The sequence below is a fragment of the Pinus tabuliformis genome, chromosome 2_2, assembly GCF_031772625.1.
Source record: "Pinus tabuliformis cultivar Carrire ecotype Pingquan chromosome 2_2, CPIR1, whole genome shotgun sequence".
Lineage (NCBI taxonomy): Eukaryota > Viridiplantae > Streptophyta > Pinopsida > Pinales > Pinaceae > Pinus > Pinus tabuliformis.
The window spans coordinates 253,804,073-253,876,161 of record NC_142300.1 but is presented as its reverse complement, the minus strand read 5'-3'; the positions used below and the strand labels follow the sequence as shown (position 1 = coordinate 253,876,161).

At 35.8% G+C, this 72,089-nt stretch overlaps 1 pseudogene; it reads right to left on the bottom strand.

Annotated features, from left to right (window-relative positions):
* Positions 1 to 41,959: 41,959 nt before the first annotated feature.
* On the bottom strand, positions 41,960 to 52,659 carry LOC149192249 (E3 ubiquitin-protein ligase RHF2A-like; annotated as a pseudogene).
* Between the last annotated feature and the right edge of the window lie 19,430 nt (positions 52,660 to 72,089).

The following is a 72,089-nucleotide window of genomic DNA, read 5'->3' as shown; positions in this document are numbered from 1 at the left end:
GAGAACAAAGCTCTTCATACCATAAAAAAAGATTCACTTCTAAATATAAAGATGCAATACATACCTTTTATAACAGTTTCACCTCATGTAGATCAAAATATTGCTCCATCTGTAGTATCCAATCTACTAGATCCTTACCAACAAACTTCATCATATCGCTTTTTCTTGATTTTAGGAGCTCAATATTGAAATGATTGTAACTATGTAATTTCGAATCTCCAAGGTCTGAAGTTGCAAGTTTCAGTAGCCCTCTACGTCCTCTTTCCAATGCGAGTAGTTTGATCAAAATTGGATTCTCCAAGAAAGACTTATGCCCACTCTCCTAAGATGATCTTCTTATATACTTTTTCAATAGATCAAATTTGTACGAAGTGCCATGTGTTATTGTTTTGACCTTCGGACCTGAAAACAATGCACAAAAATGTACATTCCATCTTCTTTCTATAGCTTTGACTAAATTTCAATCTGATGCTCAGAGAGAAAGTTATTATGATTTTCCCTAGGTCACCTTTTTGGGATGTAATTTGGGAGCCTGCAAACACCATAAATGTCTTAGTCTGTATCTCTGAATATAACCAAAACAGATCTTAAATTTGGGCCCGAGCTTCAACACGATTTTGGCTCAAATGGGTTCTAATTTTAAAGTTTGAACCTTTGTAGAAAACAAATTATAGTGAAAATTCCACAATGACCTATTTGAGATGCCATTTTGGAGCTTGTAAAAACCCTAACTTCCTCAGATCATAGCTCCTAAAATATAGCAAGACAAGATCTAAAATTTGGACCCAAGGTTTAGAAAGATTTCGGTTCAAATGGGTTTTTTTTTTAGCTTCTGAAACATCGTATAAAAAAATTTATAGCAAAAATTCCACGATGACTTGTTTGGAGCAGTGAAACCCTAAAATCCAAAGCTCTGATACCAAATGTTATGAAACCAGCTCCAAAAAAGATAGAAAATATAGATCATCACCTTAGAAATAAGCCTCTTGGAGGGGGAAACCTCCTTTACATTACACAAATGAAAAATTCTTGGATGATACAAATGACAAGGCCACCTTTCTATATATAGGAGTCTAAGGGGTCATAATGTAATCAGAGCCGACATAACAATAATAATGTAAGGGCACAAAAATAACAATAGTGGGCTTCTACGGGCACAATAATAACAATATGGGGACTACATGGGCATAATAATATAATAAGGGGGTTGCACTAATAACAATAAGGGGTTACACTATATTACATGTTGTTTAGTTGCATCATAGCTACCAATTGGATTATGCTCTAGCAGAGCACGCCCCTGCTAGATCAAGCCCCTGTTACTGACTTGAACGTGCCTCGCCTTCAGCTCTCTGCCATGGCCCCTCTAGAAGCTTCACCGGAGTGGCAGCTGCTCAACAACCATTCTCATATCTGCTTAAGTCCTTACCTCCCCAAATTCCTCACCTAGCAATATCCAAGTTCGTGAAGAAGCTAGATGTTTTGCAGGAAGTCAATCTCCCTCCAGCTCTGCCTCGTATGGTTTCTCTTCCACTAGCAGAATGAGGACTCATTGGACAATTTACTGGGCTCTAGCCATCACCAAAAATAGTTCAAAGATGGGTTGAAAGGAATTGGTTTGATAAAATACAAGGCAAAATTTCCATTCGATTTTGTGGAAAAGGGTACTTCACCTTTCATTTTGAAATTAGAGACGACAAAAACTTGATATTCAAGAATAAGCCCTATTTCATGGATTCAAGAGGGCTATATCTCAACAAATAGACTCTGAATTTCGATCCCAAGTTGGATATTCCGAGCACTGTTCCTGTGTGGGTTCGGCTTCCACATCTCCCTCTCGACTTCTGGGGAGACAAATCGCTCTGAGATATTTGGAATGCTGTGGGCAGATACATTGACCGCAATGAACCAAAAGACAATATGCAGGCTTGTGCCTGCATATGCATAGAAGTAGATCTCGGAAAAGGACTTCCAGAGGCCATCAAGCTCAAGGTGGATGATTGGACCCATATTCAACAATTGGATTACGAACAGATTCCCTTCAAGTGCAAGGTATGTCACGAATATGGACATTTTACTAACTGCTGTACTAAATCAGTTGATGTAGAGAAAACTTCACAAGATGAACATTGGGAAACAGTTAAGAAAAAGAAAGCAGCCCCAAACCCTAAGTCAAAACCTGAAGCTGGCTCTGCTTGTAATCCTTGAATTCCATCCTCCTTGTCCCCCTCTAATTCCTCCCTTCCACTGCTAGACCAGCCCCATCCAACCACCTCCTTCACCCTCCAACCCTTTCCATATCCTTACTCCCCTAGAGGACAATCCCTCCCCCCGTGGCTCAAATCAATGCCCTTGAATCTCCTCTCCCTCTGATTATCTCCTCCACCCTCCCTCCTGATCCACCCTCATCTAGAATCACTAGAAGTAACTCAAAGGAGCATGGTGCAACCCTAGACACTCAAAAGAGAAATGGGCCAGGAAGGAAATCCGCCAAGCAGCAGAGAGATGAAAATACCCAGAAGGATATAGCCATGGGCACCCAGAACCCCATAGAGTCCTACATCTTGGGAAAAATCGACAAAGATACAACAAACAAGGAGTAGGGAGGGCGAGCAACTCTCCGTAACCCCCACATGAAATGATGAAAGTCCTCTCCTGGAATAGTAGGGGACTAGGGCACCCCTCCAAAATAACTGCCTTAAAAGATCTAATAAATCAAGAGAAACTAGGAGTTGTATTAATTCAAGAAACCAAGCAAGGGCAGTAAGAAATGAAAAAAATCATAGCATACCATAAACAGTACAAAGGCAGCGTTTTTGAATCAAGAGGAGCCTCTAGGGGAATCGCAATGCTTTGGGACCAAAACACTTGGAGTCTCACAGCAGAAACAATCAATCAACACTGGATAAAGACTGCTCTGGAGAGCACTACAAATAATCAAAGGATAGTCATTTATAATGTATACGCTCCAAACCATTATAGAGACAAGGAGCAATGCTAGGGCACTCTCAAAGAAAATATAGATGAAGAAGAAAATAATAACATTATTCTGGGGGGAGATCTAAACCTCATTTTGCACTCCAATGAGAAGCGAGGAGGCTGCTTCTCTTCAAATCCCTACAGAAACCAGGTGGAGACTATCATGCAGGATCGTGAACTTATTGATGTAGTCCCAAAAAACTGCAGATCCACTTGGAATAATTGTAGGCTAGGGAAAAACAATATTATGGAAAGGTTGGATAGAATCCTTGTGAATGTTTCACTTCTCTCCACTTTCTCTATAGCTTACGCCTTCATCCATCCCTTCACAGCTTCAAATCACTTACCCACATCTATGATTCTTGAAACCCATTGCTCATTGGGACCTATCCCCTTTAAGTACAGTCCTCTGTGGAATGATAACTCAATATTCAAAAGTATTATTCAAAGTAGTTGGCAACAGCACATAGAAGGATCGCCAAGATATATCTGGGAAAGAAAAATTAAAAGAGTCAAATATGCACTTAAAGGCTCGGCAAAAAACTGCTACATTGAGCTGGAAAAAGAGAAAGGAGAGACCAAAGCCAAATTGGAGGATTTCCATAGCAGAATTAAGGGGCGGATATCAGTAGGAAGATAAATATCATGAAGATAAACTTTACTGCTAGCTATATCATATCAATAGAGAAGAAGAGCAAAAATGGAGAATTAAGTCTAGGCAATTATGGCTAAAAGGAGACAAAAATTTGACTTTTTTACATAAGCAAACTACAGCTCAGAAAATTAGGAACATCATTACATCTATCATTGATAGAGAAGGCAACCTACAAACCAGCCAAGGTGCTATCAAGCAGGTAGCTTTAGATCATTATAGAGAACTTCTAACAGAAACTAAGGAAGAGGAAGACTATTCAAACCTGTTGCAATACCTTCCAAGTGGGGATCAACAAAGAAATCAATGACAACTTGATTAAGGAGATAGAAGAAGAAGAAATAAGAGGAGCCATCTACGCTCACCAACCAGATAAAGCTCCTGGACTAGATGGCTTTCCAATCTGCTTCTACAGAGCTCACTGGGGTATTATTAAAAAGGATCTTATCAAAATGATGAAATGGATCCAGCGTAAAGGGAAAATTGGAGGCTATACCAACTCCACCTACCTAGCCCTCATCCCCAAAGAGAATCGCCCCACGACCTTCTCTCGCTTCTAACCCATTTGTCTTTGCAACTCGTCATACAAAATCCTCACAAAAAACTTAGCTACTCATCCCAAACCTCTTCTTCCTTCGCTCATATCTGAAAACCAAGGTGGTTTTCTGGCCAACAGGCAAATCTCTAATTCAATCCTCCTTGTTCAAGAAACAATCCATTCCAGTCATTCCAGAAAAGAAAAAGGGTTCATCCTGAAGCTAGATTTGGCCAACACCTTTGATAGGGTAAGGCACTCCTTTCTTATCGTTGTCCTTAAGAAAATGGATTTTGCTAAGCCCCTCCTTGATCTCATCAAAGCCTATATCATGGGGCCTTAGATTTCCCCCCTTGTCAATGGTAGACCTGGACCTCCCTTTCAATCTTCGAGAGGGCTGAGACAAGGTTTCTCTCTCTCCCTTTATCTGTTTATCTTGATGGCAGAATCCTTCAACAAAGCTTTAGATTACAAGAGATGAACTGGTCTCATCAATGGCATAAAATTCAAGAACAGAGTCAAAAACATAAACCATTCAGAATTTGTGGATGACACTCTGTTAATAAGAGGGGCATCTATCACAATAGCTCATCGTTTCAAAACTCTTCTAGACAAATATATGAGTTACTCAGGAGGCATGATAAACCATTTAAAAAGTTGCATCTATGGTTGGCATGCAACAGCCCAAACCCTTCATAATATAGCCAACACTTTTGGGGTCCCTTACAAATTGAATTGGGAATGTTTTGCCTATCTGGGAATGCCTGTGAGCATTGGACCCTTAAAATCTGAAATCTAGGACACAATTATAGACAAAATGAAGAGGAAAGTGCAGCAATGGGGTTCTACATGGCTTAACCCGGCAGGCTGCCTTGTTCTCCTAAAATTAGGGCTCTCATCTCTTCCACTCTACCAATTCACTCTAATGCAGGCCCCAACCATATTCCATAATAAAATGGAAAGTATTATCTGCCATTTTCTCTGGAAAGGGGGGAAAAATGAAAAAAATAAGTTCAATCTTGTTAACTAGAAGCAAGTAATTCAAGGCAAGGATTGTGGAGGACTCAGAATGAGATCTCCCAAGCTCTCAAATTTGGCTTTTGGAGGCAAGATCGTGTGGAGACTAATCAGCGAGCAACGAGCATGGTGGAAAAGAGTTCTAGAAGTCAAATATCTAAGCTGCCTAATACAGCAGCTTTTGGACTGCGAAATACCCGCTAGAAACAGTTGAAAATTTTGGAAACTATGCAAAAAGTAATCCCCTTTTTGGCCCAAAACACTTCCAAAGTCCCCAAGGGAGGCAGTAGCATCAAAATTGGTGCAGAAAAAATTATAGGGAACCATTCTATCAACAGTCAACCAAGTACGGATAAAATCCTTCTCTTTCTTTACAATAAAGGAATTAATTATCTGGACCAAATCTCGCAATGAGACACCCACTCGCAGATATGGATGGGATGGACTTTTCCACCCATACCCTTAGATCTTAAGGAGAGATTTGACATTCTTCAAGCTCATCCCCACAGCATTGCCCCCATAAGAAAAAATGACATCGACAGTTTTTGATGAGATCCTACAGGCTCCAACTATACAATTCAAGCTGGCCACTAATACTTATGTAACAAAGAATATCCTCCTATTGCTTGGACTCATTGGAAAATTTTCTGGAAATCCGAGGCCATCCCCAAAATCAAATTCTTCATCTGGACCCTCTTGAAAGGGAAAATTCTAACTACTGATAATCTGCCAAAGAGAGGTATATCAGGACCTTTGCGATGCCCAAATTGTAAAGAAGAAGAAGAAACCATCCAACATCACTTTATCACTTGCCCTTTTGCAATTTCTTGCTAGAAAGGAATATTTCCCAATGACCATCTTCCATGGAATTCTGAAAACTCCACTAACGAGGTTCTGAATCTATGGAAGAAGAGTTACCCTTGGTAGCATAAGAAGAACAATATAGCCAAATGGGTTTGTGATGCCCTCCCCTATGCCCTTCTGTGGAAAATCTAGTTGGCAAGGAACCGTATGATCTTCCAAAACAAGGAAACCATCATAAGGCATCTCTGCAGCAAGGCAAAAAGTTTAACATTAGAAACCATTTCTACCAAAAATCTGAAGAAAATTGATGTCACTAGCCTCTGTGTTGAGGAAAGGGATTTTATTGGCTATTTGTTAGATAAAAGCAATAGCAATCAGATTGTAAGTAATTCCAGCATCCAGTCCAGCATCCCCAATCATAGTTGGAAAATAAGAAACAAAGAAGAAGAATTTTCAAGTTGGCTCCAAGGCAGCAATCTCCACTATCTCTTCCTTGATGGAGCTTTTAAATCCAACCCAGGAATAGCAAGTGCAGGCGGAGTCATATACAATCCCAATGGTAGCATTATTGCCACTTATGAATGGGGACTGGGCTCCTTATCTGACAACAAGGCAGAAGCTCTTGCCCTCTATCAAGGTCTAAATCAACTCCAAAAATTTGGAATTAGAAAAGCGCTGATTTTTGGAGACTCTGCCACAATCATCAGTCTCATGGTTTGCAATTGAAAGGCATCCAATATCTTCCTTCAGCAAACGATTAACAGGTGTCAAGCTCTAACCCGTCAAAACATGGAACTTAGATTTTTCCATGTGCTCCACTCTCTCAACAAAGAAGCTGACATTTGTGCCAACAGAGCTTGTTGCAAACCCAAAGGCAATCTTCTCTACAATAATACAGAATCCCATCATCATATCCCATAATATTTTCCCTCATCATGATCTGTGGTATTTCATCTGACCCTGTCCTCCGCATCATCTTCATGGGATTCTCTGACAAACATATGCATCTCTCTTCCTCCATCAAATCTTTGATTAAGATCTTCTCTCCTCCCATCAGTCCCGTCGCCCCTTCCGCTCTGCCCCGATTGACTCGATCCCTTCACTCTCGTGACTCCCTCCTTTCATCTCTCGTGATCCCGCACTCCCACTTCCGTGTTATAAATTCGAGAACCCCCCCCAATCCAGTTCTCAGTTTTATTCACTGGTTTTTTACATGATCCTCTGTTTTTGTTCCTCGATTCCCAGCTTGGCTAGGACCTCAGTCTCCACTATCTACCTAGCTTGTTATTGTTCTCTGCTTCTCCCTCGACTGCATTCCCCTCTACTCTCTGATCTGTGCTCTGTCCTCATCCCTTCTCCATGGCACCTTCCTTTTTTCTCCCTTTCTTCATCTCAGAAGGGTTATCCCCTCAATTCTTTTGCTCACTAGGACTATCTCCCTTTTAGTCCTTCTTCTTATTTATCTTCATCGACTAGAAAAAACTCCTTAAAAGTTCTAGGTCTTTCTCATCCCAAGCAGAGCACTAATACAGCTCCCAGGATCCACGATATGGCAAGAACTAAAGACTGCCTACATTGTGCTGATCTACAAGCGGAACTAGAACAAATCCGCGTGCATCAAAGACTTCTGGATGTCAAAATAGATTCCCATGCCAGACTAACCAATGAGAAATATGAAGCAGATATCAATCTATTACTACATAGAGTCTCCTCGCTCCAGGAATAGTTTAACGATCTGGCCAATAAATGCAGTCATGTCTAGGAATCAATCGAAATCCTGAAGTACATGATGGAGAAAAGTAATGCACCCAGCACCAGTTCTTCAAGTTTCAAGAATGCTGAAGTCGACAACAAACCAGAAGATTCAACAACATGCCTGATCAGCCATGTTAGCATAGATTAAAGATGTGTTGCAAATTTTGCTTACTTCTATCTCAGTTTGTTAGAATTTTTACTTACTCTTGTTTTCCAAAAGTCAGAAATGACAGAAGCAAAAGGGAATTTTGTCTTCCCAATCATCTCCTACCTTCGCCTTTGGGCTTAAAACTTTGCATCACAGGAGCTGAGTCTCCCAATCTTTTCTTGGAATACAAATAGCAACCGATTATGTGAAAAGAAAAACAATAAGGGGTTACACTAGTAGTATAGGGACCTAACATTATTCACAATAGTGCATAAGTTTTACCAGGTAAAACCCTAACAACCTAAGTAACCTAACACGTGGATTCGGGATTCATCAGATACAGGGATTCAAGTGTTGGATTCAGACACGTTGACCCCCCGGAATAGGACACGTTCGAATTCATTATATATATATATATATATATATATATATATATATATATATATATATATATATATATATATATATATATATATATATATATTTCTTACACAAATTATCATTAAGATACAAATTCATTGATTTCAAAGATAGATCTTCATCTAGATCTAAGTTTTATTGTTTACAAAGTAAGTTAGTAACATTATAACATGCATAGTACACACAAAATTCAACTACATGTCACATAAATGATAAATCAATGAATCATAAATTCTAAATTCATAAATGATAAATCATAATCCATATTGAATTCATCAATGATCCAATAGGAGAAAGACAATATAGTAAGATAAATACACTGACAGTTGTAGTTCTCCCATTAAGTCAACAAAATCAAAATGTTTTACATAAGTAGTGCAATGCCAATGGAAAATGGAAATAGAAAATACAAAAAAACTACAACTATACAAGCCTCAAGGCAGTAGGTAGCTTGTGACTCATGAGTCATCAATCCTCATAGTCATTATCAAAATCAACATCACTATCCTCATCATCATGGTCACCTTTGTTCTCCTCCACATCCTCATCCTCCCCTGTATCCAAAGTCGTCTCCACATTTGCTGTTGTGGAGGATGACCTCTATACATTATCAGCATCATCAAATCTAACAAGCTCTAGCACTCAATCATTGAGATCCATGTTGGCTAACGACAACTCAACACTGTTGTCCAAACCCATATCATCAAGAAAGACATCCCACATCTTTGTCTTTCCCTTCAACCACTCTTCCCTCTACTAGTAAATAAGAGGAAGGTTGGTGTGCACATACACCATTGTCTCTGCCCTGGACTGCTCAAGCCTTCACTTCTTCATAGTATACAAATTCCCATATGTGCTCAAATTCCTCTCGCAACAAGATGATGAAGTCACCTGAGAGAGGAGCCTCATGGCTAACTGCTGTAGAGGAGGGCTTGTTTCCCAATCATTTTCCCACCAAGAATAGGGCTTCTTAGCCCCTATCTCTACTCGCATCATATCCTGCAAATCGACCAGTGCCAGTGGAAAAATCTACAAAGACGTCCTCCACCTCATCAAGCAATTCTCTATCCTGAAAAGCCTATTTGAATGCATCCTTCCTCCCCTGTGATATTTCACCATCCATGAGAGGAGGGAATCTGTGGGAAGGTCCACCATTTAGCCACTCATGGTTGTAGTATTTTGGGTTCAACGAGTGAGCCAAACAATGTAAAGGTGTGAAATTCTTGTCCCATATGCTAACAAGAATGCCCTGTATAGTACCACAAAAGGCCTCTGGTGATTTCCCATACTCAGGGCACTCACTGTATAGAATAATTCTCCTCATAGACTCAATCATGGACTCCCGTCCCTCATAAACGTCTCCTAGGATCAGTTTATCTGTATTTTCAAATCCAAGCAAAGAAATGATAGGGTCCATGACCTGAATAATTAGATCTACCCTCTCCCACCAAGCATCATCTAGCATTGTGTCCTTCACTCTTTTAGAGGGTAGTTGATTTGTCTTTCTCCAAAAATACCAAAACTCTGAAATAACCATGGCCCCAAGAGCGGTCTTGACCTCCCTCAACCTCTTCAACATGCTGAATGAAGAGAAAAAACATGTATCTACAATCTTCAACAGTGATAGATTGTTGTGCTCCTTGTATATAGTGAGGACAATTGTATGGTTTTGTACAAAGTTACTGATATGTCATGCATCCTCAATAATGTTACCAATCCAAATCACATCAGAAGCAATGGATTTCCGTGCCAAGCTCAATAAATGGACAAGGCAAGGTGTCCAAAACACTTGTGGATATTTAGCATCCACAACCATGCCAGTGGCCTTGCAAACAGGTGCATTACCTGTAATGATTTTCACACAAGAATCAACACCTACATCTTCAATAACTTTAATAAACTACTCACTGATATATTGTGCACCCTTGTATTCTCCAAGTCTATCCGTTGCTTTCAACAAGGAAGACACCATGAAGTTGATGAGTGGGTGTCATGCTGGATCTGTCCATCCATTAGAAACAATGCTAACCCCAAATGCTGGCCATGATGCTTTAATAGGTTCAATCATCTTTTGCACCTATTTTTTTTCCTTCGTCAACAATGTGGTTCTAATATTCTCTGGACCTAGAGGAACATACCATGATGGAGCCCCATCAGTTAGAGCTCGACACATCTCAATAGATAAAGGTGAGCATGCAACATTAAAGGATATGAAGTTTTGATAGAAAAAAAAGGCAATGGTGAGATCAAGCTCTTCCTGTTTCTCCTTTTGAAAAATATTTCCCATTGGACCAAGTGAAATTTCATTTCTTTTCACTGCTTGTCCCCCACTAGAAATCTCAAATGGGAATTTGTTCCTTCCTTTCCTAAAAAATGGAAGGGGGTCATCATCCTTGTTTTTTTTCTTAATTTTGCGACCACATTTTCCATACCAACAATGAACTCTCTTTCCATTTCTTTCCTCTTTGGTAACGGATCTTGTGTACAATCTCCAACTCCATAACCTGGTAAAACCAACAAATGGCCTTTCACACGGTAATATGTGCTTGTGAAAGTACTGTGGCGAAATTTTCATCTCCAATTCACATTGCCTCCTCCCTTCACCTTGCTGCTTGGCCCATCCTCTCTTGTGACATATTTCCACAAGGGATATCTCTCAATGTTACCTTTAGGAGGAAGTCTTCCCTCAATATTACTTGCAGTAGACTCTGATGAAAATGGGGGAGAAGGGGAATCTCCGATGGGGAAATTCTTCCCCTTCCTTTTCCCCCTACCTGTTGCCCTTGATTGAGCCATGAATACTGTAAAAGATAAACAAAACATGCACAAATTTGTAAAAGAAATGCATATACAAACTGTTGTAATACAAATGCAAAAACAATAGAGAGGAAAGGCATTTACCTGTTGCTTGAATCTCATTGAAAACTCTCCAAACCCTTGGCTCCTTGCTCCAAACTCCTCACAGCAAACCCACAGCTCACCTATTGCAAAATAAATGACAATTAATTATGCAAATAAGAGGAATTTTTTTCCCCTTTATGGCCACGCAGGTCCTAGCTTGGTGGATTCATCTTCAGATTTCGTGACACGATGTGCCTGATCAGGAAATGATCCGGATTCGATCCTGTCCCAATCGGACATGATGCATTACAAAATCCAGACATGATTTAGATCGGGTCGTATCATATTCGATAGATTCAGACATGTGGCCCTCTAAGAGCGAATCCAATTTCAGAGCTGATAACTCGTTAAGTAAACATCTCTGAGAAAAGACATTAGGTTGTATTCTTCTGGAGAATTATTGATTCAAGCTTATTATACAACTTTCTCATCTCTCAAAACACATATAAAGTATGAAGTACGATTAGTTACAATAGATTTAATAACTATATTTTAATTCATGAAACTAAATAACCTTACTTAAGTAAACTTAAATTTACATTTACATATTATTTTATTTTTTAAAATATATTTCTTGAATTATGTATCTACAATTAAATACCACCAAATATAAAAATAGAAAAACCATATGTATTTCAATATCTAATCATATTTATAAAACTAAAAATGGTTCAAAATAAAAATAAATTTTCTTCTTGCATATACAAATTACCATAGAAATTTCCATATTGATTTGAATGTTTAAATGTTTGATTGAAACCATTGAAGCGTAGTGTCCCAAGCTTATTTTCATATTTAAGAATAAAATGTTGACATGTAAATATTGAACTAGGGGTTTTATGGGGAAGGGAGACGTTTGAAACGATTTCAAGGTAATATGATTTATCTATTATCTTGTGTATATCAAAATTAAGCATAAAGAAATTGAAACTATTGAAGCATAGTGTCTCAAGCTTATTTTCATATTTAAGAATAAAATGTTGACTTGTAAAGATTTAACTGGAGATTTTATGGTGAAGGGAGACTTTGAACCGATTTCAAGATAATATGATTGATCTAGTATCATGTTTATATCAAAATTATTAATAAAGAAATATATATAACAATAGTATTCAAATAGTCCAAGTAGTATTCCAAATAGTCCAAAATGGATATTGTTTGGCATTTCTCAATATCATTTCAAAACATGAAATATATTAAAAATTATTATTAGTTTATATCATTATTAAAATTCCACAAAATACATAACTATATAATACCTAAAATATTTTGGGTTAAAATTGTATTAAAATAATTTATAAGTTCCTTTACATAAAATATACTTTTATGAAAATATAAAACCTATGCATCGATGTAAAAGGAGAGGTGTCTATCTAATAAGAAATAGACTAAATGAAGTGGTCTATGTCTTGAGGATGGGCTACCCATTCTTTTTTAGTAAGGGTGTTTAAGAATTAAGATCAAACCATAATTTAAAAAGGTATGAGTTAGGATATATATTAAGAGTATAAGTTAGAATAGAAAGAAGAAGAAACTATACATTTTATATATAATATATTTTATACGAAGAAATAAATATAAATATAGGATAAAATTACAAAGGTTTTATTAGGTTTTAAAATTATAAAAAAATAAAATGGTAATAGGTTTTCTAGGATGGTTATTTTTTGTCTTAGAGGATAATTTGAAATGAGTTTCGCATGGAGTTTGGTGATAGCTTCTAATAATCAAGTTAAGAATATGATCTATCTCAAGGTAATTTTTGGCTTAGACAAGTAACAAGTTAAGCATACGATCTATATCAAAGTTTTTCTTTGGCTTAGACAAGTAACATTGAAATGATTATAAGTGTTGGGCACTCTAAACCCACTTTTGTTCATCTTTGAAAATTGATACAATCCTAAGGATCCCCTTCTCAATTCAATCATTAATCAAATAAGATATATTCTCTTTCAATTCTCTAGTTTTCAATGCTTTCATGTCTCAAGGAATAATAACAAGAAGGCTCATGCAATGTCAAACCTAACAATAAGGTTATTATAGGGATGATTTTAAATTAATGATCAAATTTCATTCTCTTATATTATGTGACTCCCCTTTTGTCCCCCAAAGATTAAGTTAGGGTTTGGCCCTTCCCAACCACTCGATGTAAAAGAGAATATAGTGATTATCTAGAAGGGGATTTACATGTATTCAGTGGGGGTTTCAAAGGCATGGAATCTCCCCCCTCCATGTGCCTCCCGTGCAAGAACATCATGTTTTAGTAGACCAAGGAATGCAAGCATATGAGTGCATGGAGGTGTGCATTATTGTTCTTTGTGGGATGGACAATGGTATTAAAGCTACATTCAATATATGAATAGGAGTGATTGGGTCTCCTTAGTGAGTGATGGATTGGAAATCCTCCACCATCCTTTTGTCATGAATTGGACTTGCTTTAGTTGAGCATCATAAAATTATGGCTCTAGGAAATGAAGTATGGACATCAATTCAAGACGTTGGAAAAAAAATGTTCTACAATTCAAGAGATTTTTCAGTTGCAGAGCTCCATATGTGACATTTCAAATCAATTTGTTAGTGAATTTCCTCACCAGGGTATGATTACTCTATTTAATGGCATCCATATGTCATTGCTTTCAGACCAATAGGTAACTCCTCAAATGTAATTGTGTTTCTTGATTCAGGTTGTTCATTATTATATACAAGAGGGAGTGACTGTTCAGTTCATCTCCTGATGACTCTCCATTTCCTCTATTATTTATTTACACTAATTACAGTTGTTCACCCAATCCCTATGATTAGGCGTCAACATTCCCCCCCCCCCCCCCCCCCCCCCCGCAATCTGAAGGGACGTTGATGAGTCCAAGCATTGTTCTGAATCTTTCAAGCTTTTCTCTTCCAAACGCTTTGGTGAATATGTCTACAATCTCTTCATTAGTGGAACAATGGTGGAGATGGATTGTTTTGGCCTCAACATTATGTCGAATCAGATGATATTTTGTATTGATGTGCTTCGTTCGATCATGGAACTTTGGCTTTTTGGCTAACTTTATTGCCGAGGTATTGTCAATCATGAGTAAAGTTGATTGTATTTATTTTACCTGCAAATCTTCAAGAATTTTCCTGAGCCACACAATTTATTTTGTTGCCTCAGTTGCTGCCACATATTCTGCCTCTGTTGTGGAATCTGCTGGAACTAATTGTTTGCGTGATCTCTAGGAGACAGCTCCTGATCCAAGAATCATAGCATAAATTGAAGTAGATACCCCAGTTTCTTTGTCTCCATTGAAGTCTAAATCAGAGTATCCAATCAAATTGAAGTCGCCCACCTGTGTATACTTGATTCCAAAGTATTGAGTTCCCTTCAAGTACTTTAGAACTCTTTTTGTAGTAGACCAATGTCCCTCAGAAGTCTTTTGCAAAAACCTAGAGAGGGTTCCAACATCAAACAAAATGTCTGGTCTGGTAGTAGTTATGTAGTTGAGACTTCCCACAAGTTGTCTATACTTTGTTGCGTCCTCAAATTCTTTTCCTCAATGGATGTGAGCTTTAAGTTTTGTTCCATTAGAGTAGTCAGAGGATTGCATTCAGTCATGCCAAATATGTTCAACAGATCACCAATGTACTTCTTTTGAGAAAGGAATATGGACTTTGGATGTTGAGTTACTTCAATACCAAGATAGTAATGAACATAGCCCAAATCAGTCATTTCAAAACCTTTCCTCAATTCCTTCTTTATGGATGCAATGTAGCTCTCATTGTTCCCTATCATCAAAAGACCATCTACATATACCACAATATATACAATTGTTTTTCCAACCTTCTTGACAAACAAAGTTGCATCATCAAGATCATAATGTTTGAAATTGAGTTTCAGAAGATGCTTGGTTAGTTTTTCATACTAGGCTCGCGATGCTTGTTTGAGGCCATACAAGGATTTCACAAGTTTGCATACTTTATGTTCATGTCCTTTTACAACAAATCCTTCAGGCTGGGACATAAAAACATTCTCTTTTAGATCTCCATTCAAGAAAGAAGTTTTTACATCCATTTGATGGACTTTCAAACCGTTCTGAGCTGCTAGGGAAAAGAGTGTCCGGATGGTAGCCCATTTTGCTATGGGGGAAAAATTCCCCTCATAATCGACCTATTCCTTTCGTGCAAAACCTTTTGCCACAAGCCTAGCTCTATGCTTTTCAAGTGAGCCATCAACTTTATACTTGTTCTTGTAGACCCACTTGCAACCAATTGGTTTGCTTCCCAATGGAGGATCAACCAGCTTCCAAGTGCCATTCTTTATCAAGGCATCATACTCCTTTTTCATTGCTTATTTCCATTCATCATGAGAAGCAACTTCTTTGAAGGAAGTTGGTTCAAAATTTGTAGACAAATTCAATTCACAATCATAAGAAACATCCATATCAACAGGTGAATCAGAGCCATATACATCACCTCCATTTTTCCCATTTGAATTTCTAGTTCATGTCTTTCCAACTTCATCAAGATGAACACTTTCAAGTGTCTTTGTCAGCCACTTTGGGGGACCTTTCTTAGATGGTACAAGCTTCTCTGTTGATTGAGTTGGGACTGAATGAAGATTGAGTCTCCTAATTATGTCAATCACATCACTCAAAGTATCATCCTTTATTGGAGTTTCACGTGGGGGAGAGAGTGCTTCAGAAAAAGATTACACAGGTTGATCTAGTATAGGAATCCCCCCTTCAAGATGTGTAATCTGATATCAAATTCTTGTAACGATTTTGCATTTGCGAATCTAGCCAAGCGATCAAGTTGCCGCTCAACAACATTGTCAATTTTGGATGATTCAGGAAAGATTATATCTCTAGATACAACAAACTTTTTATTGACTTCATCATAGGGATGGTATGCTTTGAAGGTGTTTGAATACCCCAGGAAGATACACTTACAACTTCTTGCACCAAGTTTGTTTCTATGTACCTTTGGCATCAAGGCATAACATGTAGAACCAAATACCCTGAGATGCTTTACTGAAGGAATGTGCCCATACCACATTTCATAAAGAGTCTCATTTCTAATAGCATTAGATGGACATTTATTCTTTACATATATAGCACATAGAACTGCATCAACCCAAAAGATCAATTTTACATTTTTGAAGAACATCATGGAGCGCACCATATTTAAGATTGTCCTATTCATTCTTTCAGCTACTCCATTATGTTGGGGATTATAAGGCACAATTGTCTGATGTTTGATCCAACGTTGGCGAAGATATCTTTCAAATTCATTTGAAGTGTATTCTTTTCCATTATTAGTGCGAATAGAGCCAATATGAGATTGTGCATCATTTTCAATCCATGTATGAAAGTTCTTGAATGTTTGAAAAGCATCAGATTTGTTCTTCAATAAATAAACCCAACACATTCTGGTGTAGTCATAAATAAATTTCATCATATATTTATTTACATTTGCGGAAGGAACATGCATTGGAACAAATAAATTTGAATGAATGAGTTCAAGTTTTCTATGTGCTCTGGAATGTGAATCATGAAAAGGTTGTTTTCTATGTTTTCCTAGAGTGTAAGCATCACATTGCTTAAGTTTCCTAGGAATTGTTGGAAAAACAATAACACCATTTTTCTTCAACAAGCGGAGGTTTTCACAGTTCAATTGTCCAAATCTAGCATGCCATAATAAACTTGATGGAAATGTACCTTCTTCATAATGAGAATTGTATGAGAAATTTTGTGCGCAAGTAGAGGTACCCTGCAACTTGAGAAGCCTTTCTTGTTCTATCCCTGTCATGACAAGTGAGTGGTCTAATGCTTTTCTCACCTCAAGATTGCCATCAAACATATCAATGGAGTGTCCTTGCTGGCAGATGTGGACCGAGGACAACAAGTTTACCCTCAACTGTGGGAGAGATAGAACATGATGCAGAAGAAATTCTGGAAGACCAGGAAATTTAAGCCTGATTGTTCCAAGCCCTAATGGCTTTAGTTTTGATTTGTCTGCAAAGTATACTACTCCATCAACATTGTCAGTAAATTCTTCAAAAAAATCTATTCTAAAAGTCATGTGGCAAGTTTCTCCTGAATCAAGCAACCAATGATTTTTCCAAGAAGCAAGTGAAGCATTAAATAAGTCTTCATTTACTCCAAAATTACAGTGTGCCACAACATAGTGAGCGGATTCAGGTGCTTTACCTTTCTCTTTGTCATTAATTTTACCTTTGGGTTGGTTTCATTCTTTCTCATTTCTATCCCAAGGCAACTTGCATGTGGATGCATCATGTGATCCATCTCTTTTGCAATGTATGCAGTGCAAATCTGATTTTTCTCCTTGAGAGTGTCTTCCCCCCCTACCTCTAAAATTTCTTCTTCTTCCTCTTCGACCACCTCTTCCTCTGGAAGACTCTTGAGCAAGATTCTTTTCAATATGTGCAAGATACACAGCCTCTTCGGAAGACTAAGGAGTTGTCTTCTTCCTGAAAGCTTTCTCTCTTTCAGCAAATTTTTTCACAAGGGAGTCAAAGGTAATATCTTTGAGGTTTTCATTTGCATGTAATGACTTAAGATAATTTGAGTAAGTGGGATAAAGTGCCTTGAGAAAAGCTATTAGAGGAATATCCAGTTCAACATTAGTGACTTTGATATCATGCATAATAGATTTTACTTCTGATGCAAGGGCAAGAGGATCATCATTTTGTAATTCAAGGGTGAACAATCTAATCATGAGTTGAAAAAATTCAAGTGCAGAGTGTGAGTCATAGAGTTCCTTCAGTTTTTGTAAGGCTTCGAAAGCATTTGAAAATGGTGAAATATGGTGACTCACCTCTTCATTTACTGATGCTGCAATCAATGCATAAGCTTTTCTATTCTTATTTTCCCAAATGGAAGATTCCTTGTCTGAGGTAGGCTGTTTTGGCTCTTTGTCTCTGTTTCCAACACACACTCCTTTCCACAACTCATTAAAAATGAGAGTGTGTTTGATTTTCTGCGACCATTCTGGATAGTTTTCCTTTCCAGTGAGAACCACTCCCACAATAGATATCAATGAATGCATTTTAAAAATATGTGTACTGTAAAAATACTTCTGCTGCCAATGTAAAAAAAATTGCACCTCTAGTGTTAAAAAATGCAGTTCTGGTGTAAAATTGGAAAAAAATTCACTTTGATATATAGGACAGAGGTATTTTATGGGGGAGGTGGTTTATGGGGAAGGGTTTATATGTGGGGGAGGTAACATATGGGGAGTATTTAATACCAAAAAATAATTGAAAGGTCATGGTATAAGGAGGAGCAACAACGCCAACGCTTAAAGAGGAGGGCTTATGGAGCAGCATTATGGAGCAGCGACTATAGTGGAAGTCGAGGCGTGACTTCACCTTCGTATTCAGGAAATGAGGTGTGCATGAAACCTAAAGTAAAAGCCAAGATAGATGGAACCGTTTCAAAGTCTGCCGCTCAAATTGTGCATGAGCAACATGGGAATGCTATGAGGAGGGTGTACCACAGAGGAGGGGTCGTAGCATGGGAGCAGGCAGTGCATATTTGTGGATCAACGACAGCATGGGAGGAGAAGTGCAGCGTGGGAGGAAGCAGCATATATTTTTGGAGCACCAATGTTGTGTAATACATTGGTAGGGGAAATGCTGTGTAATACTTTGGCAGGAGAAACTCTGCAAGCAGCCTCACAAAACAGTGCGCTGCGAAATGTGGTATGGGAGCAAGGAGGTATGGAGACGCTGGTTGCGTGTGAGATACCAGCTACAATACAGTGAATAAATGCAAGCGAAGGTTGCGTTCTGGTATGGAGAGGCTGGTTGGGAGCAGCTCACAAGCTGAGGGACCTGTGCAGGTATTCGATGGGTATAACAAGTGTTACACCATATTATCGCATAGAGGGCAGAGAGCATAGGACTAAAGAATATGGCAGATTACACCAAATGCAGGACAAATTTATGAAAAATGGCAAAAGGGAGTTACAATGGCAGACTGCAATGCCAAAAATGGAGCTAGCTTTGACACCATGTCATACCAGGAGGTAACTCCTCAAATATAAATGTGTTTCTTCATTTAAGTTGTTCATTATTATATACAAGAAGGAGCGAATGTTCAGTTCATCTCGCGATGACTTTCCATTTCCTCTATTATTTATTTACACTAATTACAGTTGTTCACCCAATCTCTATGATTAGGTGTCAACAATTACAAATTTGGTTTTGTTTTATATATTTACACAATACCACAATGGGAGTTAACTTCGAGTAGTGCCTTCAAGAGGGTGTTTTGGTGTCTTTCATCACCTTTCAACATCCTCTATTAATAGGGGATTACTTAATTAGGCTATCTATTTCATTGTGTTGGATGACACAATTCTCTTGGGGGCTTGGATTACATGTTGGGGCGGAGGTGACTCCCTTCTGGGCGTTTCCTTAGGATTTCCTTCCATCTTGGCCTTCTAAGGTTTCCCTTTCCAATATGGTGTGGACTAGAATATCAATGGTTTTTTGGAAATTGCTTTCCTCATTACTTAGATGGTGTCTTGGAGCTTGTGTTTATTCTATCTCTTTTCTTTTGGGTTCTCTCCTCCCCAAAGTGAACATAGTCGAGATTCCCTTGCATTATAGGGTTTCCTTCTTGGGGTTGGGAGATCAATAGATTTGGTGGTAAAAAGGGGCATAGTATTGTTGGAGTGGTGGGTTCTAGTGCCCACTTTGCTTGGGGGAAATTTGGGTCTCTTATGTGAGGTGGTCTCAAATGGGCTTTCAGTCATTAGTAGCATGGGAAAATTAGATTGGCTAGAGGCCCTTCCTCAATTACAACATGACATGTTGTAACTTTAGTTGCAGCACAACTAGACTATGTCCTCCTTGACTTTTGTGATGGAATTATTGGTTAAAAATAGGGTCAAAATGCAAGGTATTGAGAATGAGTTGGAAAATCTTCTTAAATAATTATTGAATTTCAACTTTGTACAAGCTATAACACTTGAGGTTCCTCTCCAGATCACTCTTCTTCTCTAGCTATGGGGTGTCTTACAAATTTGAATGGTGTTCCTTTTGATGAGTCTTACTGGGGAATTGTTGTTGGCTATCAATATTTGTGGAGCTATAACTGCATTAATGCATTGGGGAAGTATATTTCAACCATTGGATTTAACCAAGTACAAAATCCAATGGGTGGCATATAATGCCCCAACGCATTAATGGAGCTATAGCTCCGCAAATATTGTTTGCCATTGTTGCTACCCCACTCTTTCTATCTAGTTAGAATGCAAATTAAATGTATTAAGATATTAGGAGCGTTTTTGGAGACTCTATACTTCTAAGGTTACTAAATTTGTAATGGATACAATTAGAGAATCTCAGTTGTTGATGCTTGGAAAGCCTATCTTTACGAGCAGTTTAAGGAGGAAAAAAATGCACTTTTGTAATTTCGATGTATGGTCATGTCTCCAAATATAGATTTCCTTGTTAATATAAATACTCTCTCTCTATATATATATATGTGTGTGTGGGGGGGGGGAGGGGTATGATATAGGGTATCATGGATTTATAAGTATTCAGGATTCTAAAATAAGGTGTCTAGTAAAACTAAATCATTTTTAATTGAAAAAATGTATTAAAAGGGTTTCAACGAAAAAAATTAATAAATATCATTAATATTTAACATGCTTAGAAATATTCTTTAATATCTCATAAGCACATGAAATTAAAAATATTAGTTAATATCCTATAAACAAATATACTATATAATAAATTAAATGATAACTACCCATAAATAAAATTAAAAGTAATAATAATATATTTATAAGATAACAATTTATTAAAAATAATATTAATTTAAATATAAATATTAATTTAATATTATAACTTATATAAGTTTTTATTAATTAAAAACTGATCAACCTTAAATTAAAGAAATAAGATAATAAATTAAAATCTAAACACACTCGTGAAAGTGCATCGTCTTATAAATCACTAAAACAAAGTATTTTTCAGTGATATGTAGAAGATTACATAATTAATTTGTTTTAAAGTCGTAACCACTAATATATATATAGATGAGAATTACGTATGGTTTCATTTTTCTTAATATTGCATTTATCTGTATGATATTGAAATTACTTTACATTTATTTATGCAGTTTAAATCATGTGATTTTATAGGAATTTTAATTTATAAAAAATTTAAATGTTTTATTTTAATTATATATTTAATTGGCGACAGTTTTTCATCGTATTTGTAAAAATTTAATTTAAATAGTTAAATTAATTTTATACAAGATTACATAATTATAATTATATATAATTCTTAATATATATATATATATATATATATATATATATATATATATATATATATATATATGTGTGTGGACAAGAAAATAGGGTTTCATTTTTCTTAAAATTGTATTTATCCATAAGATATTGAAATTACATTATATTTATGTAGTTTAAATTATGTGGTTTTAACTTTTTAAAAGTATTTTAATTTATAAAATTTGATAAAAAAAAAGTAAAATAATTTTTTTTTATTGTAATTGCATATTTAATGTGTAAGAAATTTTTATCGTATTGATAGACATTTAATTTAAATAATTAAATTAAAAATAAATATGGTTAGTTTTATTATTAATTATGTTTTTATTAATAAAATTATAAATTATTTAAATAAATTTAAATAATTATTACTCATATTATTTTTTAAACATTTTTGGACAAATCACATATAACCAACGTTTCAAACCTACTAATAAGGTTTATAAGATTAACCTCATTAATAGGTTCAAAACGTTGGTCATCAATCATTGCTTATGTGATTTGCCTAAAAACTTTTACAAAGGTAATTATGGATAACTAAAGTCTTAGATCAAATATTATTCATAATTTTGATATTTGAAAACTTCATATTTAAATTTAGTTAAATAATGGTATAAACATTTAATATTATTTATAAGCTCCTAGGATTAATTAAATTGGTCTGAATTGGTCTAGTCTTGTTGTTAAAGTAATTTTTCTATTGAGAGCTCATATGTTTAATTTTCTTTACAGTAGACCACACTCTGTGGTTGAGCCTTGTGATCTTCCTTGTACAAATATTAGATGTAGCATTCATTGAAAGAGATTTATATTTCTGGGATGTAATGGTCATCAATCTCTACATCCCTGAACCACATAGAAATAAATAAATAAAACTTAATACTTATGATAAACTATTAATTTTAAACTATATATATATATATATATATATATATATATATATATATATATATATATATATCAAGAAAAAAACTAAATTTATGGATGAATGCAGTTATATATATTGTGAGTTTTTAATACAACTGAAAATAATAATATTTTTATATATGGAAATATTAAATTCATATATAATATAATTAATATCATAGAAATCAGTAAATTCATCTTAACTTTAAAACTATGTGTTAAGAGGATCAAATCTCTTGAAGTGCAAAGCTTTCTTTAAATTTTACACTAAAAAAATTGTATTTTAAAAAATTTTAAAATATTAAGAGGATCAAATCTCCTAAAGTACAAAGCTTTCCTTAAATTTTAAACTAAGAAAAACATGTATTTTAAAAAAATTGAAAATATTAATGGATCAAATCTCTTAAAGTGCAAAACTTTCCTTAAACTTTACACTAAAAAAATATAATTTAAGAAATATAATCACTATAAATATTAAGTAATTACAAAATTAAAATAAATTTTATAAAATTACTATTTCCCCAACAATTAAATAACTAAATTTTAATAATAATTATTAAAAATCTCAAAAATAAAAAAATATTTAAAACTGGACACTTCTATCGTTTTATGATTCTTCAAAATATAAAAACTTTAAACCCTTGCATACAAAGCTTTTACACTAAATATTATTTAAGTGGGCATCTAGTTCCATGGGACGATCCATTTTAAAACTATTTTGTATTCATAAGCATAGTTACCAAATTGGCCCAGCAGAAAAATATGCAATTTCAATGATTCAATCCGAACACTGTATAATTTGAAGAAATTCGATCTGGTATGATTGAAAATGGATGTTTCATCATTTACTCACGGAGACTAAATAATTAAGAGGCTATTTGAGTCCACTGTGTCGACTGGGGCACTGGAATATACCCTCCTCTTTCACAATGTTTTTCACCCTTCAATTATTTTCGTTGTCTTAACTCGATTTAGCTAACAACCTGCCTTAACAAGATATCGTTTGATAATTTCTTTTATAAGGTGTTATCCAGAGCCTTTGTCCTAGCTCGCTTATGGAGAGCCACTCAGGTCAGAAATAAGAGAGAATAAGTCCATGTCCACTAGTATAATGCATGCTTTCTAGTTTATCCACGTAGATTTGTTGTTCAGGATGTTAATCGTGGTATCTGCATGAACACAAATAGATAACCCTATTCATGCATGTTTCTGTTCAAAGGATTTTAGATAAATACATTATGACTACTAATAATTTTAAATAAACCAGTTTTAAAAAAAAAATTAAGTTTTCAAAACACCAAACAATTTTTTCTTTAATATTTTAATTAAATCTCTAAATCATTTATTTCAAATGTATCAAGAGAAAATTAACAAAAACCATCATTGTTAATATATATCCATCAAACTTTTTGAAAATCCGTAACATTGTTCATAAGTACATGGCATTTATATGAAACTTATGCTTATCAGTCGCTAATTTCTTGGTAAACATGTCACCAAATCAAGACAATAATGAAACCAATGTATAGACTATTCAAAATAGATATGAAACCAATTTATAAATTATTCAAAATAGATTATATATATAGATAAAGTAGTCTAATATATATAGATAAAGTAGTTTAAAGAGTTTATAATTTTGTCCGGAAAATAGCGGAGATTCTAACAAGATTTTAATCAAAATTTTGTTAGATATTTAGGAAATTTAAGTACAGTCGTCAAATTTTAAAATTTTGTTAGATATTTTGAGAAATTTAAATACTGTTGTCAAATATAAGAAATTTTAGTGCTGCAGGGTTTATAGATTTTGCACTATTTAAAAAATAATTTAAACACCAAATGAAATTTGAATTTCCTTTCAAAATTGTTGTGGACTTTGTAGACCACCCCTGGATCTATCTACCCAGATATATAAAAGGGGTCAGAGATGTGATTGTTTTGTGAAATGAATTTGTAATGTTGTTTCACGAATCCGTCGTCTCCCTCGCAAGGATTTGACGTGGCAACTTATTGATGCACCCGTTAAATGGACTGGCCCGTGTGTCCGGATGTGTGTAGATGAGAAACAAGCTTGTGCGGCACATGCCTATCAACCAATTTCTGATCATAGCGATTTGCGACAGCCGACGGATGGGCGTCCGGATTGGATATAAAAGTAAGTGGTTGCGTCAACATCTGTTCCACTCGTCCTCTCAACTCAACCTCTAGGCTGTTGATCCTTCTCTTTCAACTAACATTTTCTCTCCTACCAACTACAAGGGATGGCCGGCATAGAATTGGATAGGAAAATTGTTCAATTCTATGTTTTTTTTTTTTTTTTTTTTTATTATTATTTATTAATAGAATACCCTTTTTTCAATATTTATTAATAAAATATCGTGAATATTTCTTAATATTAATAATATTAAAAAAATTGTATTTAAAATTAGAAAATAAAATACAAATCTATAATATCATTAATATCAATTTTTGTTAATAAGTAATAAATTTATAAAAAAATAAAAAGAATATTTATTATAGTTATAATTTAGTGTGTAATATTAACTATTATAAAAATGCCTTTTATATGTGGCTTGGTGGTGGTTAAGGTTTAGCTCCAAGTGTTAGAGGTATGTTTGGGTTTAATTTAGGAGAATTTCCTTGTGATTTGAACATGTCAATAGTGAAGGAAGTTCTAACAATTAGTTTTACTAGTGTTCAAAGCCACAAGATAGCTCAAATTAGATCTTTTAGAATTCAAGGGTTCAATCATTAGTTCCACTTGCTATTATAGTGGTTTTTCGTTTAGAGATATTGCCAAGAAAGATGTTGATAACAATTCCTATTTGGTATAAGAGGTCTCGATGGTATCCATTCAATGCTGAAAAATGTTATTGATCAAGTAACACTTCTTACCGTCAATGCTTAGTGTGTTGGTTTAATGGTTTTTACTCTCATCTAATTGATCTTCAAGATTGGATCTCAAGCACATCTAAAGTTTGAAAAAGGGTTATATTCATCTCATTAAATATATATTGATCTAGAGTTTTATTTTAACTTAAATCTAGATCAATATGTATCTAAAGTGAGTTAGATAGATTAGATTGAATTTATTTAATAAAAAACATAAATACAATTGGATTCTTAAAATTAATGTAGGGAATAACAAAGACCTCATCAAAAACAAAATAAACTTGAGAAAAATTAATAGAAAAGTACAAATCTCCTCCAATATCATAACCAATTGTGACAAAAAGTAAAGAACACAATTCAATCAAGTCATGCGATATGTTTCTCGTCTTTTCTTATATCAAAAAAATCTTAAAACTTACTCATTAATAAATATCAGTATATATTTTTTGTGGAAATAAGTGTTTTATGTACTTGGGAAATATGGTGTTGTCAATTTTATTTGAAATCTAAAACGAATATTTTTTGTAATTTACTATGAGACTTGACATACTTTTCTACTGATATAAGTATCACAAACACACATTATAAATATAAAACGTATGTAAATGTGGTTTATTATATTGTTGATAATGAATAGGGCAAAAAACACAATATGGAAAAATTTCTCATTTTCAATATATTTTCTTGCTAGAATGTTATAGTGTCTCCATCTTCTAAACATTTCTCCTTCTTCTAAACATTTGCACTCAAAGATTATACTCATTGGAACTCACAACTAACACTTAACTAAAATGTGAATGGTTACCCTAGTGACAATCACCTTGCAACATAATGGTCGTACCTCTATACCATTTATAATGCGAAATACAATAACTTTTAAGCTTAAAAAAATTATATGATCAAATTGTATATTGTTATACTTTCTTAATATAATATATTACTTATATATCATTATTGTTAGAAAATAATTAACTGATCGTTCATGATTATATTTAATTATATTACATTTTAATAATAATATAATTAAATATTCAAGTATTATTATGCTCTAATGATAATGTAAATATACAAACACATATATAAGAAAAATCGTTAATGCTATATTTACTATATTTATTTCTATATGATTATGTATAATATAATAAAGATAATTATTTTAAAAATAATAATGTGGTTTTGATTATGGTTGAATATGTATTATTATATTGATATTTAGTTATTATGTTTTATTATAATTGATTTTGGCTAATTGTGATTGACTATGATCATATCTAACCATAGTTTAATATGTTTTATTATCAATAAATAGGTTTGATTATGATTGACCATGATGGGACATGGTTGATCGTGTTTGGACATGGTTTCTTATGATTTATTATGTTAGACTATGGCTTACCATGTTTATATATGTTTAACAAAGGTTAAATATGCTTAATTTTAATTGACAATGTTTGACTATTGTTGACTTGGTTGTAACTATGGTTGACTTTAGCTAACCACGTTTGACTAGGTTAGTTATGGATGAACATGTTTGACTCACTAACCATATTTCAATATGCTTAATTATAGTTGACAACGGTTGCTCATCGATGACCATTGTTATGCACAGTTAAATAAGGGTTATGTTGGATTAAGATAAACTATTATTATCTCTGTTGTAATGTTTTTCTTGGTTGACTTATGTCAGCTTTTCTAAATGGTTATATTACATTATTACATACTAATGGTTGTTTCACATTGAGTTTTTCAAATTTGATTCAACATAGCTAACTATGGCTCACCATAATTGATTATGGTTGGTCACATTTAACTTCGGTTGATCATGATTTATTATGGTTGTCTTTGGTTGACTATGTTTGGCTATATTTTTATATGGTTCATAATAATTGATTATTATTTACCATAGTAAACCATGTAGACGTTATTTGACTGCGATTGACTATTATTTGAACCTGGTTTATGATGTTTGACTATGTTTCAGCATTCAAACACACTAACACATGAAGAGGATGTGAAACTAAAAGGTCTATAGTATGTTTATATATATTGTGATGTTCGTTATAGTTGAGTTATGTCAACTTACTATGTTCCTTAATGGTTATGTCACATTACAACATTCACCCTGACTTTCTTATGTCAAATATGTTATATCCATCATATTTTATGCTCCACAATGGTTATGTCACATTATGATATTCATCGAATATTAGTTATTTTGAATCATTGCATCCCTAAATGGTTATGTTGCTTTATGATCTTCATCTTGACTTATGTAAAATTGTTACATTCCTAAATTGTCATGTTTCAGTATGACATTCATCAAGGGTTACGTTACAATGATATATAACATGGTTATATCCACTATGGAATTTATCTTGTTTCACTTATGTAAACACGCTACATTCCTTAATGTTTATGTTGCATTGTGTTGTTCATAAAGGATTTTGTTGTTGTACAACATTGAACAATGTTTTTATCATATATATAATGTTCAAGAAATGTTATATTAGATGTGGCATTCACCAATGGCTATATCATAGAGTAAAATTCATATTGGCTAACTTTACGTCAAATTCATACCTTCTTCAATAGTTTTCTTGCATTATAACGTTCATAAAGAGTATTGTTTTTTTTTTATTGGTCCAAAAATTTCATTAACTCGGAAAAATGTTACATCTTATAGACCAGTTCATCCTTTCTCTCTCGACTTCACTCTAACTAAATTTTTTAGCCAAGAGAGTGTTACAAAAATAAAGAAGATGCTGCCATGTTTCATATGAGATCCATAAGCAAAAAATCCAGATAATAAATATATATATATATATATCTATATATATATATATATATATATATATAACACCAAAAAACAACTAGCAGATGGCATTTGAAAAGGAGGATTTGGTGCTTGAGCAACACCTGGGCCTGTAGGGTGGCCATGAACTTTGTGCACATGGTAATCTATGTGAGCCAAACACAACTCTATTTCATCAAGCTACTCATTAATTCCACGATGGCTCTGACGCAAAGAGGTGAGACGTTCCAGAATCTCACCTTGGCTAAATTGGACATAATTGATATATGTTGTGGTTTCATTGTGGTCTTCATACCACTGTTCACACATAACATCCAAACTTTCCACAACATCCTGAAGTTGATGAGCAATCAAGGTGAGCTAGGGTGGTTACACCACCTGACCCAAAGAATGGGTGTGATTGTGGGTGACCTCACACTCGTCATCCACACTCCCTTCTACTTCCTTTGTCCTTTCTCCAGTCGCACAGCTATGTCTAACACCCCACCAAGCATGACCGCTTTGGTGATTCATATTTGCAATGTAGTCACTACACCAATTATACAAAGTGTGCAGGTCTCTCGAGTCAACCCTCCTAAATACTTACCACACTTCAAGCTCTTGGGAGGGTGGTCAACCACCCACCTCACATTGTAGCCACGCCCGAAAACACCCCGCCAATAATGGTTCTAGTTACCACAGTCTCCCATATTCCATTCAAAGGTATAGGACTAGGGCCTCCCAACTTCGCCACTATAGAACCCCCAAACAATGCTAGCCCTCAATGCAACATCCTAGAATAAGGGATATCCATATTTCCCATACTTGTAGTGTCGGTAATTACTATCAACCCACCAGATGAGCCCTGAATTGTTGTCTTCCTTCGAAAGGGAGGACTTAGTAATATCATCTGTGAAATAGGGCCACCTAAATCCACTTCTCCCGACACCTAAAACAAATCTAACACTCAAAGAAGCGACAACCCAATTCAAAAGTAAGGCCAAGATCTTGACCAAAAACCATACTAGAGCATAAACAAGAGACAAATAATAATTGAGACTTGGGGGCAAACCTCTACTTACTGAAATTTCTAAACTGGCTCGAAAAGTACAACGTTGGCCTGATTAAGTCACTCAGAGTGTCCCTGCAATTTTCATGTTCTAGAATGTGGACCAACTTTGCAAATAGACCTTGCTCCTCACTCCTAGATTCCACACCATCCTATAGTTACCCTGAGCAATGAACTCCCTGTCTACATAACTCTTTCCACTAGAACAATGCAAGGTCAAGGCACCCAGACCAGAGGGTATGCACAGGAAACACGCATGTGCATTCTCAATCTCATTACAACTACACTCACCTCCTCCCATACCATGACTATAGAAAATGCTTGAAACACTAACCATCATTCCTAATTAATGAAACATTTGCTTCTTGAGGTTTTGAGTTTTTCGTCGCCACTTGGAATGGTCGTTAGAGGATACCTGTATACTAGTTATATTATTAATTACACCACCTAGGAGTCAAGTCCGATACCATCATTTCCCCCACTCCCATCAGGGTCTCATCAAGAATATTGTTACTTCCAACGAAAAAAAAAATTATATGGAAAAACACATATGAATATTTTCAAATTATCTACAAACCAATTAATTTAATTGTGTCAATGAGTTAATACATCTAGATTTACATGATGTCTTTTTTAACATAATCCTATTAAACTCATAATATAATAACACATAATATTAGTTTCCCCCATCCTCGAGGGTTAGCTTAATCGGTCGAGTCCTCATCGTTAAAGCACCTTTGTTATTCATAGGTCACGAGTTAAACTCTTTTGATACTCTTGGGATCAAACTCCATGGTTGAGCTAGCAAGCAGTGACCCATTTCGGTGGATATACCCAGTACATATATGATGTAGTGGTCACCAATCTCTGGGACCTGTGCACTCCATAGAAAAAGATATATATATTATGTATGTATGTATGTATGTATGTATGTATGTATATAGCCCTAGGGGTAGCTCAATTGGAAATAACCTTGTAAATGCAATATTATGTTGAAATAGATTCCAGGTTCAAATCCCTCTAGTTTATCTATGGGATGAATGTTAGGGGTGACATGGTTCAACTAGAGGTTATAGTGGTAGCAATTGGAATTGACGTCATGCCAAGCGAGCATGAAATATGTCGAGTTGTTGATTCCTCTAGTTACAAAGAAAATTATTGCAAAATATTGGTATTTAAAATTTAATATTTTATTTTTACTATTTAATAATATTTATTACAATTTGTATTTTGTGTAGTAAATATATAAAAGTTATAATACTATAAATGTGTGATATTTTAGGATATTAGTATTTTTATTTATATACACAAAAAAATATAGACATGGATTATCATTATTTAAAGCAAAAGATAACATTCTCATGGATATTGGCTTGCCACTTGCAAAACTAGGCCAATAATATAGGCAAAGAGATTTTTTCAAAATTGTTAGTCTAGATTTTATGATAGAATTATATAAAACAAAGTATCTAGATATATATGTAAATGTATCGATTAGCTTAGAACTAGACTTGTTAACGAGGCTATCTTGCTTACTTAGATATCAAAAACTCAAAATATCCACATTGACAAGTTATGTTATGGAAGAGTCCACGTAAATGATTGTAGGTTCACCTTCCTCCTCATCACTAGTAGGAAAGTGAGTTGCAATTGCAAGACATGGATGTTGAGTGAATTTCTTGATGTGCCTCACTTATTTCCACTAGGACACACTCCCATTTGTAATAAATTTTATATATAAAGGTATAATTATATCATAAATATAAAAAACCTAATTTGATTTTGAAATAGTTATATTTTATAAGAAAAGAAAACATAATTATATTATTTTTTTTATTAAAAACGAAATACTATGAACCATGTAATGCAACATAACCATTAGAGAATATAATGGATGTTGAACAACCTTTCATGAAACTTACAATCTGACACACCATTAAGGAACATACTAATTTGACATAAAGTTAGCGAAATGAATGACACACTATGACATAATCTATAATGAATGTCACAATCCAAAAAAGATCTTCCATGAACTTTACAATGCAATAAAAGCCTTATGGATTATTGCAAAGTGAAAAAATCCCTCAATGAATGTTAGGATAGGACAAAACCATTGAGGAAATCCCCAGGTTAATATAAGTCAACCAAGATGAACATCACTATATATATAAACATATTATATCTCATTGCAACATAATCCACAATGAATGTTGTATTGCAACATAACAAATCAATATAACCATTAAGGAAGGTAGCAAGCCAATATAAGCCAATGAAGATACAAATCAAAATATATACAACCATATTATAAGCCTTTTAGGTTAATAACCTCTTCATATCTCAATATGGTTGATATGTGCCATTTTCGCTCAAATTTCTAATAATTTAATATAATACAATCATTAAAATATGAGAAGTTGAAAGAGAATTATTAGTGTATATATATATATATATATATATATATATAAGATTAATGAATGTTATAATAAACCTAAACTATTGAGGAAAGCACCAAGTTGATATGTAAATGAACCAAGATGAACATCACAATACATATAAACATATTATATCTCATTGTAACATAACCTATAATGAGTGTTGTATTACAACATAACAAATCGATATAACCATTAAGGAACACATAAAGCAATAGAAGCCCATAAAAGTGAATGTCATAATACATATGGCCATATTATAAACGTTTTAGTTTCACAATCTCTTCATATATAAATATGGTTGATATGTATCATTTCAGCTAAAATTTGTACTAATTAAATATAATATAATAACTTAAATGTAATAAGTTGAAATGAAATTATTGGTATGGAATTAGTTTGATGTGTATCTTTCTTTTGTGTGTGCAATTTGTTATTTTTTAATATATTATTATTTGAATAATTATGTATATGTAACTAACTTTGGTTGACTTATGTTAACATCCTAAAATCCTTAATGTTTTTTTTGTATTGTTATTATCATTAAGGGTTTTGCCGCTATGTGAGACTCAAAACATGTTTTCTCACATTTTGTTATTCATGTTGGATTGTGACCTTCATCAAAGTTTATTCCACATTGTGACATTCATGTTGGCTCACCAGATGTCAACTTGTTGTGTTCCTCAATGGTTTTGCTATAGTGCGATGTTCATCAATGGTTATGCCCCTTCTAATGAGAGAATAATTTTCCTCAATGGTTTTGTTGTAGTGTGATGTTCATCAATGCTTATGCCTCTTCTAATGCCCCTTCTAATAGGAAAATATTATTCTATATTGCTAATGCACCTCAAGAGTTTCAAATCATCTTCACAAGTTAATTAGTTTGAATTTATCTATAATTTACTTTCAAATCTAAATCAATTTGATTTTTAGCCACAAGTTAAATTGTAACACAAGATTTAAAAATCTAATAAAATATACATTTTTTTTAAATATTTATAATAATTTATAATAAACATTTAATTTTAATGGTTCAATATTTATAATAACCTCTAAATATGATTAGTATTAAATTTTTAAATATGAATTTTTTCAAATATTTTAATTACACAAATTGATTAATGTCATAGGTATTATAAAACACTATAAAAATACTCATTTAATCAAATTAAAACTTTGACACGTAGTGTTATGATTAAATAATATTAAATAATTTTTAAAAACTATTAAACTAGCATTTTTATTTTTTTATATTTATAATATATTTAATAAATAATTTATATAAAAAAACATACATTATACTTAATTTATACTTACTTCACCTTAAGGAAACCCTACTTACTTTATTTTATAGTCCTAAAAAAAACAAAGAAAATGGAAGAGGCCATTAGAGTTTATCGTAAAAGGAAACAAAGAGAAAAAGAACAATAGGCAAGATATAGTAAAATTTTCCATAAATTTTTAAAATGATGTTTAAAGATGAATTTTATTTATAAAATTATTCCTTAAAATTTTATTATAAATTTTTAATTTAATATTATGGAAAATGTAAAATTTATTTAAATAAAATAATTTAATTAAAATTATCAATTTGAATTGTATATATAAAATGTTAAAATATTTAAAATTAAATTTGTTTTTTATATAAATTATATTACTTAATAAATAGAAAATATAAAATTGTTTTATATAAAATAATCTATATAATAGGTTTATTTATCAATTTTAAATAATATTTATATAATTTCATATTATTATATTTATTATTAATAAAATAAAAAATTTATCTCATTTATTAAAAAAAACAAACAAAAAACAAAAAACGTTTAATCGAAAATAATTAAAAAAATCAACGCAGCTAAGTAACCATCTAAAAATGATTTTACCGGGATATCAAGCAACGCATCTAACACAAAAGTTTTAGGAGGTACACTAGCATAGCTGGGTTCATGCTATGTCGCCATCAATACTGAAATTACTTTTATTTATAATCAAAATCGTTCGTGTGTTCGCAATCATATACATAGATATTATGTCAGGAAGCTAAGGCACGTGTTAGTCGCTAGTGCCAAAGATGTTGCCAGTGCAATCCGCATCCACACCTCTTTGATCTGAGATACATGTAGCAAAATAATTGTTGTTCACTCAAACCAATATTCATGGTTCCATAGTAAAGCCACTTATTAATTCAAATTATTAAAAGGAGTGGATGTCTTACGTACAAAGTAGCATAGCATGAACAAAGTGTAAGAGTTTTTGTTATTTAACCAAATTTTGTGTACAGAAAGGACACGAAAAAAATTTATAAACACAAAGGAGCTGAAAATGATTGATGCTTTAGTAACCATGCTCGACTTAATTTTATTGTAAATACCCACAAAAGCAAACGAATGTGAAGAAACTGCACCAACAGAAGATGAAGAAAAGATGCGAGTAAGGGAACTCTTTCAAGAAACCATTTGTTTACAACACCAAAACCAGGCTTCGAAATTGCATTCACCTTGCAGGAAGGAAGCACAGGATGAAATAGAGTGTGAGGTTTGCCTTTTAACATTTAAAACAACTAGCAACACAGTAACAGTCACATGGTCAGCATCCATGACGGAAGCGTTTCCGAAGTCGACGGAAGCGTTTCCGAAGTCGAGGTGAACAGACATTTTAGGGTATGTTTCGCCCACATCAATCCATTTGATTTTTCTCCATTTTGGATCATCTCGGCTGGCATAACGTTGGCCAAACCTACGCATTATTGTTCTTCTATGCTCAATTCCGTAACTTTCTGCTTCCCCTCATCACCCTTTGCTCGCGTCTAAACCTAATACCATCTGTACATATATAGAATTATAATATAGTTACAAGAATTTAGACACGAATATGTTTAATGGGATAGGCAGGGTTCTATGTGGGGATTTAGGAATTTCAAATTTTCAAATTATGAATGATTAAGATTGATTATTTGAGAATACTTTTCATCTTATACATGATTTAATGGGTTTTCATTTTTTTCATGACTTTAATTTATTAAAAATAATTTATGAATGGTAGATGTCAAGTAATTGTTCTACATTAAGGACATCAGGAAACTCATCTTGCATTACATTAAACACATATAAATACATTAAGTATTGGTTTAAGATATAAATACTATCTTAGCCATACAATCTAGTTGGTGAGAGAATATCTCAACCACACACCTAAATAGGAACTAAGATCTCATAGATCTAGCAAACACATAAAGAAAGCTAATCACTCCATCACAAGGCAAGTAGGAATTATATTTTCCAAGTCCCCATACAATCCAGTTTATTGAGAGAATATCTCAACCAAACACCTAAATAGGACCTAAGCTCTCATAGATCTAACAAACACATAAAGGAAAGTAATCACTCCATCACAAGACAAGTAGGAATTACATTTTCCAACTAGCCCATTTAAACATGGTGTTTACAAACATGACAAAAAATATGTAGACGTCCATATAAAGGAACAACCATCCACCATAATGCATGGGTACCCAACCTCTACAACCGTAAGTCTACTAGGATGTCCTTCGTGTACATGGTTTAGTCAACCATTATATCTGCATGCATGTACGTACCTGTACATGTATCTTCTAGGCCACTAACACCATCAAGTTGCCTCTTAACCCTCTTAAAGGTGTAGTTGGCAAGTTGGATTCTCGAGTTCCACTTACCTCCCAAATCATGGAACAACATTCCAAGTTGTTGCATAACCTTATGAGAACACCACTCCCACATCTTCAACAAATGAGGGATCCTTCCCTAGGTCCACAACCCCCAAACTATCTGAACAACCATCCATGCTGAGATTTTACTTACACTTGGTTCCTTCTATAAATCCCTTCAAACTGCTAAATCAATTTTCTGACCTCTTTCTCTAATTTTAGAAGCTCATTGTTAGAATTAATGGAGATTAGGTGATTATTGTTACGTAGATACGATTGTGGTTTTGCTGGTCATTCAATTCCCATCATTCAGGGATTTGATTTACTATCCCTAACAAAGTGTATCTATTTATCATTGGAGTTTAATGTGAAGCCTAAGTGGCGTATTTGCTTGTAGGAGCTCCTGGTAATCTGCACCTATGAGCTCCTCTTCTGTTGTTTTCAAATTCATGTCTTCCATGTACAACTGTTGACATGGTATCAGTGCACAAGACACTGAATCCTGTAATCTGAGCAAGGGCGCAACTACTGTGGAGTCGTCATGAGTATTCTATGGGAAAGCGCGAAGTCTGCATTGTGATACTTCCCACATTCGTTTTTTCTGCGGCCCGTCGTGAGTCCTTGGTTGACCGGCACGAATCCGATCTGTAGAGCTGTGACTCTTCGTGACGGTCAAAGTAACATAGTGCGACGACTGTGTGGTGGCTTGGAAGCTGCGTGTGCTGGCTTGGAGGCTGCCAGTTGGACCTGCATCGAGGAGAAGGAGGCCTGATCGCTGGTGTAGGCTAATCAAGGCTGCGTGAAGGCATTCGAAGGGTGAGTGCTGGGAGCTGTGTGTTTTTTTTCTTTCTTCTCAAAAAAACACTACATTTGATTTGGTTGGTGCTCTGCCGTTTGCGCAGAGGAAGTCTATTGACCGAGAGAAGCTCGGTGGCTATGGCAGCATTGAGTGATTCAGGCTGCATGGTGGAATGAAACCAGAGGGAGTGTAAGGATTCAGATCTATAGCGTGAGAATTGAATGCCATAACGTGAGAGTGAAGATCTGTAGCATGAGAGAGTGAAGATCTGTTGTGTAGGAGGCACTGCGATTGCAATGAAAATCAAAATTGTAAAGAGTTCGCTTGCTAAGGAGGCGTCTAGCGAAGTCAGTGAGGAAGTGGAGAGCAGCCACAGGTGTGGAGTGTGGTCTCTTTGGAGCGTGCATAGAGTGAATAAAGAGTGCTTACAAAAGTGGTGTTTATTTGTTGCCTTCGCGAGGTGATGCTGGTTTGCTACATCATATCAAAAGCTCTCAACATTTGGTCTTAAGCTCTCAACACTTGTCCACATCATATCATAGCTCTCAACATTTGGTTTGTTGTTCCTCCTCCTCCCCACTGTGGTGCAGAAATAATCATTGCGCGAACAATTAATTTTATTTTTTTTAATTGAAGTTTTTTTTTCTAAGCTTTAATTAAAAAAATTTGGAATTCTTTTTTGATTAAAGGGATTACTATCAGATATTGAGGGGGCAGTTTTTTCTTTTTTAAAAGGAGATCTGGGTTTCTTTAGATTACTGAAGATTTTATTCATTCAAGATGAATAATCAAATTGTTGAAGCTTATCTCAATGAGACTAATAAGCTTGATGGTTCCAGTTACACTAATTGGAAGTTTAAGCTCGAGACTTTGCTTGAGGGACAGAATGCCTATGGCATTGCCACCAGTGATGAGGTCAAGCCAACTACTGCAACTGGTGGATCGAATACAACAATTCAAGGCTGGGAGAAAAGGGAGATGAAGGCGAAGGTTCTTATTAAGTTATGAGTCAAATATTGCATCATCCCTCACATTCGGGATTGGAAGACAGTGAATGACATCTAGATGATTCTCAAAGAGATGTACGAGATCAAGAACACCAGTCGAACTTTGTACCTCAGGAAGAAGATTCTCTCAATCAAGATGGAGTAGAATGAGTTTGTTTCTTCATTCATATCCTGGTTAAAGGAAGTTAAAGATAAACTAACTGGTAATGGTCAGACCGTGGCAAATGATGATCTGGTGACAATTACCATGAACGACATGATGGATGATTATTAGATGTTTATAACGGGATTGAATGCAAGACAAAATCCTCCAGGCTTTGAAGAGCTCACTAGGATTTTTCTACAAGAAGAGGAAAGGAGGTTGCCTCTCAAACCTCAAAATCCAGATCTTGCATTGATGACCAAGTTCAAGCCGAAGGGGAAAGCAATGGTTGATCACAGGAAAGGCGGCGCATCAAGAAAAATGACACCACAAGGTATGACATCGCATAAACATGACTCTGCTCCTAAATGATTTTATTGTGGTAAGATAGGCCATATTGCTAAATTTTGCCATTAGAAAAAGGTAGGTGGGGAGAGGTACAAGCAGAGAAGACTTACAGGTCATTTGGATGATGTAGATGCAGATCATAATCAAGATGTCAGACTATTTATGGCTGAGGCTAAGACTACTTTAGCTACTGAGGAGGATGAATCATATATTTGGTTCATAGATTCTGGAGCCTCCTCACATATGACAAGTAAAAAGTAATGGTTCGGAAATTTTAGAGAATCCAACATTGGAGTAAAAGTATACATTGGAGATAATAGAGGGTACGAGATCAAGGGACATGGAGATGTCCTTGTTACTCTACCTGATGGAAAGATCAGGATTATATCTAATGTATGGTATCTTCTTAGTATTAAGAAGAAACTGATTTCTCTATCAAAGACTATAGATCAGGATCTCAAGGTAGAATTCTTTAAATCTCATTGTATTATTAAAGAATTGTTGGACCAGATGAAGCATATTGCTACATGTATTCGTGTAGGAGGACTCTACAAACTGGATGTGAAGAGTACGCCACAACAAGCACTGATGTCATTAGATAAGTCTACTGAAAATTTGTGGCATCAACGACTTTGGTACATCAATTTCAGTGACCTTGTTTTGTTGCAGAACAAAGGTATGGTAGATGGTCTTCCTATTTTGAAAAAGTTGGATATTGATTGTGAAGCATGTGCATTCGGTAAACAACATAGAGATGAATTTCCTGCTGTTAAAGATAGGAAACAGAGGGATATACTCGAACTTGTACACACTAATTTATGTGGCCTTATGCAGACAAGATCGTTAGGTGGGGCCTACTACTTTTTAATCTTTTTTTATTATTGTACAAGATTGACATGGGTGTATTTTCTTAGACAGAAGACTCATGCCTTTGAGTATTTCAAGCAGTTCAAGAACATGATCGAGAAGCAGACATGAAAGTTCATCGGGATTCTTCGATCAGATCAAGGCGGAGAATTCAAGAAAGGGGATTTCAACAAATACTGTAAAGAGCATGGGATACAGAAGCAGTTTAAAACACCTTACAATCCTCAACAGAATGGAGTAGCTGAGAGGAAAAACAAAACACTAGTGGAGTGTGCTCACAGTATGTTGAAAGGTAAGAATCTAACTAATGGTTTTTGGGCAGAAGCTGTCAATACTGTAGTGTATTTGAAGAATAGGAGTCCCACTAAAAGTCTTGATTATAAAACTCATTTTGAAGCATTGTTTGGCTTCAAGCCTGCAATAAGTCATCTTAGAGTATTCGGTTGTAAAGCTTTTGTGAATGTTCCCAAAGAAAAAAGGAAGAAGTTAGATTCAAAGGCCAGGATACTGCAGTGAGTATAAGACTTATAAAATGTTTGATCCTTCTACTCACAAGGTGTTTGTCAGTAGAGACATAATATTTCATGAACAGGTTGATGATGGAAATCCTATTCAAGATAATGAAGAATGGCATGTACCCTTACTTTCAGATGAGGATATTGAAATAGGAATCAGTGAACAATAGCAGCAGCAATAGCAACAGCAATAGCAGCAACAGGATAAAAACAAAGAGAAGAACAAAGAAAATAGTTGGACCCCCACCACTCAGGAGATCTACCAGGCCAAAACAATTACCAGCTCGATATAGGGATTGTGCACTCATGACTGGTATGTTACACATTGCAAAACCTTCTAATTTTTGTGAAGCTACTAAGAGTTCTGAATGGAAAGAAGCAATGAAGGAGGAATATGAATCTACTATTAAGAACAATACTTGTATCTAGTAAAGCTTCCTCATGGTAAACAACCCATAGGTTACAAATTGTTATTTAAGTTGAAATTTAAAGCAGATGGTTCTATTGATAAGCATAAAGCAAGGTTGGTTGCAAAGGGGTATTCCCAGAAAGAAGGTATTGATTTTGAGGAAACATTTTCCCATGTTGCAAAATTAAATACTATTAGAATGATTATTGCATTAGCTACTAAGTATCATTGGAAAAAACATCAATTAGATGTTACATCTACTTTCTTAAATGGTGATTTAAAGGAAGAAGTATACTTAATGCAGCTTGAGGGGTTTGTTAAGAAGGGAGAAGAGAACTTAGTATGTAGATTAAAGAAAGATTTATATGGTTTGAAGCTGGCTCCCAGATCTTGGTATGAAAAATTTGATTCATTTTTCATCATGCATGGTTATAAATGGAGCAAAAATGATCCTAATTTGTATATTGTGTTTAATGATGAGGGCCAGATAGTGTTGGTTTCTTTATATGTAGATGATCTGATCATGACAGGGAGTGTAGACAATCTCATTGAAGAAATCAAGTAGTAGTTATCATAGAAATTTGAGATGAAGGACCTTGGAGAAATGCATTATTTTTTGGGTCTAGAAGTTTGGAGAGATTCAAGCCAAACTTTCTTGTCCCAGGGTAAGTATGCTAAGTGTTTGTTGACTAAATTCAAAATGGATGAGTGCAAGGCTGCATTTGTGTCTTTATAGCAGAACAATAAAATTCAGGTGGATGATGGTTCGAAATATGCAGATGTAACACTGTACAGACAGTTGGTTGGTAGTCTTATCTACTTGACTACAACGAGACCAGATCTAGCTTATGCAGTGAGTGTTTTGAGTCAGTTCATGACTCGACCTCATGAGAACCATTGGATTGCAGCGAAAGGAGCACTGAGGTATCTACAAGCAACTTCAGACTTTGGTATTTTGTACTCTAACTCATTTGATGTTAGCTTGACAAGTTATACAGACTCTGATTGGGCAGGAAATTTAGATGATAGAAGATCAATTACAGATTACGCCTTCAGAATTAGGTCTGGGGTCATCTCTTGGTGCAACAAGAAGTAGCAAAATGTAGCCTTATCCTCAACAGAAGCATAATATCAATCTATGTGTGCAGCAATATGTGAGGTAGTTTGGTTGTGCAGACTTCTCCAAGATGCAGGAGAAGAACAGACAACAGCTACGGTTATCAATTGCGATAATCAAAGTTCCATCAAACTGGCCTACAATCCTGTGTTTCATAAAAACACTAAGCACATAGACACTCAATTTCATTTTGTCAGGGAAAATGTGCAATCCAAAGAGATTTGTGTTGAATATTGTAATTCTTGTGATAATATGGCTAATATATTTACTAAGCCTCTGGGAAGACTCAAGTTTGAGTTGTTTAGGGACACATTAGGTGTGTTTAATAACCCATTCTCCATTAAGGGGGAGTGTTAGAATTAATGGAGAATAGGTGATTATTGTTACGTAGTTATATTTGTGCTTTTGTTGGTCATTCAGTTCCTATCATTGGATTTGATTTACTATCCATAACAAAGTGTATCTATTTATTATTGGAGTTTAATGTGAAGCCTAAGTGACGTATTTTCTTGTAGGAGCTCCTGGTGATCCGCACCTGTGAGCTCCTCTTGTCTTGTTTGCCAATTCATGTCTTCCATGTGCAACTATTGACACTCATCATCACTTAATTTACAAAACAAAAATAATACTTATATACAACATATATATCCGACATACCAACAACACTTAATCTGTCCAAATTTTTGACATAAATCACCAACAACCTATCCAAATTTCTGCCATAAGTCACCAACAACGTGATTCTACTTTAGATTTAAGCCATTCTACCTTTTTGGCAATCATATTTTCCAGTGGCAACAACATTTAAATTAAACTTCATAGGAATACACTAGACTTTCTTCATTATTCCTCCTATGATCTTCATCATTTCCGATACACCTCTACAATAATCATCAAGGAAGTGCTAAAATAATGGGAATTGTCCTTTCCTTCTATTACAAAAGGTTCCCATGCACTATCAAGACGAGGAGAAGCATAAATCAAACCACGATTATTGTCTTCCCTTGGCAGTCCACTAAATATTCCACTTTATATGTACAAACAAATCAAAATAGCCACAAGTAGCTTCTACAGAAAAGAGTGAGTGCGTACAAGAGGTCTCGTAACAGTTTATGCAGGAAGGCTTTCGGGTAAAAGGTAAAAGTGTTGTTGCATTGAAGAAGCTAAGACGTGAAGACACCCAAGGAATGGAACAAGTACTAAACAAAAGCAGGTTTCTCACATAATTTGTAGATTACCCAAATGGCATACTTTCTTAGCATTTAAAAAATTAGGAAAGAGGTGAAGCTCTTTCATGGAGACAAGATAACAGTAACTGTAGAAACTTCTCATGCCCTTTCTTACCTTATTTGGGCCATAAATTTTCCAATTTATCACAAGGATGTAAAATCACACAACATTTTGTTTGGTTGTCTCAATGCCAAGGTTGTAGATTTTGGGTTGTCTAAACTTGTTCTAACAGAAGCCTTTCATGATTTCTATGTCTCCTGAAGTGCTAATAGTTGTTTGTATGACGTTGATTGATGCATTCAAATCCCCAACAGATGCATTAAAATCGCCAACAGATACAGTCTACACAGAAAGTGTGATATTAAAATAAAAAAATTCAATGGAGTGATGATTGCAATGAGTAATCATCTTCAATAAACATTGCCAGTAATAGTGGCCACTGGCCAGATTCACACATGTAAAAAATCACAACATTATATATGTTCACATTCCTACACTTAATGTTAATCTATAATTCTATTCCTAGAGTCAAGTAATCTCACACATCTCTCACAGTCACAGATATGTGGGTCCTCCTTCTAGGGAGATAACCTAAAGCCAGTGGCTAGGTACCAAATTTGACACCAAATTGACAAAACAATGGCACATTAAAAAAACTCATCTTGCATTACTTTAAACACATATAAATACATTAATTATTTATTTAAGATAGCAATATTATCTTAACCATACAATCTAGTTTGTTGAGAGAATATCTAGACCACACACTTAAATAGGACCTAATATCTCATAGATCTAACAAACTCATAAATAAAAAAAGCTAATCACTCCATCACAAGACAAGTAAGAAGTATATTCTCCAAGTAAATCTATATGATCATTGAAAAATATCAGTCTGCAAAGGGGCTCGACAAACTTCTACTAGATAAAACTGGGAGAGCCTTGTATGCCATGCTACCTAGCATTTATTTCCGTAGTAGGTGTTATAATCCATTGATAAACTAGCTTACCTGTGAAACATGACAAGGGAATGCCAAATAAAAGGCAAAGTGTATATGTTGTAAATTTTTTTTCTTTATTTTATAAATCATAATGGAATTTATTATTAATAGTCATTTTCTTCCATACTTTTTAAAAAAACTATATATTCTATTGGTGTAGTCTCCCCTTTACAAAACAAAATAGTTCATGTATAAAAACATGTTTTATAAAAATCTATATATTCTATTGGTCTAGTCTTCCCTTTACAAAACAAAATAGCTCATGTATAAAGACATGTTTTATATAACTAGACAACAAAATGTAGAGAACTATGAATCTAGAGATGCGAAGTCTATCCATCAGGTTGCCAAGTATGTTGAGCTACCACATATCCATGTTTTGTATTATGCTTGGGATAAGTAATAAATGTCATTTAAGACTGATTCCAAATCATGTGCTCAATATTCCCACCCATTACATGGGAGAATGTGAATCTAGCAAGTTTTTCACATAATAGTTTGTGTATGAGGCTTGATAATCAATGTGCTTGAAAAAGTGAAAATAATGGCATTCTTCTTAAGAAACTACATACTCACCTTTGGAGAGGGAAGGTCATTGCCACTACTTGATTCATCATTTAGAGGTTGTGGAGAAATTGGCTTGAACCTCAACATTTAGTGCATAAATTTACTCCATTGTTGTTGCCAAAACACATGTTAGGACAGTTATAATCAATGGATCTAGTAGGTGCAAGCACTGAGCATCCTTCCATATCACCAGAAATAGATATAATGCCTCCCTTATTTCTCCAATTGGTATCAAGATGTTCCATCATATGGGTAACAACATCAATACCAACACACATCTCATGTTGAGCTTCCTAACCATGATCTATTAGCCCATTATTGTGTGCAGACAACACCTCCCTAAAACTTCTTGTAGCCTTTGCAAAGGATTCCTTGCACCTGCAAAAGTACCATTCAAATATTAAGATAGGAGGAAATGCAAAGTGATTTAAAACATCCCAGAGAATATACAAACCTAGATGGCATGGAAGTTAATCGAGATTTAAGTGATTCTAAAAAAGGATTGCATCTCAAATGCTCTCAATCTCCAGTGATATTCCATGGAAGGTTGTCCTCCAGTGTTCATGATTGGAAATTACAATGGAACAAAGAATAGAGAAATAAGAACCAATTGTTTGCCTACCAAATTGTGTTCTCAATAAAATTAAAGTAGCTATAATAAGAACGAAATGCAGAAAGAAATCAAAATTACTCACTATTTTCAGCTTGATCTCATCATCTTCATCACACGCCTTTCATATCTATGTGGAAATAATGAATTTTTGTCATCCACATATTGAGAAGTCATGCTTGCACTTTGAATTGAATGTGAGTCTTAATCAACTTGCATGGGAAGAGATGGTGTCCACATTAATTCTTCCTCAAGAACTATAAGAGGTGTAATAGGAATAGGCATGGTCAATGTTGGGGAATGCCCATCCTTAAGCAACTTTATCGTTTGGGACATAAGTCATCACTCGAAGGGGAGGCACATTAGGATGAGATGAAAACAAAAAAATGTGTGGGTAGCCCTAAGCATAAATCCTATCATGTGAAGTCTAGTTAATCATCGCACCATTCCTATGGTAGCTATAGCTTCCAAATGTTGCATTATGTGCTCCTCAAGATATGGATCATCACTATTTATCTGAAACTAACAATATTTACAAATTTAAATTATCAACATTATCCCACATGAACATTTTACCTAGTGCGCAAAATAATTATGAGTATCTCAAAACTAATTATGTAAAACGTGATTACATACATTGTGTAAGTCCATATCCTCAAAAGATATGTGGGAAAATATTGGATGATTTTGAGGCCTGCTAATTCTTAAGGTTGTTTCTTCCAAACCCAAGGCACGTTTGATCACTTTGGAAGGAAATGAAGAGAACCGATGAAGGTGGTTGTTTTTCTAACCACTTGAGGCAATTCTCCCTTCCGTCTTCGACAAGTTTATCATTATGTTCAAGTGGCGACGATGATATGAGTGGCCCAAATGGAAAAAATGGGTCACTCAATTAATATCGATATGATTAGATACCTTTCCTTACACTATCCATATCATTGATTGTTTATTATTTTTACAGTTGCCTTATCATCTACAACAATAATGGGCTACAAACCCTTCCGTCTTCTACAAGTTTATGGCGATGATGATATGAGTGGCCCAAATGAAAAAAATGGGTCACACAATTAATATCCATATGATTAGATACCTTTCCTTACTATCCACATCATTCAATGTTTATTACTTTTACAGTTGCCTTATCATCTACAACAATAATGGGCAACAAACCCTTCCATCTTCGACAAGTTTATCATTATGTTCAAATGGTGATGATGATATGAGTGGCCCAAATGGAAAAAATGGGTCACTCAATTAATATCCATATGATTAGATACCTTTCCTTACACTATCCATATCATTCAATGTTTATTATTTTTACAGTTGCCTTATCGTCTGCAACAAATAATGGGCAAAAAATTAATTTAGTTTAGTGCACAATGTTGGTTAGTTTAGTTTGTCTAAATTAAAGAGTTGATATTCTGATGATTTATCCAATATCCAAAATACCAATTTTCCCATCATTATATATATATATATATATATATATATATATATATATATATATATATATATATATTTCATATGCTTTGATACTGGATCTCTTCATAACTCCCTCAATCTTATCTGCAACTTCCCTCACCTTCTTGTTTCAACTTTCAAAATCTTGCATTTCCTTTATCTGCCCTCTACAAATCAAGCAAGTTTAGAAGTTCTCTTACCACATATATAGTTTTTGCATCTTCCCTCATCCAAATTTTAATCCTATTTATTGCATGTTTTTTTTACAACCATTTCTAGTGAATAAAGACAACATCACATATCCATTCACACACATAATATGTCAAAATACCAGAATAGTCAATCATAGCCCATTGTTGATAAAATAACAAGAAAGTAACTTATAGAGTATATTACCCTGTTTAGTGAAGGGTTGAAAAGTAAATATAGGCTTGAAAAGTAAAGATGTTACCAATAGTTTGGTATTCTCCTCAAAAGCCTTTGCTTGACCTTTAGTTCTAGATTTACTTTTTCCAAATTCCTTAGATAGCCCCATCATAATTGTAACAAAAAGATAGGAAAAAGTATACCCAATTATAATAGTCATGTAATTATTTGGCTCAATCGTAACCCTAATTGAAAGTTGGGTGAACAATATCATGTGATTGTGCAGGAGGAAAACCCAAGCCACTACATCATTGAAAATATTAGCAATAGGAACTTCTAAAGAGTCAATGCCATACATGCAAAAGTCCTCCACTATCCATATCTTTGCTATTGTTCAAATTCCATATAGATTTTTTAATATCTCTAGGGGTAAATAAGTCACATGAGATTAATGGAGAAGAAACAAGAACATAGAAATAGACAGGCATATAATAAAGTGAGTCTATAGTAGATACCTAAGATAACTGAGATTGGAAATCGATCTCTGAGGAAGAGATATTTTCTTAGGGAGGAGACTCTGCCAAAAGGTCTTAAGGGAAGTGAAAAAGGTTGAAAGATGCTCATGTCTTCTCAAAACAAGAAAAAGTGTTGTTTCTTGTGCGGGAAGAGACGAAATTTCTCCCTACGTCCAATAGAAATAAAAGATGGGTCATGGTTGACAAGAAAATAAAGGTGCTTGTGGATATTTACATTCCACATCGTAGCAACAATGAATAATAAATATACCTAAAGGGTGGATGAGTTTATTATGGTGCGTGGTGTAAGGGTAGGTATTAAGAGCAACCTTTAAAAGTATATCATTGACTAGTTGTGTCTGCTCATTTATTGGACATCAATAAAGTCATCTCATTTTATGCTATCTATAGAGACTATTTTTTACGAGGTGCAACATCCATATATACATTGGAGAAGGGAGTGAAAGTTTCAATCTTTATGTGCTTTAGCTTTTTACTCTGTAGATAACACTTGGACCTTCTTTCCCCTATTGTTAGTACCTTGGAATCCGCTACCAAATGTAATTGAATCCTAGTGGAATTACTATCGTTATCACTAAGCTTATCATTTTTAGAAATGAACTTCTTGTTGTTACTATTGAATTTTCTTGTTGTTTACTACCATTAATGCTTTATTGACATGCCATGTCATATTAATTTCCAAGTTCTAGATCTCTATTGAAAATTTTTGTCAGCTTAAAAAGCCAAATTTTCAAATTAAGCTCAAATGAATGCACAAATTTCACTGAAGCATGAAAGCCACTAAAAGCTTCAGGAGGCCTAGTATGTGCAGATTTGGTAAACTACTTATACAACTCAGTAGGATACAAACTACAACATCCAAAGATTTCAAGAAGTAGTGGTTCAATAAAGGAAAGTTTAGCTCCATAATTGAATGTCCCTTTCACCTTGCATAAATCAACAATAAATTTGGCACCACACAGGGATGCATAAGGGAAGAGGCGACAATGATATAACTACATGACTTGAAAGTATTAAAAAAATAAAGAATCAATTTTATTGACTAATTGGACATCTCACAGGCAAGGAACTCCACCTGGAGACTACCTTCGGCAGAATTCCCTACAAAAATAATCTTACAATAAAAAATATATATAGTGTTCACACATCTAGTGAAGTTAGAACAACTGCCTAAGAAGTAGGAACTAATTCCTAATCTAAGGCTCTAATGAACCAAATCTCTCCAGATTTACATATTCTCCATTATCTTCAACACTCTCCCTTAATGGAGAAAGGGGCTCACAAGTATTCCTAAGATTTCCTTAAACAATTCAAACTTGAATCTATCGAAAAGCTTAGTGAAAATATCAACAACATTATCACATGTATTACAATATTCAACATGGATTTCCTTTGACTGAACTTTCTATCAAAAATATAAGAATCAAATTTATTAATAAACCTGAGTAGCTCACAGGTGTCAAACACCACCTGGAGACTGCCTCTGCAGCACACGCTCTGCCTTACATTCATTACATGAGAAATATATATAATTTACACACATTTATGGAAGTTGAAACAATGCTCTAGAAAATGGGAACAAACTCATAATCTAAGGTTCGGTTTGAATTGTCACTCCATTAAGAAATTTCTTCATTAATCTCAAAACTCCCCCTTAATGGAGAAATGGATTCACACATATGCCTCACACTTCCCTAAACAATTAAAACTTTATTCTACCAAGAGGTTTGGTAAAAATATCAACAACATTGTCACAACTATTACAATACTAATATGGATTTCCTTCGACTAAACTTTCTCCCTAACAAAATGAAATTGTGTATCGATATTCTTTGTGTTCTTATGAAATAATGTATTATTTGCAAGTTTGATGGAGCTTTTGTTGTCGCATTTGATCATTGTTGCAACCTTCTGTTCTTCTCCAGCATCTAGGAGAAGTCTCCTCAACCAAAATGCTTCACATGTTGCTGCACACATAGCTTGACATGCAAATTTCGCAGAAGACAAGGATACTGTGTTCTGCTTTTTTATGACCCATGTAATGACCCCGTATCCAATGCTAAATGCATAGCCTATTATGGATCATCTATCATCTACGTTTCCAGCCCAATCGGAGTGTGAAAAACCTGTCAATATAACATCACATGAATCAGTATAAACAATACCAAATCTAAGGTTCCTTGGAGATACCTTAAAACGCCTTTTGCTACAACCTAATGGCTCTCAAAGGGCTTTGACATAAATTGGCTCAATGCATTGACTGCATAAGATAAATATGGCCTAGTTGTATTCAAATAGATTAGAATCCCAACCAGTTGTCTATAAAAAGTCACATCTGCCTCCTTAGATCATCATCATTATGAAGTTTTATATTCTGTTGTAAAGGTACTGCCGCAGTAAGCTCTTGACATACTTACTCGTGACAGAAAAATTTGTTCAGAATCCCTCCAGACTTCCAAACCCAAATAGTAATGTAGCTCTCCAAGGTCTTTCATCTCAAGCACTTGTGACATCTGCTCCTTGATTTCTTTAATGAGATTGTCAGCATTCCCTGTAATGATTAGATCATATTCATGTAAAGAAATCAAAAAAATCCTTCCCCCTTTATCAAACTAGATATAAATATTAGGGTCATTTTTTCTTCTTTTATAACCATGTTGCAGGAAAAATGAATCAATTTTGTCATACCATGACCTGGTTTCCTGTTTTAGTCCATACAACACTTTCTTCAACATACAAACTAAATGTTCTTCACCTTGTTTGACAAACCCCTCAGGTTTCACTAAGTAGACTTCTTCTTTTGAGTCCCCATTTAAAAAATCAGATTTAACATCTAGTTGGTGAATCATCCAATGGTGTTTGGTAGCTAAAGAAATTATCATTCTAATTGTGTTTAATTTAGCTACGGGGGAAAATGTTTCATCATAATCTATGCCTTCTTGCTGCGAATACCCCTTTTCAACCAACCTGGCTTTATACTTATCTATGCTCCCACATGCTTTAAAATTAGGCTTATACAACCATTTGCATCCTATGGGTTGTTTGCCTTCAGGTAGTTTAACTAAATCCCAAGTTTTGGTTTTGAGGATTGACTCATATTCCTATTCCATGGTAGCCCTCCATTCACTATATTGACTGGCTTCTTTATAACTAGAGGGTTCAACAAAATTCATCATACTAGTTATAAAAGAATTTTCCCTATATCTTGCTGGCAATTGAATATTCCTACCTGATCTCTTGAGTGGTGGGGTAGCTTCAAACCTTGTCTGATCATCCTTTAGTGGACTTGGCTTGACAGCGACACCATCTTCTTTCCATTCTTGCTATTGATGTTTCTGATTGTTGTCACCTGATTCGTCACTTCCTTCTTCCACCAACAGGGTCACGTGCCATTATTCATTAGCACTCTCTCGGCTTCCATCATTAACCTACTCATGAAACACTACATCTTTGCTCAGAAATACTTTATGAGTAGAGGGATTAAATAGTTTGTATGTCTTAAATTTTGTACAATACCCAAAAAAATACTTTGGATGGCCTTTGAATCTAGTTTCTTTCTATCTTCCTTTGGGACATGAGAAAAGGCTTTGCTACCAAAAAATCTCAAATGGTTAACTGCGGGCTTATAGCCAAATAAAGCTTCAAAAGGAGTTTTAAAATCTAAACTTCTTGTTGGACTCCTATTCTTTAGATATATTGCAGTATTAATTGCTTCATCCCAAAACTCATTAGAAATATTCTTACATTTTAACATACTGCGAGCACACTCCACAAGGGTTATGTTCTTCCTCTCTACAACCCTGTTCTGTTGACGATTGTGGGGTACCATAAATTGTTGCTATATTGCATGATCTTTGCAGTATTTGAGGACATAAGATTTCTTGTACTTCCCCTTTGATCCGAGCAGAGAATCCTCATGCATTTACCTATCTACTTTTCAACCATACTATTGAACTCCTTGAAGTATTCAAAAGTGTGGCTCTTCTTCTTGAGGAAATACACCCAAGTAAATCTAGTGCAGTTATCGATAAACAATAAAAAATAGTATGCACCGCCTAATGACTTCGTCTGAATAGGCCCGCATAAATCTATGTGTACCAGCTCGAGTATATCTCTCCTCCTTTTATCAACATTCACAAGAAATTCATCTCTGTGCATCTTTCCAAGTGCACATGCATCACAATCAATATGGATAGGCTTTCAAACAAGAAGACCTTCGACCATACCTCTTTTATATAATAACAACAGATCATTCAAGTTAATATGGCTGAACCTTTGATGCCATACATCCACTGTAGCCATGGAAGATGATGTCAATGCTTGATGTGGTGCAATTTTGACATTTATCTTGTACAATCCTCCCACACAAATACCTGATGCAATAGGCTTCATACAATCCAACAGGTCTTTAACAACACAATATGATTTATAAAACTCTTCCTTGAGATTCTGATCAGTTATCATAGAGACAGAGATCAGATTCTTTTTTATCATGGGTACATACATCACATTATGAATATGTCTAATATTTCCATCAAGCAAAACAATAGGAATATTACCATAACCATTGATTTGGTACCGTCTATCATTGCCAAGATAGATGTTTGCTCCACTGCTGGTCTCTTTGAAGTCATGAAACCATTGTCTGTTCCCTATCATGTGGATGGATGCACCTGAGTCCACAAACTAGGTATATGTTTCATCATCCTTAGCCAAAAATGCAGTCACATATGAATAGTCTAAGGTTCTCACTCTGTTCCTCACCAGCAAAATCACTTGCATGTTGTTTATGTCTCTTCCGACCTTCATCAGACTTCTTCTTCAAGTAATATCTGGCTATATGGATGGTTCTACCACAATAAAAACATTTGGTCATAGAGTCATTTCTATTGAAAGACGTACCTTGAGGTGGGGGCATCTTTCTCTATAGGGTTTCAATACTCTTATGTGCTACATTTGGCTTTCCTCTGAAGGGCTTCTTCGTCACCATTAAGGCCGGATCTGAACTCTAAGTTTTATGAGTCAGTCGCCTTTCCTCCACTTGCATGAGGATCCCAATCAATTCTTCATACATAGGGGATTTTTCTCTTGCATTCAAGCTAGTGATGAACATCTCATACTCGTCAGTCATACCATTCATGGTAATCATGACTGTCACTGAGCTTGTTCTTGAGCTCCATGATCCACAAAATAAATTCTACAACTGTCTCATTCTCCTCCATCTTGATGGAGAGAATATTGCTCTTAAAGAACAACAATTGATTGGTGTTCTTGACCTCATAGAGATCCTTGATAATATTCCATATTTATGGTGCAACCTTGCAATGACGGATATGGGGAATAATGCAATCTTTGACCGACAATTTTAGGAGCATTCTCGCCTTAGTCTCCCACTTGTCCCAGTCTTGGATTGTTGTTGTTGTTCCTCCTGCAAGCACGTTCAGCTTCACCTCATCATTATTCACAATTTCCCATGCATTGTGTCCTTCAAGCAGGGTCTGTAGCTTAAATTTCCAACCAAAATAATTGGATCCATCCAGCTTGTTATTCTCATTGAGGTATGCTTCTACTAATTGATTAATATTGAATAAAAAATAGATCTTCAACCCCAACAACTTAAAATTCCAAATCCAGTGAAAACTTCAAATAAAATTGAGCCCAGATCTCCTTTTTTTTTTAGAGATCACTCCAAATAAATTCACCCCCTTTATAAAATAATGAGCCCCTTTTTTTAATTAAAGAATTAAAAAACTATAATTAAAAAATTTATTTAAAAAAATATCCAATATCCCCTTCCAATATCACCATGGCTTTCAAACGAACGTGGAAGAAACCGAACACCTTTTGATCAAATGGTGAAGAAAAGAGACACTTTCGAGTATCAAGAAAAGAGGCTAGCAATGACGAAGCCCCAGTTGGCAACCGTACCCCATAAATGATGAGTTGTTTTGGGGCCAACATGATTGTTTCAAAATATTCGTAATGATGTTATTCCCTGATTCAGCTATTCTTAAAGTACCCTTCAGATCTTCCAAAGAGAAAAAGGATTATGAACATAGAATCAAAAACTCAAAGTCAGATATGCAGAGTGAAGGATTGTGATGGTTTCACAATATTTAGAGGTACGTCAGGGGTCACCTTTCCTCTAATACCATGTGTGCAGAAGAAAACCACCATGACTTAAGCAAACGTGGAAGAAACCACTATGAATCAATCCCACAACAACGAAGAAAAAAAATGTTGCGAGCAGACATCAACAACTATTTCATGCATACAATAACAACTTACCACGCAGGAAGCAGTAGCGAAAATGCCTCTTCCTTGGCAATCCCGACCTCCTTTACAGTAACCTACAGCCTCCTCGGCAATCCCGACCTTCTCCATAGTTGTCCTGTAGCGATCCTAAAGAAACGGGATTCAAATCCAAATAAACCAAATCCACGGCAGTCTCTACTTGATCATCGTCTCAAGCAATAGCTTTCCTCTACTTTCGTAGCATCTGCCTTGGCCACCTCACAATGTTGATCAACACCATAGAAATCGAGAGCCTAGATCGTCCACAACAGACTCAGCGCTGAGAGACTACATTCAAAAAATGATCTAGAGAATTTCTTGATTCACACAATCAGTGTGATTGGAGAATGGCACACCTATGCCATTCTGGAAAATAAAATTGCATAAGGCCATAACTGGATCTATGTGATCGTTGCCCTATGGATCTTGCATTGGTCACCCTTAAAACTGCACCCGTCAAATTTTTTACTCTCAGTCTTCACTATACTACTCCACTCAGGGTTACATGCAATCCTCAGCCCTGTAGCTCTGATATCATATCAAAAATATAAGAATCAAATTTATTAATAAACCTAAGCAGCTCACAAGTGTTAAACACCACCTGGAGACTGCCTCTGCAGAACACGCTCTACCTTACATTCATTACATGAGAAATATATATAATTTACAAACATTTAGGGAAGTTGAAACAAAACCCTAGAAAATAGGAACAAACTCCTAATCTAGGGTTTGGTTTGAAACATCACTCCATTAAGACATTTATTCATTAATCTCAACACTTTGTCCCTAATAAAATGAAACTGTGTATCAATTTGCTTTGTGTTTTTATGAAATAATGGATTATTTGTAAGTTTGATAGAGGTCTGGTTGTCGCATTTGATAATTGTTGAAACCTTTTGTTCTTCTCCAGCATCATGGAGAAGTCTCCTCAACCAAACTGCTTCACAAGTTGCTGCACACATTGCTTGATACTCAGCTTCTGCTGAAGACAAGGATACCCATTTTTGCTTTTTGTTGCTCCATGCAATGACCCCAGACCTAATTTTTAATGCATAGCCTACTATGGATCATCTTTCATCTACATTTCAAACCCAATCGGAGTATGAAAAAGCCATCAATCTAACATCAAATGAATCAGTATAAATAATACCAATGTCTAAGGTTCCTTGCAGATACCTTAAGACACCTTTCGCTACAACCCAATCACTCTTAAGAGGCTTTGACATGAATTGGCTCAATACACTGACTACATAAGCCAGATCCAACCTAGTTGTAGTCAAGTATATTGGACTCCCAACCAACTGTCTATACAATGTTGCATCTTCCTCCTTAGGACCATCATCATTCTGAAGTTTTATATTTTGTTGTAAAGTCACTGTTGCAAATTTGCATTGATCCATTCTGAACTTTTCCAGTAAGCTCTTGACATACTTACCCTATGATAGAAAAGTCTAGCCAACATCCCTCCAAACTTCCAGACCCAAAAAATAGTGTAGTTCTCCAAGGTCTTTCATCTCGAAAACCTGTGACATCTACTGTTTGATTTCTTTAATGAGTTCATCTGCATTTCCTGTAGTGATAAGATCATCTACATATAAAGAAATCCAAACAATTCTCCCCTCTTTGTCAAACACAGTGTACAGATTAGGGTCATTCTTGCTTCTTTTATAACTATGTTCTAGGAAAAATGAATCAATTTTGTCATACCATGACCTGGGTGCCCGTTTTAGTCCTTACAATGCTTTCTTCAATCTACAGACTAAATTTTGTTCCCCGTGTTTAACAAACCCCTTAGGTTGCACTAAATACACTTCTTATTTTAATTTGCCATTTAAGAAAGAATATTTCACATCTAGCTAGTGTATCTCCCAATGATGTTTGGTAGCTAAAACAATTAACATTCTAATTGTCTTTAATTTAGCTACAGGGGTGAAGGTTTCCTCATAGTCAATGCCTTCTTTCTCTGAGTACCCCTTTGCACCAGCCTAGATTTATATTTTCTATACTACCATCTTCTTTAAATTTAGGCTTGTATAACCATTAACAAACTATGGGTTGTTTTCCTTCAGGTAATTCAACTAGGTCCAGGTTTCATTTTTAAGTATTGATTCATATTCCTCTTCCATTGGTGCCCTCCATTCACTATATTGACTAGCTTCTTTATAACTAGAGGGGTCAACAAGACTTAACATACTAGTTATAAAAACATTCTCCCTGTATCTTGCTCGCAACTGAGTTTGCCTACCTGATCTTTTGAGTGGTGCGGTTGCTTCAAACCTATTATGATCTCCCCTCTGTAGAATAGTTTTAAACCTGATTTGATCATCCACTTCGTCTTTATCCTGTTGTTGCTATTGCTATTGTTTTTTCTATTGTTTCTCACCAACCCCTGTTCCATCACCTTCTTCTAACTGTAAAGGCACATGTCATTCTTCAACACTACGAACAGGCTTCCCATCATCTACCTATTCATGGAATACCACATCTCTGCTTGCAAACACCTTATGAGTAGAAGTATTAAACAACTTATACGCCTTAAATTCACTGTAGTATCCAACAAAAGTACACTTAATGGCTTTTGAATATAACTTCTTCCTATCTTCTTTTGGGACATCAGCAAAAGCCTTACATCCAAAAGCTCTAAGATGACTTACAATAGGCTTGAAGCTAAAAAATGCTTCGAAAGGAGTTTTATAATCAAAACACTTAGTAGGACTCCTATTCTTAAGATACATTGCAGTCTTTATAGCTTCTACCCAAAAACCATTGGTCAGATTCTTACCTTTCAACATACTGGCAGCACACTCCACGAGGGTTCTATTTTTCCTTTTCGCAACCCCATTTTGCTGAGGAGTGTAAGGTGTTGTGAACTGTTGTTGTATTCTGTGTTCTTTGAAGTATTTTATGAAATCACCCTTCTTGAATTCTCCACCTTGGTCTAAGCGAATAATTTTGATGAAATTTCATGTTTTCTTCTCAAGCATACTTCTGAATTGCTTGAGGTATTCAAAAACATGACTTTTCTGCATGAGGAAATACACCCAGGTGAACCTTGTACATTTATCAGAAAAAATAAGAAAATAGTAGCCCCTCCTAATGACCTTTTTTGCATTGGCCCACATAGATCAATGTATACAAGTTCAAGTATATCCCTTTGCTTCCTATCAACAATAGAAGGAAATTCATCTCTACGTAATTTACCAAGGGCACATGCTTCATAGTCAACATGCATACTCTTCAAAACAAGAAGAACATTCACCATACCTTTTTTCTGAAGAGATAGTAGGTCACTGAAGTTTATATGTCCAAATCTTTGATGCGAGAGATTCTTTGCAGACATTGCTGATGATGCCAACGCTTGATGTGACACACTTCTGACATCCAGTTTATACAATTCTCCTACACTTACACCTGTTGCAATGAACTTCATCCAATCTAGCATGTCTTTAATTACACAATCATATTTAAAGAACTCTACCTTAAGATCCTGATAAGTTATTCTAGATACAAAAATTAGGTTATTTTTTATCTTGGGTATATACATAACATCATGAATATGCCTAATGTTTCCATCAGGTAATAGGACAGGGACATCACCATATCCCTTGATATCATAGCTTGTATCATCTCTAAGGTAGACCTGCGTACCAGTGCTAGATTCTCGGAAATTTTTCAACCATTTCCTCTTACTTGTCATATGGGAGGAGGCTCTTGAGTCCACGAACCAAACTTTTGCTTCATCCTCCTTAATTGACAACATAGAATTAGATACGAACAATATGATATTCAAATTCTAATCTGCATCAACCAGATGGCATGCATTCTTCTTATGTCTTTTTTGACCTTCATGAAACTTCTTCTTCCGACAATGTTTAGCCATATGACCAAATTTACCGCAATAAAAACATTTTGGTCGTGAATTACTTCTGTTTAGAGACATACCTTGAGATGGAGGTGGCTTTCTTTGTGGGGTTCCTCCACTTTTGTGTGTTGCATTTGTCTTTCCTATGAAGGGCTTATTCTTTTCAATTAGGGAAAGATCTAAGTTCTATGGTTTCAGGGTCATCCTCCTTTCCTCCTATTGCATTAGGATCCCTATTAATTATTCAAACTTGGGGAATTTTTATTTCGCATTCAACCCAGTGATGAACATCTGATATTTGTCAGTCATACCATTCATGGTAATCATGACCAAATCAGTGTCTGATACTGTTTCAACAATTTCGCCTAGCTTAGTCTTAAGCTCCTTGATACGAGAGATGAACACCGCTACTAATTCATTCTCCTCCATTTTGATGGAGAGAATTTTTCTCTTAAGAATTAGTAGGTGATTTGTGTTCTTGATCTTGTACAAGTCTTTGAGAGTTTTCCAGATGTCTGTTGCAGCTTTACAATCTCAAATGTGAGGAATAATGCAATCTTTCACAGAATATTTGAGCAGCACCTTTGACTTGTTCTCCCTCTTTCCCTAGTCTTGGATTGTTGTTTTTGTTCCACCTATAGCTAGGGTTGGCTTCAACTCATCACCATTTGCGATTGTCCATGCATTTTCCCCCTCCAACAAGGTTTACAACTTAAATTTCCAATTGGAGTAATTGCAACCGTCGATCTTATTTCTCTCGCTAAGATAGGCCTCTGCCATCTGATTATTCATCCTGACAAAAAAAATGACCTCTAGCAAACAAGATCTATCATAGATTCAAAGAGAAATCTCAAAACACAAGCTTGAGATTCAATTTAAAAAGACATGCCCCAATTGAATTTTAAAAAAATGAGAACCCTTTGGTTTTTTTTTAAAGAAAAGCATCCTTTAAAAAAAAAACTCTTCCCCTTTTTTTAAATGTATGCCACCACAATTTAATAATCCACAGACATTTTCAAAAAAATGCTACCATACACGGTGGCCAACTAATAGAAGTTTCAACTGTATCTATTTCATCCACAGATTGATCAATTTCACCCCATTCGAAATCAAAGCCAAACTTGGCCACCACTCCTCTAATCAATAGCGTGCCACACAACGTTTCCACTAAGAATTTGCAAAAATTTCCAGAGATCTATTTCAACGAAATCATTGATTGGACTCTGTAAATTATTTTCCTTAGATGGAATTAATATTTGAAGTAGATATTGCAGTGCCCACTGAATACACAAAATTCTCTCTAAGAAAATCCGCCAAATTGTTGCAATCTTTTGGATGTAGAGTGCCAAATAAGCTGCTTATGGAAACCGAATGTCGCACGCAAATAGAGGCTGAGAGGATGATAACGATGCCTCAATGCTAAAACCACACAATACCACAATGCTAATCCACCATGACCTGCAACAATTCACAATGCTGCTCCACGATGGCATGCATCCACCAATCAACAACACCCTCGGCCTTAAAATCCTAAGCCTCCATCGATCAATAGCACTCTCGGCCTTACAATCCTTGGCCTCCACTGATCAAAAACAAAAATCTGGGATCCAAAACTCCACTTCTTTTCCACAAGCAGCCTCTACGCATCACTCAACAGAGGAGAATTACCACTCCACATGCAGACCACAGTAGTCACCGACCTTGAATTCTCACTGCATCCTTCTCAAGAAGTTAATACACGTGCTTCACGCTGATCCAGGTAGATATTGGTGGCTACCCACCAAGTCCACTTGGACCCCCACCATTGTTTCTTTCAGCTTTTTAGTTTCCTTACTTGTAGCACAATTTACTATTTTTAGAAGTTTTTCGAGTCCTGAACTTCCGGAGCCGTTTTGAGACCCTAAACGACATTTTTTGGGAAACTTGGAAGCAACATGGGTCCATGGATTGATATTTCTCTTCCCAAAGTTGCAGTCCTCAAATAGATATTTCTAACAAGATATTATGTGCATCAAACGAAGATCAAATGCCAAGGTTACGACCCCGAGAAGTTGATGTACCAATTTACCCAAACGAGGCCCACTATTTGGTGTTTCATCTTCTAGGGTTAGGTTTTTGGATGTTTACGATTTTCCATTATATCTCAACAACAAATAGGCCTTCGAGCCTCATTGGAACATAGTTCAAAGGCATGTAGCCGCCACATCTCTTCTTAGAGATAAGCTACCATGGCCCTAGCTATTTTATTTCCATTTCTATTTGTAAGCATATTTCAGTATTAATCAAATGAAGTATTATTTCTATTGCATCTCTATATGTATGGTTATATCTGTAATTTGTTATGTTCATGTTTAAATCTAGATCAGTGGTATCAGAGTGGTCTGCTCTTTCTATGTCTTTCTTTGCATGTCCCCAACGAGGTCGGGATATAAGGAGTTAGGGTTTGAACTGGTCGAACCTTTCCAAGACAAGCCTCGCAAATCCCGATGGCCTCCCATGGCGAATGAAAAGAAAGATGAGGGGGAAAGAGATCCTATCAAAATATTGCTCAAAGAGGCCCCCAAGTGACAAAGGAACGGGATGATGGACAACTTTGCCAGATCCTTCAGTGGCTACCCAGGGGTGACACATCTACTTCCAGTGAATACTCTGGAAGCACCACACCGTTTAAGGTACAATTTAACTTTGGCATTCCCATATTTGAGGGTCAGATAGATGCAGACACTGTAGATAAATGGTTAAATCTGCTATAAGGGATTTTTTCTATTCATGATTTTTTCGGCCGGCAAAAGATTACTTTTTCTCTTCTCAAATCCACTCCCTACGTCAAGGACTGGTGGGAAACCTACTGTGAGTAGAAGGATGAAAGTACGACCCCACTGTTTTTAGCCACACCCACTTAGAATTCATTCCAGATTGCCATGAACGAGCAGTACTACCCTGTTGGAAGCTATGAGGATCAATACATAAAGTGGACCACGCTGCAGTAGGGAAGGGACCAAGACATGCCAAAGTTTTCCAATATTTTCCATACCCTTTGCACAATGTTGGATATCAAGGATCCAAAGCAGCATTTGGTACTCAAATTCCACGGCTACCTGCATAGGTACGTCCAGGAAGAAATAAAATTCCTGAGCATCTTCTCGCTCGGCACAACATACCGATTTGTTGTTAAGATCGAGAAAAAGTTTAAACAGAAGAAGCGAGAATTTGGATTTGTGAATCCGAAGCAAGGGAAAGGTGCCCCCAGACCTTAGAATAAAGGACAAAGCCAAGGCGGGGAAACCCAAGAAAACCCACGAAAGTTGCAAGAAAAGAACATCGTCGTGAAGCCGAAAAAGGACACAGAAAAGTGGTGTGAGTTCCATAAGAGCTCCACTCACAACACAAGTGAGTGTCGGGCCAGACAGTCACTGGTGGCCGAGCTAAAGGTTTCAGAATCAAAAGCATGTTCTGACTCTAAGTCAGAACCTGACAAGGGGAATGACAAAGGGAATTAGATTATTGATGCAGAGCTCAACGCCACCGTTGTCACCACAAAGATCAAGAAGGAGGAACCCGAAGATCCATAGGAGGTGGCGCATCTCTTCTACTCCAAGATGTGGGTAAGAAACTCCCCACTACAGTTCATTTTCGACAACAGGATCCAAAAGAAAGTCATTTTACCAAATTTCATGAAGAGGCTGGGCTTACTGACCACATCACATCCACAAACGTACACCAATGGGTGGCTTCACCAAGGACGAATCTTCGCACGAGCCAGAAGTGTCGCCTTCCATACAACATCAAGCCCTTCATGGATGAGGTATTGTGTGACATTGCTCCCCTTGATGTTTGTGATGTATTATTAGGACAATCATACTTTTGGAAGCGACATGTTGTGTATGAATCAAGGCCCCGTGTTGTTATTGTCACTTTGGAAAATAAGTTGTACAGGATACCGGAGGTAGCACTGCCTACTTCCATATCTTTCGTTACTGTAAAAAAAAGTACTAAACTCATTTCCATAACCAGGAAATTTGACTTCCTAATGATATGCCCTTAAGGAAAGAAGAAGACAGTGGCCACGACCTGCAGACAGGGCCCTTCCGCCCGACAACTACAGATGGACAAGGTCGTGGAGGAGTACAAGCACATCTTCACCTCCCCCACAGGGGTTCCTCTGCACTTTCATGTCAATCACTCCATAAATCTAACCCCAGGTGCGTCGCTTCCTAATGGACCAATCTAGTTGCGCTCTGTTATGGAGAATGATGAAATCAAGAGGTAGATTCAGGAGTTGTTACAGAAAGGTCACATCCACCTGAGTTTATCACGCTGTGGCAGCCTGATCTTGTTGGTAAAGAAGAAAGATGGTACTTGGAGACTCTGTATTGACTATGGGCACTGAACAAGATTATTGTCTATAATAGGTACCCGATCCCATAGATTGATGACCTCCTAGACCAACTGAAGGGGGGAAAATATTTTAGCAAGATCGATTTGAAGTCAGGATATCACCAGGTACCAATCAAACCCTCCGATGTGTGGAAGACTGCCTTCAAAGCCAAGGAGGGCCTTTTCGAATTGTTACTTATGCCTTTTAGATTGATGAATGCTCCTGCAACCTTCATGAGGCTAATGGATGACATCTTGTGGCCATTCACCAACTCATTTGCAGTGGTATACTTGGATGACATCCTGATCTTTAGCCAGGGTTGGGAAGAGCACCTCCACCACATCCGACAGGTTCTCCAAACACTGCGGAAACACAAGTTATGTGCCAATTTGGAGAAATGTACTTTTGGCATGACCCAACTTTAGTATCTAGGATACATTATTGATGAATGGGGGGTGCATGTGGATCTAGCTAAGATCCAAGTCATTCGGGATTGGCCATCTCCAACCACTCTTACAGAGATCCATAGCTTTCTAGGTCTTGCCAACTTCTACAGCAAGTTCGTGTTGGGAATTTCTCATATCACTTGGCCCTTGAGTCAAGTCACCAAGGGAGGAGCCAAAGAAAAATTCTTTTGGTCTAAATCTCAACAAAAGGAATTCATAGAGTTTAAATATCGCCACTGCGCGGCACCAGTGCTCACATTACTAGGCTTGCAAAAACCATTTGAGGTCAAGATAGGTGCCTGTGACTATGCTATTGGCGCATTCCTTACTCAACATGGGGATCCAGTGGCATATCACAGTGAGACACTTTCAGACACAGTCTGGAAGTATCCCACTTATGACAAAGAGATGTATTCGCTTGCCTACAATGGAAGCATTACATTTTGGGGAAGGAAACAGTCATCCAAACAGACCACCGACCCCTGCAGTTCATACAGACCCAAGAGAAATTGTAGAATGATCGCCATCAGAAGTGGTCCACATACCTGGAAAAATTCCATTTGAATATCAAGTATAAGAAGGGAAGCACCAATAATGTTGCAGTTTGCCTCAGTTGACCACTTATCATGGCATTAACCATCGTGATCAACTCTTTTGGGCACGAGACTTCTGATTGTCCACTGCTCTATAAAAGCGACCCAGAATTTGGCCACACATACCAGACACTCTTGGAGGGTCAGCATGTTCCATACTTTCACCTCCAGGATACCCTGTTATGGCACCTAGGCCACCTTTGTGTTCCTTCAAGTGAGCGTGCCAAGATGATTTGGGAAGCACACTACAGTCAGGCTATTGGGCATTTCTAGGTCAAGAAAATGGTGGCATTACTGTAGAAGTATTCCTATTGGCCAAATCTTTGATAGGATGTCAGCAAGTACATCAGATCATGCACTACCTGCACCATTGCCAAACTGACCATCAAGAAGAAAGGCCTCTATACCATGTTTCCTACCCCTAGTCGACCTTGGGAATCCATCTCCATGGATTACATGTCAGGCCTTCCTTCTACTAAGCATGGAAATGACTGTGTTTATGTGGTCGTCAATAGGTTCTCGAAGATGGCCATTATGGCAGCCTGCAAGAAGAATATCACAGTAGAAACCACTGCTAAACTCTTCTTTGAACAAGTGTGGGTACACTTTGGGATCCCACAGTCTATCATCTCAAATCAGGACAGTAGGTTCCTCAGTACATTTTGGTCCAGTCTTTGGTCGATGTTGGACACCAAACTCACTAAGTCCATAGCCTTCCATCCTCAAACTGATGGCCAGATGGAGGTTGTCAACAGGATGATCGTATACATTCTATGCATGTACAACTCAAAGAATCCACGCACATGGGATGAGAGCTTCCCCTATGTTCAGCATAGCCACAACTGGGCTCTTCATAGTTCGACTGGCCTAAGCTATTTTCAAGTGGGCTTAGGATTCCAACCATTATGTCCCATTGATGTGGCCATGCCATTTGCAGCTACTCATGCAGACTTGGCTCATGTCCAGTCCAAAACAAATAAGGAAAACAACTTCATTGAGCACATCCAGCATATTCACCAGCAGGTCCACAACATTCTGGGGAAATAAAAGGCCAAGCACAAGAAGCGACATGATGAACGTTGGGTGTCACACAAGTTTCAGGTGGGTGACAAAGTCTAGTTGCATTTGCAAAAGGAACGCCTTACCAGAGCCTATCGAAAATTAAGACCACTATGATATGGTCCTTACACCATTACCAAGGTTGTGGGAGACATTGCATTTGAGCTCAGCATTCGCCCATTCCTTGGCTTTCACCTAGTGTTCAATCTGGACCACCTTTGGCCATACTTTCCACCATTACTGGACACATCCGACATTGTAGAAGAACTCACACCCATAGTTAAATCTAGATTACATGTCCAGAACAAGCTGAAACTGATTGGATCATGGACACACAGATCAAGCACACTCACCAGTAGAATATCCAACTATATCGAGTTCTCAAAGTAGGACAACTCCTTCACCAGGGCAAGTGGCTCACCAGGGACCATGTTCATCAGAAGTTTCCTCATCTCATGGAGGAACTCAATGTAATGGGGACCATTTCTTCCTAACGGGGTAATAATGATCTAGGTGGATATTGGAGGGCACCTGCCAAGTCCACTTGGAACCCCACCATTGTTTCTTTTAGCTTTTCAGTTTCCTTAATTGTAGCGCAATTTACTATTTTTAGCAGTTTTTCACGTCGTGAACTTCCGGAGACGTTTTGAGGCCCTGAATGTCATTTTTTGGGAAAACTTGGAGCAACATGGGTCCATGGACCGATGTTTCTCTTCCCAAAGTTGTAGTTCTCAGATAGATCTTTCTAACTAGATATTGTGCGTGTCAAACGGAGAACGTAAGCCATTGTTACGACCCTAGGAAGTTGATGTACCAATTTACCCAAACAGGGCCCACAATTTGACGTTTCATCTTCTAGGGTTAGGTTTTTGGATGTTTAAGGTTTTCCATTGTTTCTCAACAATAAATAGGCCTTCAAGCCTCATTGTAACATAGTTCATAGGCATGTTGCCACCACATCTCTTCTCAGAGATAAGCTACCATCGCCCTAGCTAGTTTACTTCCATTTCTCTTTGTAAGCATATTTCAGTGTTAATGAAATGAAGTATTATTTCTGCTGCATCTCTATATGTATAGTTATATCTATAATTTTTTGTGTTCCTGTTTAAATCCAAATCACACACCTTCAAATATCGCGATACCATTTTAAACTTTTTCAACAGCCACACCACGACTCCACGAGGTACTCTACTCCCACCTCCATGCAGAATGAACAAAGACCGTCGTGATCTATGCTCTCAGATCTGCAAATTATGTCGATTTTTGGGGGAAATGATGGAAATCATATTATGGAAGGCATCAATCATTGTTTTTCTCCCCTTACCATTTGCGATGGTCAGTGGTTTCTTTCCTTAAGAAAGAGTGATGATCACTATGAATTAAATTAAAAAAAGTTGTGATGCTTCTCCGCCTTCTCACCATGCCATCTTTCTCCACACTTGTTCCCCACTTAGGAATTCTCAAGCCCTCTCAAACATGAAACTCTGATACCATGTTAAAAAAATGAAGAATCAATTTTATTCACAAATTGGACAGCTCACAGGTGATGAGCTGCACCTGGACACTGCCTCTGGCAGAACGCTCTACAAAAATCATCTTACAATCAAAAATATATATAGTGTTCACACAACTAGGGAAGTTAGAACAACTTCCTAAGAAGTAGGAACTAATTCCTAGTCTAAGGCTCTAGTGAACTAAATATCTCTAGGTTTACATATTCTCCATTATCTTCAATAGCTAGTGAAGAAAAAAAACTCGCAATGGCTCATCTTCCGTGCCTCTTTGTTACTCCTTTCCCTAAATGTACATTAACTTTTGTATCTGTACTTTTATCATCTGGAAATTGTAAAGACGAGAAGATGAACTAATTTACTTTCCCATAGAATCAATATCAATCTATTACTTCCATTGAACATGGTTTACAAATTCAAAAATTTATTTTGATTGTAGATTTTTGATGTGATGGCCAATCGGTTTGAGTTTGTCTATCTAATAATGCCTTATGTAATTCAATTTCACTACTTTTAGTAACTTTGGATAGGGATAAATATATGTAAATGAAATTAATGGATTTAATTATCAAACATTTAAATATATTACATATTTTTCTCTCTACATGTATAGACATCAACAAATGTTTAAAGTTTTGACATCTAATGTAAAAGAGTGATAGACACTTTAAAAACATCTAATTCCTTTCACTCATAAAATTTCCTCTGGCTGGAATAAAAGGAAATCCCATTACATTTAAAAGGGTAAACAATATATAGGTCCAATCTCCTAATAAACAAAAGTACTCAGATTGATTCCCACAAGAAAAACAAATAAAAGGAAAAATAAAGAACAAAAAAAAAAATATAGCAAATGGCACAGAGAAAACCTATATAACTAGACATCTGGGGATCGATTCTCAGTAAACAAACAAGATAAATAGTTGAAGAAAGAAAGCTAATTTTCACACAAGATATATGAGAAATCTGAAGGTTAATCTAACCATCAAATAGGTCTCTGCAGTAGCATGCCCAAAATCTTGCCTAAACGAACATTGTCTCTCTCGTCACAAGCCATAAATATTACTATCGCTCACAGTCCTCTTCCTCTTATTATTAAAACTATTATTTAGATCATTGAAGCCACTAATAATGGAGTATCTGACCCTTCTTCTTACAATGACAAGTTCTGAGAAAGCGTCATTCGACCCTTCATATCTAGACTCAACAAGGCTAAAATCGATGTTGAATCAAAAATTGATGTGGGAAGGATATCCACACACCCATCATGGATTTCATTGTTGTTGCTGATATTGGAGTTGGTCTTCATTTTATTTGGGTCTATGGTTGGGATGGGAATTGAACCGAGAGAATTTGTATGTGAAGTGCTCCAATTATCTTTGCAACAAGTACCATTGAAGATGAATACCTAGTGTCCTGTATCCTGAAAGAAATAGGAATTCAAATGAAGAGGTTAACCCCACTATAAGATTCATTCAGTGCCCCATCTTTGGTATGAAAACATATGGATAGGTTGGACTGAAATTGCTAGTTTCCTATGAATTTTTGTCACATAGCTTAAACGATAGGTGGGAACTATTTATTTTATCTAGACATACAACAAAAATCCCTCGAAGAACTCTCTCTTAATAAAATTCCTTTGACATAATTAACTGTGATATATTTTACTAATTTTGGGGTAAACAATATTCAATATTTTCTATTTAGAGATAATGTATTAAGTCTCATACCCCATTGTTTACCCATCTTTTAAGGATGTGAGGACATAGTATTTGAAATTTAACATTGCTACTATAAAGGCCACCAAATTTAAAATACTCTCTTCTTTTTTAAAGAAGATAACATAGGAAGTCTCATGCTCAAATGTTTAATGATGCTCCATATCCACTATGTTACCCAATACTTAATTCTATGAGTGGTGGTACAAAGGTCATTGGATTTGAAATTTGATATTGCTAATGGTGTTCAATGTTATTCTAACACCGTCCTCCAACATCTACCCAAGTAACCGGCCCACCAGGGTAAACATATGACAAAGAGTTATTGTGATATGATTCAACTCCCTATGTAGCATTTAAGAAATTGGAACCGACAGAACATAGAAAACTTGACCTTCTACAGATGAAACAGAACCCCCAGGAGCCATCCAACCCATCTAGGTGACCAGCCCCTGAGACAAACTAACTTTTTGTTGAGTTAAAGCCTTAGTCACTCCCTTGACATGGGAATGCATGCAACTAATACCCTCTAGTCACTCCTACAACAAGGTATACAAGAGAGTGGGGAATTTTCTAAGTAGATTTGTACCAGCAACTCTCGATTCTGTGCCACTTTTTCAAGGCCTAGACTGAGGCCACTAGCGAAAACTCCATGAAACTTCCAAACATGAAAACTTACATTGAAACAATGTTATGTATGCAAATAACTGAACAAGGACTTGACTAGACCACTACTATCCATGAAATGAATTTCGTCAAACATGTCACAAATATGCATCCTATAGGTTTAAACAATAGATCTGAGCAAAGGGGTCTTAAGCTTATCTAAGAATCACTAAGAATCATTGTTGCCTCATTACAATAAATTCGTTACCATCTGTTAAGACACATATTCATTATAAGTTTAGTGATTAACCAAAACATGATGAGAGCCATACATTTTCACTATCATAAACCTCATTCATAACCAACATATAACCAATGGAAATATCAAGGATATAACAACCATATAAGCCATATATAAGCAAGTATATTTACCCATAAAATACCAAGGAGAAAGAGATATATTATTGATGATTCCATAATCTGACCAGGTATGGGAGTTCCATGAACAACCCAACTGTAGACTAGGCTAAACCAAGTCTCTCTTTCAACCAATCACCATCGTTCCATATTCCAAACATGAATGAGAGATCTCATCAAATGAATCAATCAAAACCATCCAGGGCTTCCAGAAGCCAAACCACCTCAACTCTCAACCATTGATTCCACCTCACGATCAGACATCACAAACCATCACTAGATTGGTCCCTACCCAAGTTGTCAAAGGCTCTAGAGCGTTTGTTGCAACCAAGGCTTCCAAGACTAGTAACTCAACTCACAATTGTCGCCATTATTCCAGAGAACTTTTCCATCCAGGGCTTCGAGGACTAGTAGCTCAAGCCATCAAGGGCTTCTAGATTGTTTTTCCAACTAAGGTTTCCAATACTAGTAACTCAACCTAAGTTGTTACAGGGATTCTAGAGAATTTGTCCAACCAAGACTTCCAGGAACTAATAACTCAACTCACAACCAAAGGCACAAGAAAACCAACAAGAAAAAAAAATTTAAAACCCATAACACCATGGATATTTAGGAAATGGAAAGTCTAGGAGAAACCACTATAAATCTAGGGAATCCTCCATTCCAATGACAGATCATAACCAAATAACCACATGCATATGCCACGCATGCCAAGACTAGCAAGGAAATCATACATCTAACTCGGTACCTGCAAGCAAAATTCGATTTAAATGTTGATCCCAATGTCCTCTTGCACTTTCCTTCTTTTAATTTTCCTTCTTGCTCCAAATCCCAAGAATTCCACACTCCTCCAAGAGTGCTCCAAGAAAACTCTAAGTGTCCAAGAGTATGAGAGAGAGTGAGAGAGAGAGAGAAAATGAGATCTTGAAAATTGAACTGATCAAAAGTCATGGACTGATCCTCAGAAGCATTTTTATTAATGAGGTCTATATTTCCTTCATTTTCCATTATTTTCCTTCATTTTCCTCCTCACACGTAACATGTGACCTTTCACCTTCCTTTTCTCCTAATTTTCATTATTTTCATAAATAAATTCCAATAAAATGTGACTTTGTCTTTACAAAGACTTAGCCATTGTCTTTTCCAATTTCCATAGCCATTAATTAATCACAAGTGGTCCCCATCACTATTGTTTTGCCCAACATTCAACTTGGAATGTTTGTCCCATGACCAAGGTCTTATTTTACCTTTATTAATATTTACATGGATTTTTGACCAGGGTTGTTGCAAAACCCTCCCCCTTGGGGGTACACCGTCATCGGTGTTCATCGACACATACAACCAAAAAAATGTTGTAAACAAAACATATTTCCCATGGAGCTTTATAACATAACTCGTTACAATATTTTCAATGATCAACCTACTAAGAAGAAAACCAACATGAAAATATAACAACATGACAACCATAATGACATGATACCCATACCTCTTATTGGAGCTTTACAACACATATCGTGGCAATATTTTCATCCATATACATATGTACATACACCAAAACATATACCCAAGACATTCCAAACCTTTAACTCAACCAACAAATAAATAATGATACATAACTCACATCTGATCCACCATCTACCATGTAGCTTAATCCAGCCCAAAGTTCTTCCACTGCACTTTAACATGCTCAATTGCTTGGTTCTAGAGCATCAGCATATTTCTCTGCAATATACATTGAGGTTCTGACTGGAATTACACTTCTAGATCCACCTACAATACATAGCAGTCAATTATATGATCAATGTATTTAACATATTTTTGAAGTAATGACAAATGGAAAACATCATGGACTTTCACTTTCGGAGGCAGTGCAAGTCAGTAGGCTACTGGTCCAATCCTTTCAAGAATCTTGAAAGGTCCACAGAAATGAGGTGCCAACTTGGCACATGATCCAATCTACAGGGATCTCTTCTTGGGTTTGATGTGAAATTACACCTATTCCCCAACCTGAAATTCCTTAAACAACCTATTATGATATGAATAACTCTTCTGTCTATATTTTGTTGCCTTTAAATTCTTCTTGATTACCTCTATTTATTGTTCCATTTCTTCCAACATGTCCGATTTGATCAACACCTTGCTCACTGGATCACTCAAACTGATGGGAGTATTACAACCTCTCCCATACAGTGCCTCATATAGACTCATCCTCAAAGACTCCTGATATCCATTGTTGTAAGCAAACTCTACCAGTGGAAGATACTCTTCCCACTTTCGCTACTGATGGATCACATACATCGTCAACATATCCTCCAACATCATGTTGACCCTCTCTATCTGTCCATCTGTCTATGGATGATAAGTTGTTTTAAATGACAACGTTTTACCCAAACCTACAAATAACTCTTTCCATAACCTATAAGTGAACTTTTCATCCTTTTCTAATATGATCTTATTTTGTACACCATGCAACCTCACTCTATCCATGATGAATACGTATGCTACATCATTAGATAAATAAGTAGACTTCACTGGAAGGAAGTGTGATACCTCAGTCAACTTGTCCACAACAACCATAATCAAGTCATGCTATCTAAATGCCCTTTAAAAACCTGTGATGAAGTCCATGGAAATGACCTCCCATTTTCACTATGGAATTGATATCAGTTGTAGTAACTGAGCTAGATGTTTACACTCTACCTTTACCTGTTGACAATCCAAGCATCTAGCCACAAACTATGCCACTTATTTCTTCAAGTTTAGCCAATATTAGAACTTCTTCATCGCTATTAGTGTCTTCTGATATTCTAGGTAACCTGAATATGGTTTCACATGAAACTATCTTAAGATAATATTCTTGAGCTCACTGTCATCTGGCACATATATCCTGTCACTAAATCTAACCAAGCCATATGTTGTGAGACAACAGTCCACATCATGTGCACCTATACTTGCACCTGTATGTGTACCCGTAGCTATGCCTGTACCTATACTTTGTTGTAACCTCTGTCTAAGCTCCATGTACCTATCGTCATGCTCAGCTACCTGTAAGATCTGAGCTTGTAAATTTGTCCCATTATAACTCATAGATGTTATGTGATTCACTTGTATCCGCCTGTTAAGAGCATCTCCAACCCTGTTGTCTTTATCTTTAAGGTACTTGATATCAAATTTGAACTCATTGATCGTGGACAACCATCTAGGTTTCTTGGCATTGAAATTCAGTTGGTCAAATAGATACCCCAGTCCATTATGATCGCTCATCCGTACAATCACGTGCCAAGGAGATAGTGCCTCAACATCTTCAATGCATGTATGATCTCTATCAACTCAAGATCATGTGTCGGATAATTTTTTTGTGTTCATTCCGTTTCGGTGATTCATAGCATACTAGTTGTCCTTCCTTCATAAGAACTCCCCTAATTCATCTCTTGCAAGCATCTATGAATATCACAAACTCTTTGTCTAGATCTGCAATCTTTAGCACTGAAGCATTTGTCAACAACTGTTTCAGTTGCTCAAAACTTGTTGCACATTATTGTGTCCATTCAAACTTCTTACCTTTTCACTGCCTTGACGTGATAGGATATGAAATGTAAGAGAAGTTCATGATGAACCTCCTATAGTAACCTTCTAACCCCATAAATGATCTTACCTCATCTACATTCTTAGGGGTTTCCCATTCCATGATAGCCCTTATATTTTCTGGATCTACTACTACGCCTTCCTTGGAAACAACATGTCCCATGTAATGTACCTTTGTCTGAAAGAAACTTCATTTGCTAAGCTTATCATACAACTGATACTCTCGTAAAAATATCAACACTTCTTTAACATCAAAGACTTCTTTAACATCAAAGATGACATTAGTAATCGAACCAATCATCAATCTTCAGTAATGGATACCTGTTCTTGATGGTCATTTTGTTAAACTACCTGTAATCATTGCACAACTTGAGGTTCCCATCCTTCTTCTTCACAAAAAATACTGGTGCACCCCATGGTGATACACTTGGCATAATGTATCCCTTGCCAATAATTTCCTTTAAATACTACTTTAGCTCTACCAACTCTCGAGTGCTCAACTTGTATGGTACTTTTGATGCTAGTGTTGCCCCTGCTACCAACTCAATAGAAGAACCCACTTTGCTATGAGGTGCAACTCTGAAATATCTACGGGAAATACATCCTGAAACTATTGTAAAACAAAGTACTTGATAAAAACATCTACATCCTCAACTTCCTTAACTTTGTCACTAGAAATGTGCACTGCAAATAACACACACCCTTTTGTAAGATTGCACTTCACCTGCATAGTTATCACCATTCTAATTGATGTTTCTTTCTTCGTGCCCTACAAGATTATATGTTCTCCATTGTTATCCAAGCCCTCAATATCTTTGTCATACCAATCCACCTTGGTTCTATGGAGATACAACCACTCCATACCCAAAAGCGTCTTATATAAACCCAACGACAATACATTAAAATGTGTTGATGAAACATACCGTTCAATTCAAATGCACAAAATCTTACCCAATGATGAGCTCACTTCTTTGTACCTATAGCCAACTGTAATAACCAATATTTTGCATGTACTTCTTTATTCAAACCACATTTATCCACCAAGTCAAGATCAACGTAACTATAATCAGATCTAGTGTCAATCAAAATAGAAACAACTTGACCACAAAGCTTAATTTCCACCTCAATAATAGATGCTTGGTTATATTGCTACCTGTTATTTAATGCTACATAGATATTTGGAACACTCTGTCTAACATTCCCCACTGTTTCCACTTCTTGGTCACTATATTTATGTGGTCTACCAGCCTGATGTTGTGGACAATATCTCCTGCAATGATATTTGCCACAAGTCTAGGACTGTATAGGCTTCCAACCTCCATCCTTGTTCTACTCCTCAAACTGG